The sequence below is a fragment of the Ixodes scapularis genome, unplaced genomic scaffold (genome assembly GCF_016920785.2).
Source record: "Ixodes scapularis isolate PalLabHiFi unplaced genomic scaffold, ASM1692078v2 ptg000683l_1___fragment_1__unscaffolded, whole genome shotgun sequence".
Taxonomy (NCBI): Eukaryota; Metazoa; Arthropoda; class Arachnida; order Ixodida; family Ixodidae; genus Ixodes; species Ixodes scapularis.
In genome coordinates, this window is record NW_024610019.1 from 1638423 (window position 1) to 1710511 (window position 72089).

At 46.5% G+C, this 72089-nt stretch overlaps 1 protein-coding gene across 1 annotated transcript; it reads right to left on the bottom strand.

The window, feature by feature from the left end:
• Positions 1-29809: 29809 nt before the first annotated feature.
• On the bottom strand, positions 29810-31796 carry LOC115316289 (putative nuclease HARBI1). The gene is made up of 3 exons (XM_040213460.3): positions 31608-31796; positions 31411-31524; positions 29810-30731 (listed from the first exon to the last, which is right to left on the bottom strand). The coding sequence occupies exons 1-3, from the start codon at positions 31793-31795 to the stop codon at positions 29810-29812; spliced, it is 1224 nt and encodes a 407-aa protein (XP_040069394.1). The 5' UTR covers position 31796.
• Between the last annotated feature and the right edge of the window lie 40293 nt (positions 31797-72089).

Genomic DNA, 72089 nt, shown 5'->3' on the forward strand with positions numbered 1-72089 from the left:
GCGCGATGTATATATTCAGCTGATGCTAGTGGTATGCGTAATGTATCTACATGTGTGTATAATAACCCAAGTAACATTGATATGTTGTAGATATGTTGCGAGAATGTTCCGAATGTTGTGGGAGTGCTGGACGATTTTGCGCAACAGTCCCCATTATGTTTCTCACGCAAAAGTGATTGGCACGACAAAGGCACAGCGTTAGGCTACTGTTTCGAATTCCATGCTGCCTAGGAAACCGTGTGCTAAAGGTAAAAAAAAGTTGAAGGTACAACGTTTGCTAGGCGGCATAATTTAAATGTTGCGCAACTGCAGCGCGCGACATGTTGCTTAAGCAACGTAATATCAGTGCAGTACAGACGTGAAAATTGCAACGATGTGTAGTGAATTGTATCCAATCTGTTTCTGACGCAATATTGATTGGAACGATAAAATGCAGCGCTAGGCTACTGTTTCGAATTCCACGCTGCCTAGGAAACCGTGTGCTAAAAGTCGGAAAAAGGTTGAAGGTACAACGTTTTCTAGGCGGCATAATTTAAATGTTGCGTGACTGCAGCGCGCGACATGTTGCTTAAGCAACATACTATCAGTGTAGTACAGACGTGAAAATCGCAACGATGTGTAGTGAACTGTTTCCAATATGTTTCTGAAGCAACATTGATCGGCACAACAAGGCACAGCGTTAGGCTACTGTTTCAAATTTCATGCTGCCTAGGAAACCGTGTACTAAAGGTAAAAAAAAGTTGAAGGTACAACGTTGCTAGGCGGCATAATTTAAATGTTGCGCAACTGCAGCGCGCGTCATGTTGCTTAAGCAACGTAATATCAGTGCAGTACAGACGTGAAAATTGCAACGATGTGTAGTGAACTGTATCCAATCTGTTTCTGACGCAATATTGATTGGAACGATAAAATGCAGCGCTAGGCTACTGTTTCGAATTCCACGCTGCCTAGGAAACCGTGTGCTAAAAGTCGGAAAAAGGTTGAAGGTACAACGTTTTCTAGGCGGCATAATTTAAATGTTGCGTGACTGCAGCGCGCGACATGTTGCTTAAGCAACATAGTATCAGTGTAGTACAGACGTGAAAATCGCAACGTTGTGTAGCTAACTGTTTACAATCTGTTTCTGATGCAACATTGATCGGCACGACAAAGGCACAGCGTTAGGCTACTGTTTCGAATTCCATGCTGCCTAGGAAACCGTGTGCTAAAAGTCGGAAAAAGGTTGAAGGTACAACGTTTTCTAGGCGGCATAATTTAAATGTTGCGTGACAGCAGCGCGCGACATGTTGCTTAAGCAACATAGTATCAGTGTAGTACAGACGTGAAAATCGCAACGTTGTGTAGCTAACTGTTTACAATCTGTTTCTGATGCAACATTGATCGGCACGACAAAGGCACAGCGTTAGGCTACTGTTTCGAATTCCATGCTGCCTAGGAAACCGTGTGCTAAAAGTCGGAAAAAGGTTGAAGGTACAACGTTTTCTAGGCGGCATAATTTAAATGTTGCGTGACTGCAGCGCGCGACATGTTGCTTAAGCAACATAGTATCAGTGTAGTACAGACGTGAAAATCGCAACGTTGTGTAGCTAACTGTTTACAATCTGTTTCTGATGCAACATTGATCGGCACGACAAAGGCACAGCGTTAGGCTACTGTTTCGAATTCCATGCTGCCTAGGAAACCGTGTGCTAAAAGTCGGAAAAAGGTTGAAGGTACAACGTTTTCTAGGCGGCATAATTTAAATGTTGCGTGACAGCAGCGCGCGACATGTTGCTTAAGCAACATAGTATCAGTGTAGTACAGACGTGAAAATCGCAACGTTGTGTAGCTAACTGTTTACAATCTGTTTCTGATGCAACATTGATCGGCACGACAAAGGCACAGCGTTAGGCTACTGTTTCGAATTCCATGCTGCCTAGGAAACCGTGTGCTAAAAGTCGGAAAAAGGTTGAAGGTACAACGTTTTCTAGGCGGCATAATTTAAATGTTGCGTGACTGCAGCGCGCGACATGTTGCTTAAGCAACATAGTATCAGTGTAGTACAGACGTGAAAATCGCAACGTTGTGTAGCTAACTGTTTACAATCTGTTTCTGATGCAACATTGATCGGCACGACAAAGGCACAGCGTTAGGCTACTGTTTCGAATTCCATGCTGCCTAGGAAACCGTGTGCTAAAAGTCGGAAAAAGGTTGAAGGTACAACGTTTTCTAGGCGGCATAATTTAAATGTTGCGTGACTGCAGCGCGCGACATGTTGCTTAAGCAACATAGTATCAGTGTAGTACAGACGTGAAAATCGCAACGTTGTGTAGCTAACTGTTTACAATCTGTTTCTGATGCAACATTGATCGGCACGACAAAGGCACAGCGTTAGGCTACTGTTTCGAATTCCATGCTGCCTAGGAAACCGTGTGCTAAAAGTCGGAAAAAGGTTGAAGGTACAACGTTTTCTAGGCGGCATAATTTAAATGTTGCGTGACAGCAGCGCGCGACATGTTGCTTAAGCAACATAGTATCAGTGTAGTACAGACGTGAAAATCGCAACGTTGTGTAGCTAACTGTTTACAATCTGTTTATGATGCAACATTGATCGGCACGACAAAGGCACAGCGTTAGGCTACTGTTTCGAATTCCATGCTGCCTAGGAAACCGTGTGCTAAAAGTCGGAAAAAGGTTGAAGGTACAACGTTTTCTAGGCGGCATAATTTAAATGTTGCGTGACTGCAGCGCGCGACATGTTGCTTAAGCAACATAGTATCAGTGTAGTACAGACGTGAAAATCGCAACGTTGTGTAGCTAACTGTTTACAATCTGTTTCTGATGCAACATTGATCGGCACGACAAAGGCACAGCGTTAGGCTACTGTTTCGAATTCCATGCTGCCTAGGAAACCGTGTGCTAAAAGTCGGAAAAAGGTTGAAGGTACAACGTTTTCTAGGCGGCATAATTTAAATGTTGCGTGACTGCAGCGCGCGACATGTTGCTTAAGCAACATAGTATCAGTGTAGTACAGACGTGAAAATCGCAACGTTGTGTAGCTAACTGTTTACAATCTGTTTCTGATGCAACATTGATCGGCACGACAAAGGCACAGCGTTAGGCTACTGTTTCGAATTCCATGCTGCCTAGGAAACCGTGTGCTAAAAGTCGGAAAAAGGTTGAAGGTACAACGTTTTCTAGGCGGCATAATTTAAATGTTGCGTGACAGCAGCGCGCGACATGTTGCTTAAGCAACATAGTATCAGTGTAGTACAGACGTGAAAATCGCAACGTTGTGTAGCTAACTGTTTACAATCTGTTTCTGATGCAACATTGATCGGCACGACAAAGGCACAGCGTTAGGCTACTGTTTCGAATTCCATGCTGCCTAGGAAACCGTGTGCTAAAAGTCGGAAAAAGGTTGAAGGTACAACGTTTTCTAGGCGGCATAATTTAAATGTTGCGTGACTGCAGCGCGCGACATGTTGCTTAAGCAACATAGTATCAGTGTAGTACAGGCGTGAAAATCGCAACGTTGTGTAGCTAACTGTTTACAATCTGTTTCTGATGCAACATTGATCGGCACGACAAAGGCACAGCGTTAGGCTACTGTTTCGAATTCCACGCTGCCTAGGAAACCGTGTGCTAAAAGTCGGAAAAAGGTTGAAGGTACAACGTTTTCTAGGCGGCATAATTTAAATGTTGCGTGACTGCAGCGCGCGACATGTTGCTTAAGCAACATAGTATCAGTGTAGTACAGACGTGAAAATCGCAACGTTGTGTAGCTAACTGTTTACAATCTGTTTCTGATGCAACATTGATCGGCACGACAAAGGCACAGCGTTAGGCTACTGTTTCGAATTCCATGCTGCCTAGGAAACCGTGTGCTAAAAGTCGGAAAAAGGTTGAAGGTACAACGTTTTCTAGGCGGCATAATTTAAATGTTGCGTGACTGCAGCGCGCGACATGTTGCTTAAGCAACATAGTATCAGTGTAGTACAGACGTGAAAATCGCAACGTTGTGTAGCTAACTGTTTACAATCTGTTTCTGATGCAACATTGATCGGCACGACAAAGGCACAGCGTTAGGCTACTGTTTCGAATTCCACGCTGCCTAGGAAACCGTGTGCTAAAAGTCGGAAAAAGGTTGAAGGTACAACGTTTTCTAGGCGGCATAATTTAAATGTTGCGTGACTGCAGCGCGCGACATGTTGCTTAAGCAACATAGTATCAGTGTAGTACAGACGTGAAAATCGCAACGTTGTGTAGCTAACTGTTTACAATCTGTTTCTGATGCAACATTGATCGGCACGACAAAGGCACAGCGTTAGGCTACTGTTTCGAATTCCATGCTGCCTAGGAAACCGTGTGCTAAAAGTCGGAAAAAGGTTGAAGGTACAACGTTTTCTAGGCGGCATAATTTAAATGTTGCGTGACTGCAGCGCGCGACATGTTGCTTAAGCAACATAGTATCAGTGTAGTACAGACGTGAAAATCGCAACGTTGTGTAGCTAACTGTTTACAATCTGTTTCTGATGCAACATTGATCGGCACGACAAAGGCACAGCGTTAGGCTACTGTTTCGAATTCCACGCTGCCTAGGAAACCGTGTGCTAAAAGTCGGAAAAAGGTTGAAGGTACAACGTTTTCTAGGCGGCATAATTTAAATGTTGCGTGACTGCAGCGCGCGACATGTTGCTTAAGCAACATAGTATCAGTGTAGTACAGACGTGAAAATCGCAACGTTGTGTAGCTAACTGTTTACAATCTGTTTCTGATGCAACATTGATCGGCACGACAAAGGCACAGCGTTAGGCTACTGTTTCGAATTCCATGCTGCCTAGGAAACCGTGTGCTAAAAGTCGGAAAAAGGTTGAAGGTACAACGTTTTCTAGGCGGCATAATTTAAATGTTGCGTGACTGCAGCGCGCGACATGTTGCTTAAGCAACATAGTATCAGTGTAGTACAGACGTGAAAATCGCAACGTTGTGTAGCTAACTGTTTACAATCTGTTTCTGATGCAACATTGATCGGCACGACAAAGGCACAGCGTTAGGCTACTGTTTCGAATTCCATGCTGCCTAGGAAACCGTGTGCTAAAAGTCGGAAAAAGGTTGAAGGTACAACGTTTTCTAGGCGGCATAATTTAAATGTTGCGTGACTGCAGCGCGCGACATGTTGCTTAAGCAACATAGTATCAGTGTAGTACAGACGTGAAAATCGCAACGTTGTGTAGCTAACTGTTTACAATCTGTTTCTGATGCAACATTGATCGGCACGACAAAGGCACAGCGTTAGGCTACTGTTTCGAATTCCATGCTGCCTAGGAAACCGTGTGCTAAAAGTCGGAAAAAGGTTGAAGGTACAACGTTTTCTAGGCGGCATAATTTAAATGTTGCGTGACAGCAGCGCGCGACATGTTGCTTAAGCAACATAGTATCAGTGTAGTACAGACGTGAAAATCGCAACGTTGTGTAGCTAACTGTTTACAATCTGTTTCTGATGCAACATTGATCGGCACGACAAAGGCACAGCGTTAGGCTACTGTTTCGAATTCCATGCTGCCTAGGAAACCGTGTGCTAAAAGTCGGAAAAAGGTTGAAGGTACAACGTTTTCTAGGCGGCATAATTTAAATGTTGCGTGACTGCAGCGCGCGACATGTTGCTTAAGCAACATAGTATCAGTGTAGTACAGACGTGAAAATCGCAACGTTGTGTAGCTAACTGTTTACAATCTGTTTCTGATGCAACATTGATCGGCACGACAAAGGCACAGCGTTAGGCTACTGTTTCGAATTCCACGCTGCCTAGGAAACCGTGTGCTAAAAGTCGGAAAAAGGTTGAAGGTACAACGTTTTCTAGGCGGCATAATTTAAATGTTGCGTGACTGCAGCGCGCGACATGTTGCTTAAGCAACATAGTATCAGTGTAGTACAGACGTGAAAATCGCAACGTTGTGTAGCTAACTGTTTACAATCTGTTTCTGATGCAACATTGATCGGCACGACAAAGGCACAGCGTTAGGCTACTGTTTCGAATTCCATGCTGCCTAGGAAACCGTGTGCTAAAAGTCGGAAAAAGGTTGAAGGTACAACGTTTTCTAGGCGGCATAATTTAAATGTTGCGTGACTGCAGCGCGCGACATGTTGCTTAAGCAACATAGTATCAGTGTAGTACAGACGTGAAAATCGCAACGTTGTGTAGCTAACTGTTTACAATCTGTTTCTGATGCAACATTGATCGGCACGACAAAGGCACAGCGTTAGGCTACTGTTTCGAATTCCACGCTGCCTAGGAAACCGTGTGCTAAAAGTCGGAAAAAGGTTGAAGGTACAACGTTTTCTAGGCGGCATAATTTAAATGTTGCGTGACTGCAGCGCGCGACATGTTGCTTAAGCAACATAGTATCAGTGTAGTACAGACGTGAAAATCGCAACGTTGTGTAGCTAACTGTTTACAATCTGTTTCTGATGCAACATTGATCGGCACGACAAAGGCACAGCGTTAGGCTACTGTTTCGAATTCCATGCTGCCTAGGAAACCGTGTGCTAAAAGTCGGAAAAAGGTTGAAGGTACAACGTTTTCTAGGCGGCATAATTTAAATGTTGCGTGACTGCAGCGCGCGACATGTTGCTTAAGCAACATAGTATCAGTGTAGTACAGACGTGAAAATCGCAACGTTGTGTAGCTAACTGTTTACAATCTGTTTCTGATGCAACATTGATCGGCACGACAAAGGCACAGCGTTAGGCTACTGTTTCGAATTCCATGCTGCCTAGGAAACCGTGTGCTAAAAGTCGGAAAAAGGTTGAAGGTACAACGTTTTCTAGGCGGCATAATTTAAATGTTGCGTGACTGCAGCGCGCGACATGTTGCTTAAGCAACATAGTATCAGTGTAGTACAGACGTGAAAATCGCAACGTTGTGTAGCTAACTGTTTACAATCTGTTTCTGATGCAACATTGATCGGCACGACAAAGGCACAGCGTTAGGCTACTGTTTCGAATTCCATGCTGCCTAGGAAACCGTGTGCTAAAAGTCGGAAAAAGGTTGAAGGTACAACGTTTTCTAGGCGGCATAATTTAAATGTTGCGTGACAGCAGCGCGCGACATGTTGCTTAAGCAACATAGTATCAGTGTAGTACAGACGTGAAAATCGCAACGTTGTGTAGCTAACTGTTTACAATCTGTTTCTGATGCAACATTGATCGGCACGACAAAGGCACAGCGTTAGGCTACTGTTTCGAATTCCATGCTGCCTAGGAAACCGTGTGCTAAAAGTCGGAAAAAGGTTGAAGGTACAACGTTTTCTAGGCGGCATAATTTAAATGTTGCGTGACTGCAGCGCGCGACATGTTGCTTAAGCAACATAGTATCAGTGTAGTACAGACGTGAAAATCGCAACGTTGTGTAGCTAACTGTTTACAATCTGTTTCTGATGCAACATTGATCGGCACGACAAAGGCACAGCGTTAGGCTACTGTTTCGAATTCCACGCTGCCTAGGAAACCGTGTGCTAAAAGTCGGAAAAAGGTTGAAGGTACAACGTTTTCTAGGCGGCATAATTTAAATGTTGCGTGACTGCAGCGCGCGACATGTTGCTTAAGCAACATAGTATCAGTGTAGTACAGACGTGAAAATCGCAACGTTGTGTAGCTAACTGTTTACAATCTGTTTCTGATGCAACATTGATCGGCACGACAAAGGCACAGCGTTAGGCTACTGTTTCGAATTCCATGCTGCCTAGGAAACCGTGTGCTAAAAGTCGGAAAAAGGTTGAAGGTACAACGTTTTCTAGGCGGCATAATTTAAATGTTGCGTGACTGCAGCGCGCGACATGTTGCTTAAGCAACATAGTATCAGTGTAGTACAGACGTGAAAATCGCAACGTTGTGTAGCTAACTGTTTACAATCTGTTTCTGATGCAACATTGATCGGCACGACAAAGGCACAGCGTTAGGCTACTGTTTCGAATTCCATGCTGCCTAGGAAACCGTGTGCTAAAAGTCGGAAAAAGGTTGAAGGTACAACGTTTTCTAGGCGGCATAATTTAAATGTTGCGTGACTGCAGCGCGCGACATGTTGCTTAAGCAACATAGTATCAGTGTAGTACAGACGTGAAAATCGCAACGTTGTGTAGCTAACTGTTTACAATCTGTTTCTGATGCAACATTGATCGGCACGACAAAGGCACAGCGTTAGGCTACTGTTTCGAATTCCACGCTGCCTAGGAAACCGTGTGCTAAAAGTCGGAAAAAGGTTGAAGGTACAACGTTTTCCAGGCGGCATAATTTAAATGTTGCGCGACTGCAGCGCGCGACATGTTGCTTAAGCAACATAGTATCAGTGTAGTACAGACGTGAAAATCGCAACGTTGTGTAGCTAACTGTTTACAATCTGTTTCTGATGCAACATTGATCGGCACGACAAAGGCACAGCGTTAGGCTACTGTTTCGAATTCCATGCTGCCTAGGAAACCGTGTGCTAAAAGTCGGAAAAAGGTTGAAGGTACAACGTTTTCTAGGCGGCATAATTTAAATGTTGCGTGACTGCAGCGCGCGACATGTTGCTTAAGCAACATAGTATCAGTGTAGTACAGACGTGAAAATCGCAACGTTGTGTAGCTAACTGTTTACAATCTGTTTCTGATGCAACATTGATCGGCACGACAAAGGCACAGCGTTAGGCTACTGTTTCGAATTCCATGCTGCCTAGGAAACCGTGTGCTAAAAGTCGGAAAAAGGTTGAAGGTACAACGTTTTCTAGGCGGCATAATTTAAATGTTGCGTGACTGCAGCGCGCGACATGTTGCTTAAGCAACATAGTATCAGTGTAGTACAGACGTGAAAATCGCAACGTTGTGTAGCTAACTGTTTACAATCTGTTTCTGATGCAACATTGATCGGCACGACAAAGGCACAGCGTTAGGCTACTGTTTCGAATTCCATGCTGCCTAGGAAACCGTGTGCTAAAAGTCGGAAAAAGGTTGAAGGTACAACGTTTTCTAGGCGGCATAATTTAAATGTTGCGTGACAGCAGCGCGCGACATGTTGCTTAAGCAACATAGTATCAGTGTAGTACAGACGTGAAAATCGCAACGTTGTGTAGCTAACTGTTTACAATCTGTTTCTGATGCAACATTGATCGGCACGACAAAGGCACAGCGTTAGGCTACTGTTTCGAATTCCATGCTGCCTAGGAAACCGTGTGCTAAAAGTCGGAAAAAGGTTGAAGGTACAACGTTTTCTAGGCGGCATAATTTAAATGTTGCGTGACTGCAGCGCGCGACATGTTGCTTAAGCAACATAGTATCAGTGTAGTACAGACGTGAAAATCGCAACGTTGTGTAGCTAACTGTTTACAATCTGTTTCTGATGCAACATTGATCGGCACGACAAAGGCACAGCGTTAGGCTACTGTTTCGAATTCCATGCTGCCTAGGAAACCGTGTGCTAAAAGTCGGAAAAAGGTTGAAGGTACAACGTTTTCTAGGCGGCATAATTTAAATGTTGCGTGACTGCAGCGCGCGACATGTTGCTTAAGCAACATAGTATCAGTGTAGTACAGACGTGAAAATCGCAACGTTGTGTAGCTAACTGTTTACAATCTGTTTCTGATGCAACATTGATCGGCACGACAAAGGCACAGCGTTAGGCTACTGTTTCGAATTCCATGCTGCCTAGGAAACCGTGTGCTAAAAGTCGGAAAAAGGTTGAAGGTACAACGTTTTCTAGGCGGCATAATTTAAATGTTGCGTGACAGCAGCGCGCGACATGTTGCTTAAGCAACATAGTATCAGTGTAGTACAGACGTGAAAATCGCAACGTTGTGTAGCTAACTGTTTACAATCTGTTTCTGATGCAACATTGATCGGCACGACAAAGGCACAGCGTTAGGCTACTGTTTCGAATTCCATGCTGCCTAGGAAACCGTGTGCTAAAAGTCGGAAAAAGGTTGAAGGTACAACGTTTTCTAGGCGGCATAATTTAAATGTTGCGTGACTGCAGCGCGCGACATGTTGCTTAAGCAACATAGTATCAGTGTAGTACAGACGTGAAAATCGCAACGTTGTGTAGCTAACTGTTTACAATCTGTTTCTGATGCAACATTGATCGGCACGACAAAGGCACAGCGTTAGGCTACTGTTTCGAATTCCACGCTGCCTAGGAAACCGTGTGCTAAAAGTCGGAAAAAGGTTGAAGGTACAACGTTTTCTAGGCGGCATAATTTAAATGTTGCGTGACTGCAGCGCGCGACATGTTGCTTAAGCAACATAGTATCAGTGTAGTACAGACGTGAAAATCGCAACGTTGTGTAGCTAACTGTTTACAATCTGTTTCTGATGCAACATTGATCGGCACGACAAAGGCACAGCGTTAGGCTACTGTTTCGAATTCCATGCTGCCTAGGAAACCGTGTGCTAAAAGTCGGAAAAAGGTTGAAGGTACAACGTTTTCTAGGCGGCATAATTTAAATGTTGCGTGACTGCAGCGCGCGACATGTTGCTTAAGCAACATAGTATCAGTGTAGTACAGACGTGAAAATCGCAACGTTGTGTAGCTAACTGTTTACAATCTGTTTCTGATGCAACATTGATCGGCACGACAAAGGCACAGCGTTAGGCTACTGTTTCGAATTCCATGCTGCCTAGGAAACCGTGTGCTAAAAGTCGGAAAAAGGTTGAAGGTACAACGTTTTCTAGGCGGCATAATTTAAATGTTGCGTGACTGCAGCGCGCGACATGTTGCTTAAGCAACATAGTATCAGTGTAGTACAGACGTGAAAATCGCAACGTTGTGTAGCTAACTGTTTACAATCTGTTTCTGATGCAACATTGATCGGCACGACAAAGGCACAGCGTTAGGCTACTGTTTCGAATTCCACGCTGCCTAGGAAACCGTGTGCTAAAAGTCGGAAAAAGGTTGAAGGTACAACGTTTTCTAGGCGGCATAATTTAAATGTTGCGCGACTGCAGCGCGCGACATGTTGCTTAAGCAACATAGTCTCAGTGTAGTACAGACGTGAAAATCGCAACGTTGTGTAGCTAACTGTTTACAATCTGTTTCTGATGCAACATTGATCGGCACGACAAAGGCACAGCGTTAGGCTACTGTTTCGAATTCCATGCTGCCTAGGAAACCGTGTGCTAAAAGTCGGAAAAAGGTTGAAGGTACAACGTTTTCTAGGCGGCATAATTTAAATGTTGCGTGACAGCAGCGCGCGACATGTTGCTTAAGCAACATAGTATCAGTGTAGTACAGACGTGAAAATCGCAACGTTGTGTAGCTAACTGTTTACAATCTGTTTCTGATGCAACATTGATCGGCACGACAAAGGCACAGCGTTAGGCTACTGTTTCGAATTCCATGCTGCCTAGGAAACCGTGTGCTAAAAGTCGGAAAAAGGTTGAAGGTACAACGTTTTCTAGGCGGCATAATTTAAATGTTGCGTGACTGCAGCGCGCGACATGTTGCTTAAGCAACATAGTATCAGTGTAGTACAGACGTGAAAATCGCAACGTTGTGTAGCTAACTGTTTACAATCTGTTTCTGATGCAACATTGATCGGCACGACAAAGGCACAGCGTTAGGCTACTGTTTCGAATTCCACGCTGCCTAGGAAACCGTGTGCTAAAAGTCGGAAAAAGGTTGAAGGTACAACGTTTTCCAGGCGGCATAATTTAAATGTTGCGCGACTGCAGCGCGCGACATGTTGCTTAAGCAACATAGTATCAGTGTAGTACAGACGTGAAAATCGCAACGTTGTGTAGCTAACTGTTTACAATCTGTTTCTGATGCAACATTGATCGGCACGACAAAGGCACAGCGTTAGGCTACTGTTTCGAATTCCATGCTGCCTAGGAAACCGTGTGCTAAAAGTCGGAAAAAGGTTGAAGGTACAACGTTTTCTAGGCGGCATAATTTAAATGTTGCGTGACTGCAGCGCGCGACATGTTGCTTAAGCAACATAGTATCAGTGTAGTACAGACGTGAAAATCGCAACGTTGTGTAGCTAACTGTTTACAATCTGTTTCTGATGCAACATTGATCGGCACGACAAAGGCACAGCGTTAGGCTACTGTTTCGAATTCCATGCTGCCTAGGAAACCGTGTGCTAAAAGTCGGAAAAAGGTTGAAGGTACAACGTTTTCTAGGCGGCATAATTTAAATGTTGCGTGACTGCAGCGCGCGACATGTTGCTTAAGCAACATAGTATCAGTGTAGTACAGACGTGAAAATCGCAACGTTGTGTAGCTAACTGTTTACAATCTGTTTCTGATGCAACATTGATCGGCACGACAAAGGCACAGCGTTAGGCTACTGTTTCGAATTCCATGCTGCCTAGGAAACCGTGTGCTAAAAGTCGGAAAAAGGTTGAAGGTACAACGTTTTCTAGGCGGCATAATTTAAATGTTGCGTGACTGCAGCGCGCGACATGTTGCTTAAGCAACATAGTATCAGTGTAGTACAGACGTGAAAATCGCAACGTTGTGTAGCTAACTGTTTACAATCTGTTTCTGATGCAACATTGATCGGCACGACAAAGGCACAGCGTTAGGCTACTGTTTCGAATTCCACGCTGCCTAGGAAACCGTGTGCTAAAAGTCGGAAAAAGGTTGAAGGTACAACGTTTTCTAGGCGGCATAATTTAAATGTTGCGTGACTGCAGCGCGCGACATGTTGCTTAAGCAACATAGTATCAGTGTAGTACAGACGTGAAAATCGCAACGTTGTGTAGCTAACTGTTTACAATCTGTTTCTGATGCAACATTGATCGGCACGACAAAGGCACAGCGTTAGGCTACTGTTTCGAATTCCACGCTGCCTAGGAAACCGTGTGCTAAAAGTCGGAAAAAGGTTGAAGGTACAACGTTTTCTAGGCGGCATAATTTAAATGTTGCGTGACTGCAGCGCGCGACATGTTGCTTAAGCAACATAGTATCAGTGTAGTACAGACGTGAAAATCGCAACGTTGTGTAGCTAACTGTTTACAATCTGTTTCTGATGCAACATTGATCGGCACGACAAAGGCACAGCGTTAGGCTACTGTTTCGAATTCCACGCTGCCTAGGAAACCGTGTGCTAAAAGTCGGAAAAAGGTTGAAGGTACAACGTTTTCTAGGCGGCATAATTTAAATGTTGCGTGACTGCAGCGCGCGACATGTTGCTTAAGCAACATAGTATCAGTGTAGTACAGACGTGAAAATCGCAACGTTGTGTAGCTAACTGTTTACAATCTGTTTCTGATGCAACATTGATCGGCACGACAAAGGCACAGCGTTAGGCTACTGTTTCGAATTCCATGCTGCCTAGGAAACCGTGTGCTAAAAGTCGGAAAAAGGTTGAAGGTACAACGTTTTCCAGGCGGCATAATTTAAATGTTGCGCGACTGCAGCGCGCGACATGTTGCTTAAGCAACGTAGTATCAGTGTAGTACAGACGTGAAAATAGCAACGATGTGTAGTTAACTGTTTCCAATCTGTTTCTGATGCAACATTGATCGGCACGACAAAGGCACAGCGTTAGACTATTGTTTCGAATTCTATGCTGCCTAGGAAACCGTGTGCTAAAAGTCGGAAAAAGGTTGAAGGTACAACGTTTTCTAGGCGGCATAATTTAAATGTTGCGCGACTGCAGCGCGCGACATGTTGCTTAAGCAACGTAGTATCAGTGTAGTACAGACGTGAAAGTCGCAACGATGTGTAGTGAACTGTCTCCGATTTGTTTCTGATGCAACTTTGATCGACACGACAAAGACACAGCTTAAATCCGCTCATTCACACCGGCGTTCGAAACGCGAATGCTTAGCAGATCCTCCCGTTTTCTCCATCGAATCGCGAGTAATTGCACTGAATCTTTAAAGCGATACTGCACACCGGCGGCTGCTGGCTGGTGGAAAGAACGTGCGCCACGCTTGGCGTGGCGCACGTTCTTTCCACCAGCCAGCAGCCGCCGGTGTGCGCGAACACACGCAACAAAAATGACGTCACAGACCTCCATTTGCGGTTGAGAGGACAATGAAATGCATGATCTTCGGACTAAAGGAGAATGAAGACAGGCATTGCGAAAGAAGACCGTTTTTGCCGTCCCGACGGGAAAAGAAAATCTTCAGCGACGAAGATGTGGCGTTTTAGTAAATAGTTTTGGCTCTCCCGCTACGCTACGCGCTAGAGCGACGACGCTACTGCGAATGTGCGCTGCTAGCGGAAACACTGCGGAGCTGCGGAGGCTAGGAGAGGCGCGCTATCGGACCAAAATAGCGAGGTGCGTAGCGCGGCGTGCTAGCGTGGGTCTCGTGAGACGAGTCTTGGCGGGATAAGGGCTGGGAAAGCCAGCGAGGGACGCAATTGAAGATGACCGCCACGCCACGCCAGTCCGGTCTGTGTGCTTCGCTATCGTGGTTCTGAGGGGCGGGTTACATCTTGCTGCTGCGAGAACTAGCCGCGACAAATCCGTTCCACGACTGCAACAGGTAGCGATTTATGGCTAACGTCAAGGAGTCTAAATAGTAGGAGGGGGTGCCTTGCAATAGTTGTAAAGCCTAGTCATCAAAAGTTTAAACGATATTGTGGCCAACGTGACCGTCGATCTCAGTGGCGTAAGGGGGGGGGGGGGGGAGTTTGGGGGGTCAGAACCCCACCTCCCCCCATATTCCGAGGAGGGGGGGGGGGGGGGGGCACTCGAGAGCCGGAGACCGCTTCCAGCCCGTATCAGTCGGTTCTCCTGCCTCCTTTTTCACCATTTTGACATACTGAAAAAAGCGAGGATCTTTCGCATTGTTTTCTTATTTCACATGTGGGATTTCGCGTATTGTATCGTCGACGTGTGGCGATTGAATCTTCTTTTTCCGGCGTGTTTTTCTGTCACAAAAACCGGCCAGGTCCCCCGCCGGGCCACGCGTATTGTAAAGGGAGCCGCGTCGGCTGCCTGCGGGGCCATATGGTCGCGACTCGCCGCGGCTGGTGTGACACTCCCTGGTTGGCACTAGTTAGCACCTTTCCCTCTCCGTGGTCCCGGGTTCGATACCCGGACCAGGCGGATTTTTGAACACAACATATAACTTGTCGTGACAAGTTATATGTTGTGTTTCAAAAAGCACGGTGAAAGCTTCGAGTCATCGCACCGGTGCAAAAGCATGTCACGACCACGTGATTTCTCAATCCGCTTTTGAGTTGAGGATTAAAGCTAAGGAGGAATGAAAACTAATTTCACGACTCCTTTAAGCGTATTACAATATGAATATAAATGAAAAGGGGGGGGGGGGGGGTATTACGTGAGTGGGATGCTCTGCTAATCTTTGAGGATGTCACTTTCAGCTGAGTCATTGGGTGGTTATTTTTTGTCTCAGCGGCATGGTAGCCTGATAGTGCTCATAACGGCGCGGACGGTGATATCCCACCACTTACCCAATTAGAGAACTACAAGCAGCCGTGAAGCACGTGAATAATAGGCAGTTTCATGATACTCCTAAAACATATGGTTTCGGGAACAATTCGTTTTAAAATAAATGCCACCAAAACGGCGATCGTCGCACAGAGCTTCGCCTAAATGCTAGCCCACATGGCGCGTTTTTCTCCGCGTCTGCGTCGCGTCTGCGCCTGCGTTTTGACGTCACTTCCGGCGCCGGGTAGAAACGCAGCGCTTTTAGGCGCATTCCGGCGTATCTGGAGGAGCCAGATATTTTGCGTCTAGGCGTCGCGTCTCCCGCTGCGTCCAGAAGGCAACAACCAATGAACGACCGTGTTCACTAGTTGCAAGGAGCGTTTGAGTTTCCGCCACTGTAGGACTGTAGTTTTCGGCACAGACCTTGCGACAATGGGGATAATAATAATAATAATAATAATAATAATAATAATAATAATTTTATTCGCACAGATTGCGATACCCACTTGGCAGAGTGCAAGGCTAGGCAGAAAGGTTGATGAGACCCTTGATGAGACGCTCCTAGCACACCGCCAATTAGGGAAAGGGATACGGGAGAGAAAAATAAATACAAACTCAAAACAGAAAAATACACTTGTAAAAGCGGGTAACAAACCTGCACCATTCCAAAACAAAGCAGAGCAAAGCGCGCGCGGGCGCCCGCATACACACTCACACACACATACGCGCGCGCACGCGCGGAGTTTACAAAATTTGCACGCCCGCGGCCTTAAAGGCCGCTGTACAAACGGGACGTTTTGCAGGGAAAAACCTTTTCTCCCGAAGCTGGGGCACGGGGAGGGAAAGGGCCAGCGTCGGATGGAAAGAGCGTCTAGAGAATGGGATTAGTCTCGGGGCGAGCCATCCTCTCGAGAAAGAGTGGGGACCGAACAAAGCTGGCCGTGGGGGTTCCGGCTACCAGGTGGAAGAAAGATAAGCTTGTCAAACGGTGACCTCGGATGCGAGGACGGGCACGTCAGAGAGTTTGAAAATAGCTGCTTGATTAGCTGGACGACCCAGTGCGGACTACTGGCTCTAGAAGGTGACTCGGATGACGAAAACTCGTTTTGCTCCAAAACTCTAAAAGCATTCTGGAACGTGAACTCTTGCCACAAATAAAAATAACACAGGCATGAAAAACTTCGAAGGCACCTAATCTTTCGCCTATGATGTGAGAATGCGTGAGCATTACAGGCAGAATTATGTTGGCGCAACTTACAATAAAGAAAGAAAAAAAAAAGTTATGTTGGCGCAACGGATAGCGCGCTAGTTTCACGATCAAGAGGGCCTAGCTTCAAAACCGGGCAGGGGATGGTTTTTTGATCCTGTTCTTTTTTTATTTCGTTTATTTTTGTTTTGTTCGGTCACGTGACTAGAAAAATCATATAAAGAGACATTGTTTTGGCACGTCACCCAGAGATTTTTTATTACTTCTTTTCTTCTGCCTTTTTTTTTCCCCTTTTTTTTCGGTTTACGCTCCCTTTCGCAAAACTCTTTGCACCTATTTCGCGCTACTTTGGCGTTAGCCAAATTATTTTATTTATGGCAGGGAATTCTGCCGTACGTATCTTATGTTACTATTCGCAACTCCAGCGCGCCGCTCGCCCTCCCGCGGACGAACGGAGAACCAGAGGACCGGGGACGGCAGCGGAGGCGGCGGCGCGGAAACGGTGGCAGGGACTGTCGGCCTTGATGCGCGAAGCCGTTTTAACGAACAAAAGTGAGCGCGTTAAAAAAGGAAATCTTGTGCTCCGCCTTGCAACAGTCTTGCACGAAGGACCGGGATATCTAATTTCATTAGAGACTTTTCGTGTATCGCATACGCTGCGGAATTTCGGTCTTCTGCATGGCCGCCATCTCAATCTGTGCTCAACGTGACGGAAGATGCTCCCGCTAATGATGAAGAACTCTATAGTATGGTCTACGAAAAGTCTATTCTTTGCCGTAAGTAGGAGAAAACTCGTCGCGCAACGGTATGTCGAGCAACACAGATCGGGAATGGGTTCGTGTTTTAAGGCCGTTACAAGGAACATGACCATTTATTCCAAGCACTTTAAAAAGACAGAATACCCGTACTTGCTTTCAGGTAATTACAATGCAAATAAAGAAATGCTCGAAGCACTTTAAGTGCGTCTGTGTTAGCCAGCCGTTCGTGACGAGAGCTTAGAACGCGCAGTTTTGGCCAGAGGGACCGCAATGTTGCAAATAACACGGTACAAAAGATGTACGGTAAATTAAAATATTTATTTGTGATAGAGCAATAAATAAAACCCCTAAACACGCCGATTATGTTAATAGGCAGTTTTCGCATAGCGTACGACACCCCTAAACTTCAGTTGGACGTACAGCGCACTGACGTTCAACTGGCGCTACCAAGTTTCACGAGCGGCTTGAAAGCCGAGTTGTGCAACTTATTAAAATAGCTTAAGCAAGTGTAAATGACCGCAAAAAAAAAAAAAATCTAATCCGTTTTTTTTTTTTTTTTGCCCTACTGCAGAACCTCGGTGTTTCTTTTTTTCTTTCTTTTTTTTCGGTGCTTTTTGATGCGTACTTCAGCTGTTTAATATCTTATATTGCGCCGTCGTCAAGCCTCTCGTAAAAGTTGGGGCCGTCAGTTTGACGTCAGTGGGCTGCACGGCGAACTGAAGTTTTGAGGTGTCGAATACGTGACAAAGGGTGTAAAAAGTACAACATTTTTTTTTTTTTTTTTAGACAGATGAGCACGGCAACGCTCCTGGAGCGCACTGAAAATAGTGTTTCAAAGGCGCAGCGCGAGCTTGCGGTTGTAATGTTACACCGCATGGTATACCGTGCGGTGTACCATTTTGTTACCGCAGGCTATAGCCTGCAATAACAAACTTTCTATCAATAACCATAGAGCAGTTTGATTACGTGTTGCAATACACTAAAACCGAGACGGTGAGCAGCGAGTTGTGAGGCCGTGACGCGAAGACACCAATACAGTGAACGCTGCTCTTTCGAAGCTTGAGGGTCACCGTTCGCGGCTCTCCTTTTAGAGCACTAATGGCCAAGCAAAGCGCAAACATATCTTCATTACCCTCAAAAATATTCTGCCACAAACAGTAACGTGGCCGGTGCCTAAAACACGCTCGCTCACCACAAAGCTTCGCAATTTGAGGTTTCTGCAACTTTTAAATAATAATATGCTCGTCTTCCTAACGTGCATCAGCATCTCCGTCACCTGTAATATGATCCCTCGCTAACCGCTTCGCATTTGTGGACAAATAAAGCATTTTAAGCGCGCTGAACAGCGTCAGCGCGAGCAGGCGCTCGGGATATCCTGGAGAATCTATCCCCGTCTCTTCCGCCATCTTGGAACTACCGCCCCGCCACCTATAGGGCGTTGGAGTTGCGAATAACCAACCCTGGCTTGCAATTCGCATAGAGAATTTCGTCCGGCAACCAGTTTGAGAATGACGAGGACAAATTTGAGTTATATATATATATATATTATTTTTTTTGAGGTATAAGCATAATTTCGGCCTCGTTATCCGTCGGTCTCTATGATTGGCTCTTCAAGTAACTTTTGGGAAGGTAGACGACGGGCATTTTTAGAAAGCACGTGTGTCGACGAGAGTGAACATTGCTGAAGCGCCTCCAGTGTGATTTTGGCCGTAAATAACTGGAGGCCCCGGGCAAGCCACCCTATGTAGCAAAGAATCTACCTTTCTGGTTTCATAGAGAGCTATGAAATCCAGAAGGGACGAATTCCAGCCGAGTCGAACTACCGGCTTGCAAACGTAATCGTGTTGATAATAGCGCAAAGGAGTTTGTATGACTCTCTCTGGCGGGTATGCAGAGGGTAAAGGCACGGAAGTTATATACGCTTTTGCCTATTCACCTCCCGAACGGTTGGGTATTAGCTGCAGAGATCTATTTCGCTTTGTTTTATTACCGGGATTATATCTTGATTTCTGTGTTCCTAATTTCACAGAGAGAACGAGATCGCTTTTCTCGTGTGGTGTCACGGCGGGGAGACAGAAATCAGTGTACCGAAATTCAACGCTTGTGCTCGTTCTATAGCGCTTCTAAAAACCGTGCGATCACGGCTGTGCAACGTTAAGATTGTATAAGCTGCCATTACTTGTACTCCTATTGCATCGTGAGGGAACGACTATGACTGGGTAAACAGGAATAGGGAGAATGGATGCGTGTGATTTGTTGAAGTTCGAATCAACAAATCGAGCTTTAACTAATGCGATAGCATTGCATTCATCCAACCAGGTATATGAGTTTTCAGATGGAGTATTCGCGTCTCCAGCTCGGCGCTCGCCCTTCCGCGGCGGAAACGATAAGCGCTCTAGCGAGGGTCCCCCGATTCTCCTGCTCAGCGGGCATGGTGGAACTGCTCGCGATCATGGCTTTCGAATTGTCATTTCTGAATGCAAACAATACTCTTGACTGTCCCAACGTAGTGCTGAAGCCGGTGTGGGATTGTACCTTACTGGAGAGTTTTAGTATTGGGCGTAGAAGCAAACGCAAGCGGTGTGTGGTTGCGTTAGAGTTGCGTGCCCCACGTTGTTTGTGCGCCTCATCACCATGCGCCATCCAAGACCGCAGTTTTGGACTCCGCGCACGCGCAGTGAGGAACACGCAAGGCTAACGTAAACACACAGCGCTTGCGTTCGCTCGTATACGCAGCACGAAAACTTACTACTGTTTGACCGGCTTCCAACGCCAACGAAAGACGTGGTGGTGCAGTGAACAGAGGTGCAAGCAGGTAGGCGTTCGTTCGAACTGGAAAAGCTGAGATTGTCAAGACGACGGAGCGTAAAAATGAAAGTACCTAAACGTTATGAAAAAATTTGTAATTAAAAAAACTTCATTTATTTTTTGGGGGGCATTTTGTCTAGATGAATATTGGCGCCGATTTTACACTTTTGCCCATTGTCAAAAGTCGCGACTTTGATACCAAAATATACTTTACCCACAATTAATGTAATTTTACATGGATTTTCTACATTAGCTAGAATGTTTTCATTCATTTCAGACTATCTTTATTTTATTACTTAATAATTAAAAATGCTACGATTCGCACCAGTGACAATTATTAGCACACTTTTGATTGTCACATGTGTTCACGCGTTTGAAATTAGCTCATAAGCAACAATTACATTAAAGCTTGAAAAATTACGTATTAAAATATCTTAAGTTTAATAATATTATTAATACAAATCACGGCAATATATGCCAAGATCGCAAAAAAACGCCATTTAACCACAATAGTCTTTGCAGAAAGGTATATTTCTTTTAGCATATGAAAAAAACTCTGACGTCGTTATCAAGATAGACAAACAGTCAAACACTGGATGGAATATAAAGTCATATGCGTAATGCGTTGCTATAAAAACGCACACACACATTTCAGCTACCTGACATTGATTCGATCTTTGGGTGGTTGCAGTGAGGTCAGCGTTTGTTACTTTATACGTTTTGTGTACATATAGTAAAAATTGGAATTATTCTCTTATTCTTGTGCTGAGAATAATGTTAAACTAATTAATCATCTAGATACCCAAAAAACCAATTAAATGGCCCGCAGTTCATAATTTCCCATGACAATTATCTGAGCGAGAAAAGGCAGCGAGAACGCGCAAATTTATGCACTGATGCTTCCAACAACTACAAATATCAGCCTGTATCGAACATGTATGTCACAAAATAAAGTTTTCGCGAAAAACGTCTCTAACCGAGTAATTACGATGTAAGACACATCTCGAGTTATGAAAGAATCCGAAATTAAGACCTATATCGAGAAATTAAATCCAAAATAGAGGTTTGTTTCCGTTTAGCTCCAGAATTAAAATGCGCATCCTTGCGTAAATATTGCACTAAACATCGTTCTTGTTTTTCAGGGTAAAAAGGTGACCTGCGCTCATAACAGCCTAGCTTCCTCGTATTGCCACAAATAATTTGTGTCGGTCAGTGAAGCCAACACACTGGATGGGCTCAACAACGGCACGCATCTCCGACCCTCACTATAACCGCCATCTTAGAAAATGAGTGGCGCCAGAACGGTATATACCTTCCAAGTGTGTGATTCGTATTCTGCCAGTGAAACCTCAGCTAGATTAAATATCAGAATCCACGTTGAAAAAAAAAAAAGTTTAAGGTGACTCGATTCGCACCCGCGCCGAATCACGTTTGACGTAAGCGTAATCTTGGGTTCGATGCCCGACGACGGGTCTTCAATCATAAAAATATTTTGATTACGATTATTTGCCCTACTAAAAATTTGAAAGTCAAGCAGTGAAGACAATGGTGTTCTTATAAATATTATAAACATTTTATTTTACACTGTTTGAATACGCTGCCGTCGTTATGTCCTTCAATTATTGGCTAGCTTGTGGTGGACAGGGAGGTCTTGCAGGACCATATGATAGGACCTACACTAAACCTGCCGCGCTTCGAAAAATGCTAGTCCAATGCATAAAAGCTTGTTCAAGGCGGACGGAGCGTTGCGCATCCGGCAAAGCGCATTCAGTCGCTGCCCGCGGCGTTTTTTTAATTTTTTTTTTCTCATTTTTCGAGCAGGGAAATAATTTTTAGTCAAGCAGCAGGCTCCCTTTTCGGCGGGTTAAGCCGGATTAACGGAGGCGTCTCCTAATCCATTCTCCGTGTTGGCTCCTCGGGGGAGGGCGGTAAACAGGTGACTTTAGCGGAGGGCGGCGAAGGAAGGAAAGAAGGGCAGCAGAGGAGGAAACGTGAAAAAGTGGAAAGCGCGAACTGTACGGCGGCCTCGGCTTAAAGGGCCCATGAAACGATTTTTGGGTTGGGATAAATCATTTTAGATTGGGATTTTACTAATAGCACATTGTTCAGTGGACCAAAAGAAAAAAGGTAGAAAGTCAAATGCCTGACTTTCAGTGCGAAAATTTGAAAAAAGAGCGGACTATTTCGTATCTCCTCCCCTTCGCGACCTCTCTGCCTTTTCACTGTGATACATCCGCGGTCCCAAAAGCGCATCATCGGGTCCAAACTGACGTCACACGCAACCGGACCTCACTTATTCCCTTCACCCCTAAGTTGACATTGTGGTGGAAGCTACACGCTTGCCGGACCAATCAGCCGCCTCCCTTTCATCACCTGACTTCATTCTCTGCAGCCACATTTGCCACGCTCACGTGGCAAGTGTGGCTGGCCCAACGATTACGTAGCTTCAACAGCACTGTCAGCTTCGGAATGAACGGGGTGGGGAAAGCAACTTTTGTCTGAATTTTGAGCGACGGGCTAATCTTCTAGGGGGAGAATGGATGTTTCCGGATTACACAAACGACAGTGCGAGAAAGAGGGGTCTCCCCTTTTTCGTCTTGTTTAACTCTTTTGGTGGAATGCGCGATTTATGAGTTGAGGAGGAAAGCTAAACAGGAAAAAGTTGGAAAAGCGTTTCATGACCCCTTTAAGCCCCGCCAACGCTCGCAGCAGGGCGAACATGGGTGGTTACGCCCTTCCCCCCGCGGTGCTCGGGGCCGGAGAACTCCAAAAAAAACGCGGCGGTGGCGCCCTCTACTAGCATCCACAGAAAGAGTAACATCTTTGGCGGGCATGTTTTAAGAAAGCTAGTTCTTTGCATAAAAACAAACGGAAATAAACTCTTTTTGTAGGAACCTTTATTGGAGATTGATACAAAAAGGCAGCCACGGGATGGCTTTTAAAAAATTTGTTTACAAGCTTTTGCGGCATAATTACTATTGTTTTTATACAACCTCGACTCACCGGAGATTTGAGGTAGCGCGTCCAGAGTAGAGTGCGTGCTGACTTCTGTGTGCATTCGCGGTACGTGTGGAGGGGAGACGAGGGTTGGCAACCTTCAGATCCCTGTTACCTAGTCTGTGTCGGCTACGATATTGCCGATGAAAGCCAAAATGGAAGAGTAGCAGCAAACGCTATCGAATGCGATACTCTGAGTCAGTTCAAACAGTTGTGGTTTTTTCAAAGTGGTTACGGTGTTAGAAATGGCAGCGTTGGGATCGCCGACTTTTAGGTTTCAACGTACAGATCGGTGCAACTTAAGGGCTGTTTATACTCCGTCGTAACGCCAACGAGCGCAAGCGTTCGTTCACGCTCGTTGTCGCTGTCTGCAAACGGGGTGTCTATACTCCAACGTCAAGTTGAACGCGGCGCTGCGCTGAGCAGCTCGACGCGCGACGTCGTAGCTACGACGGACTTGGACATGCTCTACGTTCAACGTTGGACGTCGGCGCCGCCGACGCAGGCTATCCCAGCAGCCCTCGCGCGGGTGCGTGCCCGCCCGGCGTGCTGGCAGCGCCGTGCCGGCCGGGTGGCCGGATTGGCCGGATCGTCGGAAGCCAAAACGCAAAATGGCGCGAGGCGGGAGCGACCTTACGACTGACGAAGCGGAACAGCTAATCGAGGCGATAAAAGAACGCCCGTCGATCTACGACATGGGGTCCATCGAGTACAGGGACTCAATTAGAAAGGAAAACGCCCTGGAAGCCGTGAGAATAATCTGCGGTTTCAAAACAGGTAAGTGATGCTTCCCTCGCGGTAGGGATGCTTCCCTCGGGGCAGAGATTCTTCCCTCGCGGCATTGATATGATTTTCGAGCGGCGGAGTGCGCAGATATCTATAAGAAGGAAGAGAACAACACAAAAAAAAGGATGCCAGAGACGGGACACTTTCTCGCCGTCTTTTCTGCTGTGTGCAAATATCGCATGAAAAAGTAAAAACAAAAAATATAAATACAACTACCATGTCCCGCGGAAAGCAGAAATCTAAATCACCAAACAGTAATGTAACCTCTACTATCATGTCCCGCGGGAAGCAGAAATCTAAATCACTTACAGTCAGGGGCAGATTTTGAGGGGGGGTTTCGGGTCCGGATGTCCTGACCCCCCTCTTGATTTCTGCATGTGTGAAATTTAGGGCGTAAAACGAAGGGGAGGGGGTTCCTAAACATGGTACGCTGGCCAACACCTGCCCCCCCCCCCCCCCTCAGAAAATTCCTGCATCCGCCCCTGTTTACAGTAATGTAACCTCTTTCAGTCGACGACGTGAAAAAACATTGGAAGAGTCTGAGGGACCGGTACGTCCGGGAGCTGCGCGCCCTCGAGGAGGCAACCAGGAGCGGGAGCGGCTTCATAAGACGCAAGCAATGGCAGTTTATGGAGCTGATGCGGTTCTACAAAGACCATGCGCGTCCAAGGAGGTATGTGACAAGTTTGTGCTGCTCTATTGTTGTCAGGGGCTCCGGAACCGAGAAGGGGGGGGGGGGGGGGCAGTGGGGGCATGCCCCCACACTCAAAGCTGGTTCGACCCCCCCCCTTCCCCCTTTTTTCCCCTCCCACCACCGGTGAGGGTGTTGCATGTTGAATATATTGGGTGGTTCAAGTCACCAGGCTCAATCTAAAATGGACCGGAAAAATCGACGCCTGCACGTAGCCATGTAAACTTTTCGTCAAAGGTGTATTTCACAGGTCGGTTCTTCCTTGCAAAATTACACAGCTTAGTTCTCTTTTAGTAAAAAATATGGCCAAGAAACGTGCCAGGGTGTGCGGTGGGCGGCAACCCAGACGACCAAGTCCCAAGGAGGATAGAAAGGTAGGAGAGGCATGACGTCGGGCCGCGTAGCCTCCACAAGCCATGCTCCCTTGACACCTCGCCTCTTTCTCATTTTCCTCCTTACTCTCCTCACTTACCATGCCAACGTGACCACATCACGTGACCGTAGCTAGCCTTCATCTTGCTATGGGGTACTAAAATACACCACAGTCTAGCCTTCGTTCTGATAAAACCTACCGGATGGAGCGCGCGCAAGCCTGCAAGGAGTCCTTCTAGAACCAACCATCCATCTCGCACGTGACATGTCACACGCACCAATCGCCAGAGAGATCTGTGGTCACGCTGGGCACAAAATCGTTTAAACTTTTTATGACTAGGCTTCACCGATATTGCAACGTGCCCACTCCTAGTACTTCTAACCTCCTTGCCAAGTCCAGTCGCGGAGTGTGTTTGGCTTTCGTATTGGTAGATGGCGTCCACAGCACAGCTTCGACAGCAAGAACAATTGTTTTTCATTTGCACCTTAGATTTTCATTGGTAATATAAGTGCCTCCACTGCAACTGGTTCATAGAAATTAATGCCGAAGCATCGGTTAAACATTATGTAAACAAAGCAAAAAACGAGCAGCCACTCTTCGGCATGGCTTGTGAGGCGGTGCCGCTCAGCCCCAGAAAGTTGAAGATGGACCTCAGCACTTTTGTCCGCCTCTCGAGTCTCAAGCCGGCTTGACCCAAGTGTCGAGGTTCCTTGGCCGCTTTTCAAAGTCTTTGTCCTCCCAGGCTTTACGGCGATGAGTGTTGTGTGCCTTACGCTCTCAGCTTAGATAGCGGAGCTTGGGAGGGACGTGTTTGTTGCAGCAGGGGCATCTTGGGACGAATGGAACGATTGTGAGGTGGCGCTTCTTCCGCACGACGGCAAGCAGAGGGGTGACAGCGCCTCCAGAGTGGTCCTATCTCAGCATACCTGTTTCCGTTCCCCAATTCTCCTCGGTGCATGGATTTTGTCCTCGGGGTTGCACTCTTCCTTGTTCTTGGTGTCGTGGAGTGAGTGATTTTCTCATGAACCAGTGATACCAAGTCTACTCATTTATCAGTAGACATCATTTTGCTCCCCGTTTACTGATTCATAGCATCTTCAATCTCCGTGTGCTGGATTGTCTCAAAACCAGCAATGTTTTGGGGAAATCCGGTGCATAGAGCACCAAATATGCAATTATTTATTCAGTATACTGCAAGTTCAAAACCGGCACGATTTTGAGCCGCCCCTGAGGAGCAGTGATTCGGTACTCTTCGGTGATGGAGCGCCGAGTCGGTGCAACATCGAGGAGGAACTACGCTGCACATTGGTACTATGTTCTGGCAACGCTGCCCTGGACCTAGTAAAGATTCTTACATTGTGTTTGACACAGCAATTTGATAGACGCATTTGAGATTCCCATGATCGAGGGGCTCACAGTGTGCGGTTTCTTGCACTTGCGGTTGGTATGTTGGGAATCCATGGAAAGATGTGCTCTACGTATGGTGAAGTCCGCCCTTGCTAGAATGTGTTTGAGCGCTTCTCGTTTGGCGTGTGCTTTTGTCCTCTCCTGAGACCTGGTCTCAAGGGCGGAAGCCGCCATCAACATATGTTTATGCCTTCTGTGTCAACAACATAGAAGGCAGCGCTGAGTCCACCAATCTTGGTGGATGCATCCATGTAGATTAACTGATTTTGGGGGGGTCTTTGGGAATTTTTGGTGCCTTTTTTGTGTGTTTTTTGACACAGTTCTGTCCCCTGGCTATGGGCATCGGGCCCATGTTTGTTGGTGTGGTAGTCAGCTGTGTCAGGTTGATTTGATTCCATGGTGGTGTCGGCAGTGCTATGACCAGGAGGTGAATAACGCTCATGGTTGCAAGTTTAACAACGGCTCGGCCCTGTTTTGTCTGTACACGTGCCTGGTGCATCCCGAATTGTTTGTCGAGACTGTCCCTCGACTTGGGGACGTGGGGTGCATTGGCACAGCTCATTCAGCTTGGTGTGCTTAAAGGGATGCTGAACCAAAATCTGAATTCCACAAAACACTGCAGCAAAAGCGTGCAACGGGATGCTACAAACACCAAAACATCACTCATACAGCAATATCACGAACGGATGACCATATTTAAAAAAAAGGAGGCGTATTTGACAGATATGTTTACATCTTGTTTCTCCAAAAAGCAGAGGAAACTGCCTCGTGTTTTCTCCGCCTCGCCGCCTTGAGGGGGCAAAACAAAGAGAGGACGAAACGAGATATCTTGACGTTCAATCTCGCCCCTTTTTTTTTTCCAAAAATACGGCCGTTCATTTGAGATACCGCCTTACGAGTAGTGTTGTAGGAATTGTAGCGTCCCGCCTACAGCTCCTGCATTGTTTTCTGAAATTCAAATTTTTGTTCACCATCCCTTTAAGCAGACCTGTGATTGCTCTCCTGGCATCGTTGAGTAGCGGGTCGGGTTTCTTTCAATGTTTCTTGATTAGGCGGTAGGATCAGAGTTTGAATTCTGCCTGTTTTCACACCCTGCAGGACTGTGTGCAATGTGGCAGCCCCACTGGAGCCTTCCACCCCGGAATCTCTTTTAATGGGCATGGTGGACTCGCTGGACAGGGAGGAGCCCGCTGAGATGACCCAACAGGCAAACACCGACTTCCTTCCCGCAGAGTCTCCTGGATCATCCTCAAGTACCCCCTCGGAGAGGGGCCACAGCCGGGTTCCTGAGCCCAGGATTGCTAAACGCAAAAGAGACCAGGACACAGTCGATCAGGAGCTGCTGAGACACCTCAACACCAAAATGACGGGATCAGAGGCCCTGGGGTACTCAATTGGAGCTGCCATACAGCACTGGGACACCGAAACGTATGCCCTCTTTAGTTCTGATGTCCACAGGCTTATTGCAGAATATGAAGTGCGTTTTCAGAGTAAGCAATAAACAGCAGCCATTTCTTTTTCTGCAGACAGCAGGCTTCCTCTGTACACTTGGTTATTGTTGGGATAAGGGAACACTACCAGATGGGCAAACAAAACTCTAAATGTCAAAAAGGGAAATGTTTCGGGGAGACCTTTTATCAAGCAGTCGCCGGCCGCCAGCACGTTCGGTTCACTGGTGCTATACTGGGTTCTTATTGGTATCAGCGAACATAGCTTTGAGTAGAAGAGTTTTAGAGGAGAAAAACATAAAAAAGGTATGCCTAATTTGAAAAAAAAAAGAAATTAAACTGAAAATGCAGAACCCTAGTTACATTACATAAACCAGTGGTGGAACTGCGGCGTCATTTGCTCCAAACTGTGCCGGAACGAACAACCTGCTACATGCTGCTCCCATACAGCCTATATTTATAGACTGGCCTCGGAGAGTCCAATAGCTACATTGGGATGGCGAGTAACCGAAGTATTACATCAAATTAAATCTATAAAGAAGCCCCACCATACGGCGGACGGTGCACATGAATAGGAGATGCAACTAGAAATGGGCCCCATTTGTTTTTTTTTATTAAAAATTCTCAATATTTGACCGTAACTTTTGATTTTAATAATGCTTCATTCTGAAACTTTCGCATCTGGTTCCAACTGCTAGGGCTACATTCTAGTGGAGTTTGAGCTCGCCGCTATGTCCACTTCATTTTTGCAGTGCAAAAGACAGGTAGTACACTTAAAAGAAGTGGGACACAAAGGGAAACACCCTAAAAGAAATGGGACGCAAAGAGAAACACCCAGTAGACTTAAAAGAAATGGGACAGAAAGAGAGCTAAACATCAAAGTTACTGAACATAGCAATCTTGAAAAAAAAAGAAGGTTTATACAACGAAGAAGATAACATATCACAAAACATAACATGTCAGGTTGGGGTCTCGGAGAACCCGTCACACGTAAACTCATCACAGCCAACTCATCATAGGAGAACTCGTGAAATATTGTAGGCCAGCTCGTACAGGGAAAAGTTGCAACAAAGCGCAACTGGCATTTGTCCACTTCGTCACAATTTACATTTTAAACGATTATGCATTTGCAACTAGACTTAGCTGATTATGGAAAATTTACGGCATTTTTCTTTTTTAAATATGACGTGGTCTTATTGTTGGCGAAAAGTAAAGGATGTGGTAGAAGCTCTGCTTCTATTAAGGGCTTGTTACCTCCCACCATGCTTTGGTTGTGCGTGCGCACTTATGCTGTCAATGGTAGAAAAATTGCGATGGGGGGGTTTCAGCGTTACGCTTTTACAATGCATGCAGCAGTGATGTCCAAGAATGAAACGACCAGAAATAATCATTTGACTGAAATTAAAGGAACGTTTAAATCTGTGTTTATTTGCACGATAAGGTAAATATGGAAGTTGACAATTGATGCAAAGCGCAAGTTAAAGCGAAACATTTCGTGTGATGCTTTCGGCCCCTCCAGTCCCCTCAAGACATGCTGATTGACAGCCTGGTACTTGTTTTGCCAGTAAGTTCCGACCCAGAAAAACTTCCAAAAAGGGTCTAATAACAAAGTAGTGCTTTAAACACTGACGAGAGGGAAGAACAAGGCAACAAAATGTGCGTTGTGTTTCTCGGCATTAATAACAAAGGGAAGTTGAAACTAAAGGTAAGATCAAAAAGCCGACCACAAACGTTGCCTGCAAACAATTAAAAAGAGAGGTTAATTTTCAAATGACAAGGTCGATGCAACCACTTCTTAGGTCAAAGCCAGTCCCCCAGCCAAAACTGAAAGGTATGTGATCAACTTTTAAAGAACGAGACGGTCAGTGCGACAACTTTCCCTACTACGGGTTCACCTAGAACGAGATTCCGCCTTAGACCAGTGACCAGTTTTTGTATGACAAGTTGGCTGTGGCGAGCCGGCCTGTTCTCTTAAGACCTGTCCACAACTGTGTCCTGCCAAGAAATGGATCCTCTTGGCGAGACAAAGTAGTCTGCCAGTAGGTCCCTTATGCCAAGTGCAGTTGGACTGCTGGAGTTGGGCCCCAGGACCCTGTTGGCACCAACAGCTGTGATGTCTGCTCGCCAAGCGCCATCCACTCTCTGGCCTTTCCTTTCTCTGTCCATGTAGCCAGGCGGGCAGTACGCCTCATCTTCCATTAAAAAGTTATGGAGGCAGACTGCTGCCTTAATCATACCCTCACAGCGTTCCATGCTGCCATGCATCGGGCCCAGGAACGTGCGCCACCGGGAGACTAAGATACCGAAGGCATTCTCCACGGTACGCCTTCCGCGAGAGAGTCGGTAGTTGAAAACTTTCCGTCGCCTGTCCAGTCCTGTTCCCGGAAAAGGACGCATTAGGTAGTGTTTCAATGGAAATGCCTCGTCCCCGAGGATGCACAGAGGTGGTGCTGGGCGTGCGACACTGGGGACTTGAAGGGAATTCGCAGCTAACGCCTTCCCAATGTTTGAATTTTTAAAAACTCCGCCGTCCGACTGATGCCCAGTGGCACCAATGTCCACCAAAGTGAACCGGCAGCGAGCATCAACAACGGCTAGAAGTTGCATCGAGTAAAACTTCTTGTAATTAAAACATGTTGTCCCCGAGTTGGAGGGACATCTCATTGCAAAATGTTTCCCGTCAATAGCTCCAATGGCGTTCGGGAAATTCCATTTAACTTCAAACTCTCTGCGGATCTCTTCCCACTTGGCAGCTGTTGGCGGCTTCAAAAACAAGGGTGCCAGCGTCTCCCAGATTGCAGGCAACGTCTCCCGGAGGATGGAAGACAATGTTGCCTTGTGCATCCTGTAGCTGACACCAATGTGTCCCAAGGATCCAGGCGATGCGAGGAACCTGGAAATATTGCATGGATTGTCTGCGTTAGAGAAGTGACTAATCAAAAGGTCTTATGATTGGCTACAACTTGGCCCCAATATAATCCCTACTGCAACTACATCCTGCTAAGGTATGTTATTACAAAGACCAATCTGAGTGATGCTAATACACAAGTGAGATTTTGTGAAAAAGTTTAAATATGGTTATCAAACATAGATTATCTCAAACCTGCGTTTGCGAGTATTTTGTGAACCCTTGCAGTAATACTGTACTCCATACAACCTTCAGCTCACAGGGCAGCAAAGGCTACAGGCATGAGCTGGCCCACGCTATTTGCTTTGAGAGTCTTTCTTTAGACCTTTCCCATAAAGACTTCCTGCCGGAGCCACTTCCAGAGTCCGTGCGTATGGGCCGTGACTCGGTATTTTCTCAAGTGATGAACATTCACATGCTAGTCTGTGGAGGTCGCAAGCTGGGCTGCAGATATGTAAACATTGGAAACGCGTATACATGGCTTGCATGATGTCATTCTACAGTGTTTGTGCTAGTAATGTTGGCTGGTGCTGTTCCCATGACCGTCTGTACTTCTGACCTGCCAACAGAAGGGTTCTGTATGGAACCCTTCCAACAGTGCCATGTCATGGCTGGCGGTGGCTACAATTATGGGATGTTTGATAGAGAGACTCAGTATAATTACCTGAGTGTAATCGCAAGCCGCTCAGCGGGAGAGATCGGCGAACGATGCGTGGGCGCATGGACGAGACGATCGTAGACGAGAGCGAGCAGCCTGTCGAAGGAGGACTTTGTCATCCTCCAAAAGAAAGACAAAGATTTGAATTCTAGTTCTGTCGCTGATTCTGCAAAACGAATCTGACTTGATCTTTCCGGCCTTACCTGAAGTACATGAAATGGTACTCGGGGTCGCTCTCTCGCAGTTCCTGGACCAGGTGATAGAACTCGCCGAAAACTTTCCGCTTATCAAAAATGTCTCTTACGTACATCGTACGTATTCTCTTTCGTTGTATACGACGCCACAGAATCACTGCAGCTATCTTTCGTTTCGTTTGCACGTCCGCGTTCATGTTGATTCTGCAAAGCATACGACTGGACACGACCGCCAACCCCGACCTCCCGGTGGAGATGAATGGATGAATGAATCCGGCTGAGCCCTTTGGATCGGGCGGTAGCTTACGCCACCTACAGAAGTTGGAACAGAACGCCGAAGCGGAAGTGCGCCACCGGAAAAGCCCAGCGCGCATGCGCAAAATAGGGAAGCGCGTTTGCCAACGTTGGAGTATAGACACCGCCAAGCGAGCGGGTCCTTATCGCAGTCCGGCGCAACGTCATGGTCGGCGGACGTCGCGTTGCGCCGGCGAACGTTCGTCGCGCCGACGTTGGAGTATAAACAGCCCTTTATACTGAGTTCTATTAACGTTGGCTGTACTGCTGTTCCGCTGTAAGGTGCCCGCAATAGTTACCAAAAGGCTGCCCGACTGTTTCCTAATGTTGCGAGACAAGTGAGGAACACCCGCAAAACTGCCACGCAGCTGTGGCATGACAGACTCTAGCAACAAAAGCAAGACATTGTTGCCCCGATAATGGGGAAGCACTGTCGCGAGGAGCGCTGCCTGGTCATGCAGTGCAAATGTTGAGAAGATGCATGGCGGCAACAGTTGGCAAAAAATGATGTTCAGCTACAGTCCAGTTGTGGCACGCAACGTCTGCCGAATAGGTTTGAGCAACAGGCAACCAACAATGGTGTCCAGTGTTTTCGCAACAATTCCTCGACAATCTATTCCAACCTAGCGCGAAACTGTTGTGTCGTACGGTTGGAACACTTTTGGAAAGCAATGTTTGGCGACTGCATTCTGGCAGTGTAAACGCAAACTGTTTTTGAACCCGCCACGGGAACAGTTTAGCAACATCAGGACAGCACACATTTTGCTGGGGAAAAGCAATGCTTCGGTTACTGTTGCGGGCATGAAACAATCAACGGTTCACCGACACAGTTGCCGCAGTGCTTTAGCAGCGGACACTTCTGCAGTGTTATGACTGTTGCGACAACATTGTTGCGCGATTGCAGTAAAACTGTTTTTTGTTGCGAAACTTTGTTGCGCCGACTGTCTCCACAACATAAATTGTTACCTGGATCCTGCATTCTCACAGTCGCAACGCAGTGAAACGCTCTCAAACGCAACTGTGCGTAGGGATCTTTGGTCGTCTTAAACGGCCTGCTCCTGCTCGTGCTTGTGGTACCGGTGTAACTCCCAATTACGGGTGCATGCCCAGTACGCGCTCTTGTCAAGTGTTGCGTACGTGCTCGCGTACCATACTTTGTTTCGCACACATGGCTTGCAACGCTGTCGCGGCTGCGGACCCGAGCATGTGGATGTATCTATACTTCGTCTCAATATAAGTGCGAACGCAACCAGTGCGACAAGCGCGAGTATATGTTTTCTCTGATGACGCTCTTACTGGACGAGCGTGTGTGCTTAGCCCGCTCAAAGTGCGTTCGCTCTCGTAGTGTCAATAGGGTCTCCTTCGCTAGCAGTCTTATTGAAACAAAAACACAAGCAAATAAAACATCTGAGATCAACCCCACACTCGCGCGAGCAGCTTTGACAGCGCAAACCTTACGTGCAGGTCTTTTTTGGAAGGTTAACCTAGGGTCTGCAGAAACGGGCGTTTGAGGTGGGCGTTACATGATGTGTTCTCGACTAAAATCCGATCTCTTCATTCTATTACAGGACTTTTTCAGTATACACCAATTCAAAACACTAATTATGCAAAAGAAAGGGTAGCAAAAAATTGAGAAAAAATGCTCTCCCAAATATTTCTGTTTTCGTTACCTTCAACCTAGAGAGTAAACCACCACTGCAAGGGAAGTGGAAATGTAGGTGGTATGTACAACATCTCACAAACCTTTTTTTTTCAGTAGGACAGATTCCCTACTGAAAAAAACCATTTGAAATTCAAACGGGTGGCAAACTGGTCGCCCGTTTGATTCAAACCTGTCGATCCGTTTGGATCAAACGTGATTATGGGATACGGGTACCCGTTTGGAAACGGTACCCGTTCGAAACGGTACCCGTTTGATACAGGTGCCCGTTTGATACGGGTGCCGTATGGTACGAGCACCCGTTCGACATGGCACGTGACCACACGTTTGAACGTGCCCTTCGAAATGGCAAATTATGCGCTAGCCCTAAATGGGTATCGTCTGGGAGGTTGGTTATCTTAAACATATTTAAGACGTCCCGAAACTCAAACGTATTTATAACATGGAGAAAACACGTAGAACAAATGCACTCGCGTAGGTGCTTGTAAGTGGACAGGAAAACCGACACAAAAGATTGTTTTCAATTCTCCTCGAAGTTTATTACCTCTTCTGTAGACAAGTACAAACGTGCAAGCGATCTGTGAACACTATACAGGTAGACTTTCGGGGAAATTATTCTCCTGGCTGCCGCGCGAATAGGCGCTGCATAATTCTTTAGATAATTTAGAAGAGTACGCGTAGAAGAACGGTCAATCGTTGCCAACACGTAGGTTGCAGTGCACTTACCATAACAATAGCGGACTTGAAAGAGGTAATCCGTGATATTTGTCGACACAGTCAAAGCAGGACAACCACACAAACACAAACGAGAGGGAACGGCTCCTTGGAAGTTTCAACACGATGCGGCGCACAAGCTGTCATTTGCCGAACCCAACCAAACCGCGAGAATTCGCGACTTCTTTGAAGAATCGCTCGTTGCCGACATACACGTGGGTCTTTTCGAACACTGATAGCTTTGGTGCACATCCAATGCGTTGTCGAGAGACATCCCAATAAGACCGCAGGGTTAGGCGACAGATTGAAGCAGGTAGGACGAGCGAACTTCGAGCAGCAACTGACAACAAGCAGACAAAGAAAAAAGCGGCTGCAAGGCGCGCCCTTCCGGATCTCGATGCTTATCAGCGTGTAGCTCGCGCGCTGCTGTGGGTCACGTGACAGGGGTGACAAGAGAGGAGGGAGGGGGCGAGGTCAAGGCGCTGGGACCACCGGGACAGCCCCTCTCCCTCTCCCCAGGCATTCCAGGGAGATGCGTTTTTGTAGTCCCGAAGAACAGACGCGCGCGCGCGCGCGCGCGCTCGAATTTTGGAAATGGCGGCGGGGCTGCCAGAAGCTCGGCTTGCGCCCGAGCGAAGAAAGAACTCAGCGCAAGCTCGTAGTTTGAGTGCTGCAACGGCGGGCGTGCTCTCGCAATGCTCGATGTTCTTGCAGCCGCGTGTACGCGTGCTACCTTCGCTGCGTCTTGAATTAAAGTGAAACGGAGTCTAGACGTACATTCTTTCACGCGGTCGCGTCTTCTGCGAGAGAGATTCGAGCTGAATAAGTAAATTGAGGCAACAAAGATGGACAAAGTATTAAAGGTCTGTCAAAAATATCGGCTCACCAACGTCGCGCGTTTACATAAAACAAAAAAAAAGGTGTTAGTTTTAGTTGCAGTATAATCGAAAATCAGCGCAATTGAAATATAAATATAATTACTTGCATTACGCGGACGATCTGAAATCGATGAACCGGCGCTCCCAGCCTTCCGGAAAACATTGGCTGCCACGGCTGAAACGCTAGGCGTGCCCACGCCGCCGATCTGTACGTTCAATATCAAACGGGCTCCGGAGAGCCGTTTGATTAAACCGGTGCAGTTTGCAACATGGTCGCCGGTTTGAGCAAACGTGCGACAACTTTGCCCAAACGAGTCGCCCATTTGCCCAGACGAGCGACCCGTTTGCCAAATAGGTGACCGTTATGGCTCATACGGGGGACCCCTTTGAGCCATACGGGCGACCCCTTTGACAAACTGGTGACCAGTATGGTTAAACGGTTACCGGTATGGACCCGTTTATTTTCATATGGGCGCCAAATGGTTTTTTTCAGTAGGGTTATCTGTTTTACAATACAAATTCGATGCACAGACTGATAATTTTGGATGCCTCCTTTACAAAATGCAGTTCCATTTATTTGTTTTGTTTGGCTCCCTAAAGTCCCCGAGGTACCCCACCACAAGGAAATACCCACAGTACTGAAACATCCCCAGAACAGACTGCGGCAGCAACCGCAGCTGCTCTTTAGTTTGGCTGTCCGATACTGTTTCTTGGTCGACCGAGGCACACTTACCACTAGTGCCATCTCTGTCCATTCTAGGACTGTGTGTCCGCCGGAGGGCCCTTAGCAAGGTTCAAGCGGAGCTTTTCCCTCGGAGCAATTTGCCGCAGTGACCGCAGCTGTTGGTGAGTTTGGCAGTCCGATACTCTTTCCAGGTCAACTGAGGCTCACCTATCACTAGTGCCGTATTTGTCGATTCTATAGGCGAGTGTATCCTCCTGAGGCCCCCCAGGATGTTCCAAGTGGTGCTGTACAGAACCTGACTTTCCCAGCTTCCCTAGAGCAGCCTGGTTCGGCAGTCCCCTTCAGCTGCTGGTGAGTTTAGCACAATGATAGTGTTTTCAAGTCGACCGAGGCACACCTACGACTGTCGTCTCTGTTCATTTATTCATTCTAGAAGTGCGTACCATCCCATGGCTGCCTGAACAAGGTCTTAGCAGCGCCCTACGGGCCCTTGCTTCTCCAGCTTGTCCTGGACAGATTGCTGCAGCAACAGCTGATGAGTTTTCATTTTCGACTGTTGTTTATTTCCTGCCAGAGTGCAGACAGTTACACACTGTTACTTACATTTGATCTTATTGTCACACTGCTAGCCACTTGACAAGACTAAATAATAATCTTTTTTTCTTTTTCAGGCACACTTTTTACACTTCGCATCAGGCCGTATCATCAGACTGACAGTTTTTCTGATGTACTGATGAATAACAAAGAGCTACAGAGCAATTGAATGCAGATAAAACTGATATTGGCGCAATGACAGGAGTACCAGTTGCAACGTGAAGAAAACAATTTACAATTTGGACTTAAGTGCTTTCTCTTTCCATATCGAAAAGTCCACTATGAAGGGGACTGCATGGAGTAAAGGGGTCCTCTAGAAAGTTTTTAATATTCATCTTTCTTGTGTTTCCCATGGTTTCAATAAGATACTGGGGAATTTGGGTAGCTTTTGCCTGTAGAATGCACACTTCATTGGCATCTTCAGGACCTCAACTTTGTGTCAGACAAACTGCAGAATCTGATGGATTCTTTAGCACACAAGGTGAGCCAAACTTGCAGCATATAACACACTCGTGCATCCTTATCTTAAGTATGCATCTCAAGTCGATGCTTGCAGACCCATCGCATCAAGTAGCTCGATGTTTAATTCCATGTGGTTTGCACAATTTATTGTCTACAGGTGTACCATACCAGTTACAGCATTAGAAGGTGTAAGGGCTTTAGAAGTATTTTATGATATGTAAAAGTGACTGCACCTGTCAGTAAAGCTACCCGCACATTTTTGAAGTGTTAGGAAAGCATTTTTATTTTGTATGGTGTGTCTCCGTGTCATATATCTTATTTTTTTCATTCTGTGATCTCTCTTGTTATGTACTCAGCATCTGTTCTACTTGTAGTGAATGCTCCTGCCGTAGCCTTTTACTGGGCTGGCAGTTTTGTAAAATAAATGAAATTGTGACTTTGATTTTGTTCTTTTTAACATCATCTGTGCTTGTGTATTTTCAAGGAGATTTTGCGATCTCGCATTCGCTTAGTTTGCATTGTTCTCTGGGTGTGATTTGAATTATTTTTGCCTCATTCCTTTTTACTGAAATAATCAGCAATTGCTTGACTCGAGAACTAGGTGCTAAAACCGAGCGCTAGTTTCGAAGTCTGCGCCAGGACGCTGGCCCAGGAGTCTAAAAGCAGCGTAAATAGTAATTAAACCTGGATTTTTTTAGTATGAACGAATAACAGAAAAGATACAGACGCTCTGATAAAATTACGGAGTAACGAAACTAAACGAAAACGGAGTTTTCATTTCTAAAAACGGTTTCATCAAATAACGAAAACTATACGCTCGGAAAACTAGCGGCACCGCGTAGCCCCGTAGCGGAAGGCCCGTGGTGTCGCTAATTTTTACAGCATGCACAGAAATAAGTAGCGATTTTTATCATTGCTAGTACTGCAGGCAGCTTAAAAGTGCTTAGCGTCGACCACATCAACACTTCCACAACGATTCGAAGGAAAATAGTATCTTGCTTTCTAGGCCCCCAAATTGTTTATAGCGCCCGTAGGCCAAACCCTCCCAAAAGCTCGCCAAGGACACGTATTAAAAAGTAGTCAATCATTTGAAATCGTGGAGAATGAAATTGCAATATCGCGGTTCTATATGCTGATTAAAAACGACTTGCGATTCCTGTGAAGCCGAACACTCACGAGACACTGACCTTATGCAACTCGGTAAGGACGATTATCTAAAGTACTTTCGGGATGCACGGTTGGACGAACATATCTAGAGTGGCTTCATTAACGGTCGGATGCGAATGCGGGCTCTAAATGAGGTCATTGCCACACTTTTATTACAAGAAAAGTCCACACGATCGGCAACTCGCCCGCTCCAGCTGTGAAGCCGAACACTCACACGAGATACTGACCTATGCAACTCGGTAGAGACGATTATCCAAAGCACTCTTGGGGTCCGCGGTCGGACGAACAGATCTAGAGCAATTTCAGGACGGTCCGATACGAATGCCAGCTCTAAATGAGGTCATTGCCACACTGGTCTGACGAAAAAAGTCCACACGTGGTCCACACGATCGGCATCTCGACCAATCCAGCTGACCGAGACGTCGAGACGCTCGGGAAATTCCAGAGGGCGCCTCCGTCGCAAAGCAGAAGTTAAGGTGGGGTAAGGAGGGTTTTTAGAGGAGAAGGAAAGAGAATGCGCCACTTCTCCCAGATACAGGGACTTTAATCTCGCTAGCGGTGAGCGGCGGTGGCGGTGAGCGGACGTGTTTCCTGGTTCTCCTCGAGCATCCGAAGCTAATTGCCAATTTTTGTTCTTTTCTCTCTTTTTTGAGAGTTGATTGGACGTGACTGTGCCGTAGCAGTATTATGTTTAAACCGGTTTGAACAGCAGCAGTTGAAATTAGTTTCGCAAAGTAGGCTCTGTTTGAATTTTTGGAGGAAGGGACTGTTTGTTCCCGGTCTGGACATGGGTCTAGATTTGGGTCGGCATGACAAGGGTGGGGACGAGTTGGTGCAGTGCGAGGGGTGTGGGAGGTGGTGTTACCTAGAGGAGACGGGTTTCGGGAGTCTGGAGGAGGCGGCGGGTATGAGTTTCGAGTGTCGGCTTTGTGTGAAGCTTCAGCAGGTAACTGGGGAATGGGAGGGTAGAGTTCGGGAGATTGAGGCCCAGCTTAAGGCAGAAGGAGAGAAGCGGGTGGGGCTCGAAGCCCAGGTTGAGGAGCTGATTAGGCAGCTTAATCATGAGAGGGAGCAGCGGGTCGGCCTTGAGAAGCAGGCGGAAGAGATGGCGGAAGTATTGAAGGCGGGTTTAGAAGAGCGTAAGAGGGAGTGTGACAGTAGGGTAGAGCGCCTGGAAGGGGTAATTCGAGCGAGTGAGAGTAGCGAGGGAAGAAAGGAGGAAGTGTCAGTTCTAGTGGGACGAACCGTCAGTCTGCAGAGTGGGGTCACTGGTAATCGGGAGTCCAGCCTGTTGCCTCGCGGGCTCGAAGACGCTGGAGAGCTGAGTGACACTCAGCTCAATGGCGCCTTCGAGCAGCAGGCGTCGGGCAGTCAGGTGACAGGAGATAAGTCGCAGGACAAAGGCGTGCAGGTACCCGGGGGATCTAGGGTACTGGTAGTGGGGAGCTCTATCGTAGCACTGGTTAAGAGGGGTTTACATAACAGGGTGAAGGGGGACCAGAGGGTAACCGTAGAGGTCCAGCCATGGAAGTGAATGGTGGATGCTATGGCCACAGCACGTGAAAGGGTGTGGGATAACCGGGAGGAAAGGAACCTAGTAATAGTTCATGCGGGGCTTAATGATGTGCTTAAGGGTAGGAGCCAGAACCTTCGAAGGCAGCTGAATCTGGGAATGCGTAAGCTGAGGGACGTGTCTGAGAATGTGCACGCGGTTGTGTGCACCATTCCAGAAGTTTGGGGGCAGTCCGGGGCGACGGAGAGGAGGGTTGTCGAAGCTAACAGAGTAATTAAGGGTATGCGTCGACAGCTTCGGTACGACGTAATGGAAGTAAGCAGGGAAGTGTACGAGGCTGGCTCCCGCCCTTTTGCAGATGGAATTCACTAGAGTGAGGCCACGGGTTACAGGGTGGGGGATAGGATGGGCCGCACGGTGACTGCTTTTTTGGGGGACTGGGGGCACTGAAGTTACTGGAAACCCAACAAAGTCAGGAGAGGCACTCAGGGTTAAAAAGAGAAGAAAATGTAAGAACAGGTATAAACAAACACCACAATCAGACATTGGATATATTAACATGCAGGGTGGTAGAAATAGGTTAAAATGGGAAGAGGTAGAAGAGCAACTAAGAAAGGAGGATTTAATGGTGTATGGGTTTGAGGAAACACATCTCAGAGACATGGAGCAGCCACCTTGTAACCCTCACTATCTGTGTGAAGAATGCAACAGAATGGGGGGGGGGGGGGGGGGACGAGGAAGGGAGGTGGAATTGGAGCATTTATTAAGAAGAATATGAACTTTCAAAGGATGAGAAAGGAGTGCGCTGAACATTTGTTGCTGAAAGGAAAATTCGCTGGGAAATCAACAGTCCTTGGAGTTGTTTACTTATGGACTGGGACAGGTGCTAAAGAGGACAACAGAAAAATGATTGATTGCATATGAAGAGACATTAGTGATCTAGGGGAAGGTTCTGAAATAATTATAATGGGAGACATGAATGCCCATATCGAGGGTCTGGATGGGTATACGGACTCAACTGGAAGCATATTACTGGAACTGGTGAAAGAACATGACTTAGTTTAATGTAATACCAGTCAGAAGTGTGATGGGCACATTACGTGGGAAACTGGCAACCTACATTCAACTATAGATTACGTACTCATGTCACACAAAATATATGGTAAGTTACAAGTAATGAAAATAGATGAAGAAGGTTCCAAAAGTCTTGGTACTGATCACAAACGTATTAAGCTGAATTGTGCCAGAGAAATAAATGCTGAAACTAGACAACATAATCCAAAGCAAACTTTCTGCAGCGACGACGAGTTGGAAATAGTTGCTGAAAGAATAGAGGAAGCAGTTTCAGGGCAACGGTATACAGATTGGACCTATGAGAGCCTAACCAGGCTTTTTGCTCTGGAACTAGACAAAGTTCAGAGTAAACGAAGGGGGAAGCAAATACATAGACCAAAAAGCTGGTGGGACAAAGAAGTGAAGCAAGCAATACAAAAACGTCACGAAGCCTCTAGAGAACACAGGTATTCCAAGCGCAGTGGGGATTCAGAAACGGAAGTAAAGAGAAAATGGGACACTTTTATAACATGTCGCCAAGAGGCATCCAGTTTGATCAATGCGAAAATTCAGAGAAAGGGTGAGGAATGGATGAGTTATGTAAGCAAGAAAGATAGAAACGCAGCTAAGAAGTTTTGGGAGCACTTGAACTCACTCGGTGAAACGACGCAAGCTAGACAGAGGCTCATACTCTCGCATCAGGGAGATCAATTAGGGGGAGATGATGCGATACGATATATAGGAGCAGTGATGGGGAGAAATTTCGGGAACGGGTACATGTGGAAGATAGGAGAACCGAAGGAAGTAGCAGTCCAGCTTGTGAAATCGCGGATTTTGGACAAAGAGAATGGGAAAAGGCGGACCGAAGAGTCCTTAGTGGCACGTCGACAGGCAGAGATGGGATCCCAATCAAGCTGGTGAAGAATTTGGGTCCTAAATCTCAGGCAGAACTAAGGGGGAGGTAGTGAGCACTATGATAACAAAAGGAAATATTCCAGATGAATGGAGGCTTAGTAGGATGAGGATGATATATAAGCGAAAGGGAGATAAGTCTGATATTAGGAATTATCGTTCCAAAACCGTGACACCAGTTATTTACAGGTTGGTAATGTAGATTATAAAGAACAGACTGGAGGAATGAGTAGATTGCGAGGACATACTGCGCGAGTTACAGAACGGGTTTCGGAAACAAAGAAGGTTGGAGGATATATTTTCTCTAACACACTGTATAGAAATAGCGCAAAAACAAAAAAGACAGCTCTGGCTGGCATTTCTGGATATCAAGGGTGCCTAAGACAATGTGAACCAAAGGAACCTGTGGGACATAGTGGAGAGCTTAAACCTATATGAAGGACTAACAGCCCTATTAAGGAACATTTACAAAGATAATAAGGTGATTATAACATGGGAAGGAAAGGCGACGGGGAAAATAGAGATAAGACGAGGCCTTAGGTAGGGGTGCCCGTTGTCGCCTTTGCTGTTTATGTTGTCTCTGAGAGGATTGGAGGATAAACTAGAGAAGAGTGGGCTTGGATTCGACCTTTCTTACAGTAAGCTAGGCCAAAAAATTGAGCGATCCTTACCGGGATTGATGTATGCGGATGATATTGTGCAAATGGCTAACAACAGGACAGAGTTGCAGGAATTAATGAGCATCTGTGGTAAGCAAGGAGAGGAATTAGGTTTAGAATTCAGTAGTGAAAAATCAGCAGTCATAATTTCTAACAATTATGAAGTTTAGAGGCTGAAAATAGATTATGTTACAATTGAGAGAGCTAGTAAATACAATTATCTAGGAGTAGGGATATGTGATGGTGCAGAATATCTCAGTGAGCATGAAAAGTATATAATAGGTAAGGGCAACAGAAATGCAGCTGTAATGAAAAATAGAGCACTTTGGAATTACAACAGGTATGAGGTGGTGAGAGAGATTTGGAAAGGGGTCATGATGCCTCGCTTGACTTTTAGAAACGCAGTGCTGTGCGTGAAATCCGAAGTGCATGCAAGTCTAGAAATAAAACAGCGCAGAGTAGGTAGGCTGGCTTTGGGGGCACATTGCAGAACGCCAAACCAGGTAGTACAAGGAGACATGGGATGGGCGTCTTTTGAGAGCAGGGAAGCGGTATGCAAGATAGAATTTGAGGATCGGTTGAGGCAAATGGATGGGGACCAATGGGCACGAAAGGTTTTCAGCTATTTATACATGAGGAGCATAGACACAAAGTGGAGACAGCGCACTAGGAAATTAAGAGGAAAGTTTTTAGGCTATAGTGGAGATACGGAAGAGCAAGTCTCAGTTAAGAAGAAACTTAAGGCCACAGAAAGAGATCGGTGGCTAAACGGAATGCAGACAAAGACGGCTCTGGAAAGCTATAGATTAAACAAAACAGTTATTGCCAAAGAAAGCATTTATGACAATTCTAGGGAAGCTCATTGTTGTTTGAGGCGGGGACGGGTGCTCTGCGAACCAGAACATACAGAGCGAGGTACCAGGAAATGGATACAGTGTGGACTGGTTGTGGAGAGGAGGACGAGACGGCTGAGCACTTGATACTCTACTGTAAAGGACTTCACCCTATGCCTACCGAAGACAACATAGATTTTATGAAGTTATTGGGTTTTAGAGACAGCGAAGGGAGAGTGGATTTCAAGACTGTAGAGATTACCAAGCAAAGATTAAGTGAATGGTGGCAGAAAGCGGAAGAAAACTAGGTATTTTCTTAACTGATGGCAAGGGGGTTTCATAGCCCCACTTTCTTTGCAGTGCGGAATGAATATAGATTTCACATTTAAATATTCTAAGCTTAAATGATGAAACAAAATGGCTAAATGGTATAAGCTACCGCCCGATCCAAAGGGCTCAGCCAGATCATCCATCCATCCATCCGTTGTAAAAGGTTTTAAGGAACCCAGTTTTAAGAGGCCGCAAGAGTGTGAACGGGCCTTTAGAGAACCATGGAGTGAACGGAAAACTTAACAGTTCAAGCGTTCTTGGCATTTTATCAGGTTCTCAGAAGGCCTCTTCACGATGTATATTATGTGCATTACTTTGGTATTTGTTGATTTTTCTGGAAACAGGTGTCAGCAGGTACGGGCATAGACAATGGTAATTATATTCGTGTATCTGTCAACTCTGTACAACTCGTTTTGTTATTTTATTTTAAAGCTTGCTTTTTAGTTTTGAAAGAACTTCGTGGTTCCCATGGCGAAGTTGCAAGCATTATATTGGTGCGCTCAAAACCATTCCAAGGTCAAAATTAATAACCAAGGCAACTAAAAATTAATAATGTGACAAGAAACAATGTCATTTATTATGTTGTCAAGCTAGGCCTCGCAAATGTTCGCCAAATCGGGTCCACTAATACCCACCCATGTAGAAGGGTGTCTTTAGTGCCCATGCTTGTTGTTTAATTAGACCTTGAACATGATTCCGAACTACTTAGGACTTGCATTACGAATGAGTTTTCTAGTTAACGGTGGTGTTCCTGTTAACAAACCATTGTATTAGGTGGGTAGAAAATAAGAGTGAAGAAGTGAACTTCGGTCTTTAATGGCAAGTAGGTTCATATGGAATCATTTTGGCTTCAGTGGAGGCGCAAGTATGCACGACACTGAGGAGACTTTCCTTTCAGTCGACGGAGACAAGGGTACCACAAGAGCCAGCGAGGGAAAGAGGAGGGGACCTCTTGGTGTCAACGCCTTGCCGCCTGCGTGGCTGTGCCCCGAACCGTGCAGGTTTTGCCGAGGTAAACAATTGAGCCATTTGAAATTTTTGCGAATAAAAAAACATGACTCACTTGCATACCTTGCTGTAAACAATCCAATGCACCACTGAAATTTGTGAGTTGCAGATAAGGTCACAGCTAGGATAGATAACCTCTACATTCTCAGAGTTCAGTGGATTAAGGGGCTGCCCAAAGATTACACAGCAGGATGGCGCCCCGCTACAGAGCACCAGTATATGTCGTACCATAGCCTCCTTTATACTGACACAACCTTCCAGATTGCCACGAGAAGCGGTCGCCGAAATGGAAAAGGTGAAGTGGCATACAACCGAGAAGAGCCTCGCCGCAGCGGACACGAAACACGAAAAAAGTATGTTGTGGGTCATCGCCGCTGCAAAAGCTGTGTGCTGACGTCCAGGTTCCCCGAGGAATGACTCTTTAATGCTCTGTGCTATCAAATCCTCACGCTCCATATCTGTGACCAGGCACTCTATGACTCCGTCGTCGAACTGGCAGGCTTTGGGAGTATAGAGATGCTCTGGTCATACTCTAATCCACTTTACTCCTTTTTTTCAGGGGGAGAGCATCTTTTTGTTTGCATTCTTAAAAAAGAGGGTTAGAGTGTTGTGAATAAATTGGTGCGGACAACCACTAACAAGCTCTGTTTGCTGTCGTCAGGGTCTACGCTATTCTTATCAATGCTTCGCGAAAGAAAACAAGATAGGAAAGGGACAAGAGCGGAGGAAAGCCGTGTAACTACTCATCCTAAAGATAAATCACACGTAACTATGGTTGTTTAAGATAAATTTGTTTGAAATGGTGTCTTCGCTATGCCAACCTGTAAACATATTTTTTTTAAAGCTGGAGACCAAGTGAGATAAGTATCATCTGCTGTATTCTCAACTGGTTATTTCAATATTTTATTAGGAGTACTCGGCCATGACTTAAAACTAACTAAAGACCAGATTCGGGCTCATGTTGGAAGGCGGTTCTTGCCTGCAAAACTTCAGAAACGTTTATCTAAGCAAAGATGATAAACAAATTACTATTAGATTTAGTGTCCCGCCATCTCTGCATGCAAAAGGTGCCTATATCGGTACAGCACACGAAAAGTTATAGGACACTTTGTAATGCAGAGATGCATTATTTTGTTACTCAGATGGAAAATTCTGATGATTACTACCTTGTAGTAGGCCTTGTACATGAAGCGTTCCCTCACATGCACACAGATGTTAAAGCAAGCTTTAAGCCCTCTCTAAATTCTATCGTGGCTTGCTTTCGCTACAACTAAAAAGGGAGCACAATAAGACGGGGACGAGAAAGGAAGGAACAAGCGCTCACTACCAACTAGTTTATTCAGAAAAAAAGTCTTCCCTTCCTTCCTTGTCCCTGTCTTAATGTACTCTTTTTTTCATTGCAGCCACGAAGCAGCTTGCCCAGCAAAGAATTTTATAATGCTTTCTTTGACTGTACTAGACACTCTCAGTAGATAAGCCCCAGTCTTGCCTAGCACCTAGCTTATGCAGGGTGCTGCAGAACAGGTTCAGCTAGACTTGGTACCCTCCCCTCTTTCCTCAGAATGGACGGTGCCCCTTGTGCTTCAAGTGCTCTCAGTGTACTTACTGATTTATTACTTACGTTCCCTTTGGGCCTTAAATTGATATTCTTTTAAAAGAAAAAGTAGACAATAGCAGCAGCAGCAGCCTCCCCTGCCCCTCCACTTTCTATCTCTCTCCATGGGAATATGTTAGGTTCCTCCTGATGGCTAAAATAATTTTGAATGCAATAGTCTGCATTTTTATGGTGTCCATCTGTAACCTGATACATTATCAGGATGCCTACCAACTTGAAATCCTCAGGGAAGTCGTCAAAAAGTTGGCTTCATCAGGGAAAATGACCACTGAAAGTGGAATGGCGATACGGGACAAAGCTTGACGATTGCGCATGGGCACGACTATGCTGAATAACGTTTCCGAATTATGATCCTTCGACCCAGAAGTGGTCAGGAAGTTTTTATCAAAATAGTCAAGGGAAATTCTAGAAAAGTGAAGGAATTTGAAATCAGTAATTTGGTAGACTCCCTGATGCACCGGTTCCACCGTACGAAACACTTCACAATCAAGTGAGAATTGGGGAAAGCCTTCACTCCGCTGCATGGACTTTCCATCTATGGCACTGTGGGCACTTAACATGTTCTCGGCAATTTTACTTTGCTCACCTTCAACTTTGTCTGACTTCCAGAACTTATTTCTTATCATTGACTTTTTAGAGCGCAGCTCTTAGGGGCCCGTTCCCGGCTTGAGCGGCGTCGCCGTCGCCGTCGGCGTAACCAAGGTCATCCCAAGGTCACGTGACCCCTCCAGGTCACGTGACCCCTCTCAAGGTCATCTCAAGGTCACGTGACCCCACGTGACTCCCAAGGTCACGTGACCCCTCGAGGTCACGTGACCCCTCCCAAGGTCATCTCAAGGTCACGTGACCCCAAGGCCCCACGTGACCCTTTGAAGGTCACGTGACCCCTCTGAGGTCACGTGACCCCCGAGGTCACGTGGTCTCCTCCCCAAGGTCACGTGACCCCCAAGGTCACGTGACCCCTCCCAAGGTCATCTCAAGGTCACGTGACCCCAAGGTGACCCCCACGTGACCCCCAGGTCACGTGACCCCTCTGAGGTCACGTGACCCCTCTGAGGTCACGTGACCCCTCTGAGGTCACGTGACCCCCCGAGGTCACGTGACCCCCCTCCCCGAAGTCACGTGACACCCCCCCCCCCCCCGAGGTCACGTGACCGCCCCCCGGAGCATATTAAAGAATGAGGGGAGGAGGAGGGGTCTACCCTCCCCTCAGTACCCTTCACTCCTCCTCCTCAAGAGCTGCGCTCCAATTCGGCGTTACAGGGATTTGTAAACGGCTTTCACTTTTTTTTCCCCCAGGACCCAGTAAAGACTTTTGAGAACCCGGCGTTACTTTTTACTGGAAAGTACCCATGGACATCTGGCAGCATGTGCGTTGTCTGCGAGGACCTATGAATCGATGTCCTGGACTCTTCAGCAAGAATCTCTCGGTTATTAGCCATGTACTGAGCATAGAAAGGTCAGTATGTGGGGAGGGGGGGGAATCGACGAAGCACACTTTTTCTGCTTGAGCATCCTCATGGGTAAAAAAATACAAAGATTTCGGTAAGAGCTGTGAAAGTTGTGACAGCACTCGGAGCACATTCCTAGAACAGGGGAAAATAATTACCAATAACGGTTACTGTTTTAATGTTTTCCATACGTATTTGGTGAATATTCCAGCTATAATACAAAGGTTTGTGTGTTTCATTGTGTATCCAAACTTCTGTTAGATATCTTTTTTTTTGTGCATCTGTTGATCTGAGGATCAGAAACTGCAAAAAGAAAAACAAAGCTTTCAAAAAACAGCAAGCAGGCAGACAAAGCTTTTAGGAAACTTGTCATTTTTTTATTATATTTAATCCTCAACACCAAGCAGGCAAAGCAAGTCTTCACAAAACTTGTCATTGTGATTTATTTTTGTTATTGTCTAATAGTTATACCAGTTTTGTGTATTAGTATTATTTCTTATGATGTTATTTGTTCAGTTATTGTGATAAAACCCCTGTGATAAGCCGAAGCAGGCTTTTGAGCCACTATGTATCACATTAGTTTCTAATAAAGTAATTGTTTTAAATACTTGTGGTTTGTTTTGCAGTACCTGCATGGTAGGACTCCTAAAGTTGCATTTGCACAAATGGCAGTGATATGAACTGAGACAAAACAGCTATCTTTATTGTTAAATTTGAAGATTCCTGCAATTTATTGCCACCCACCTGTCGACTCAAAGCAGGCATGAAGCAACAGAACATGTTCATTCACACCAGCTCTTGCCGATAGTCTAGACATGTGATAAAAAAGATATACAACCTATTGTATATGATAAGTATAATCAAACTAATAGAAAGTTAAGCTGCCGAATAAAAAAAAACTTTTACTTTTTTCTGTTGTGTACAAATTCCAATGTAACAATACCATGCTGTCCTGAAAGCTTCTGTTCTGTTTCATGATAAATTTTAGAGCAGCATTCAGTTCAGCATTGTTAAGACCATCATCGTTCATTTTTCTATGTTTCATTACAGGAAATTGTAAGATATCACTTCTGCATTTCGACGTTTACACTTGCAGACAATTGATGTTACCGCTTCTTTTAGGTGGAATCGAATTTTCCATTGCAACATTTATACTTTCACACAGTTGATGTTACTACCATTGTTTTAGGGAAATTCAAGTTGAAGCTCGCAGGCGGCAAGAAGTCCCCTAACAATCACAATGCCTCCCTTTGTTCAACAAACTGATAATTGACTAGGGCTGCTATACTCCAGACAAAGTGAGATTCAGAACTGACTATCTTTCGGAGAGTCGCTCATACACTCCCATGACCCTTTTGCGATAGGAGTCGGGGGACTCTTCATAAAGGGAAGGTCCTCACAACTCTTGTTACATAGTCACGGGGATTACCAGAAAAGAGTCGTGTAACTATTTTTCTCCGTTGGATAAGAGTCGTTAAAGAGTCGCAGTTGACTACGTCACCTGGAGTCGCCCATACACTACCATTGCTCCAGTGTGATGAGAGTCGCAGGACTCTTTTTTAAATAAGAGTCAAGTGACTGTACAAACTGGAGTCGTGGAGGAGTCAAATCTGTAGCGCGCAAAGACCCCCCACAGGGAGTCGTGGAGACTCTCTTTAAAAAAATAGTCGAGGGATTTTACAAACTGGAGTCGTGGAGGAGTCAATTCAATGGCGCGCTAATACCCCCCAAAGAGGTGAATTCTGGCGTATTTTTATTCCGTGAATCTGAATATCACGTTCGTTTTCCCCGGGGATGTAACTGAACGCGAGAAAACACGAACAAGCTTGGACCAGTCGTGACGTCCTACTATGGTATTTGGGCTGCCAAGCGCGTGTCGCTCGTGTGGGGAGCCCGTGGAATTGCCTCGTGGACGAGGCAATGCCTTGCACTGTCAGAGTAGTTGTTTCGTCGCGGAGGCGTCTGCTCTTGACGTCCACCAGGAGTGCAAAATGCTTCAGAAAGGCAGCCCCAATAATCGCGTGGGGAACAGACGCACATACGAAGACCCAGCGAAATGTGCGCCGCAATCCTAAGTCCAGTGTCAGTGAGCGCTCACCATGCGTTGCAATGGCCGTGTTGTTGACGGCCCGGAGGTGTGACGTGCTGGGGAGCCGGCGCTCTTCCGCGGTTGCTGGGATTACGCTGATTTCTGCTCCGGTGTCTATCAGGAAACGAAGACCAGTGATGCGGGCAGACACAAAGAACAAAGTTCGGCGGCTGTCTTCGTTGGCGGGAGCACTGGCCACCGTCAATGCTCTGCCCTGTCGTTTTCCGCTCGTGAGCAGGGCGGCTCACACTTGCCAGCAGCGGGACCGAACCGCTGGTGGTACCAACATTCCCCCGAGTTGGTGCGAGACGATGAGCGAGGCCTGCGCCGTGGTCGTTCCCGTGACGTGCTGCGTCTGCCGGGAACCTGGAGCTTCGCCATCATGTCGGCGAAACGACGGACTTCCGCTCGCAGCTCGCCCAGCTCGTCCGGAGTGCTTCTGCCCTGGACCGCTGAGATGGTTGTTGGTGCTGCCAAGACCTCTATGATTTTATCAGCCAGATCGGCGATCATGGCGAGGCCAATGTCCCCTGCAAACGCGAGGACCATTCGCACATTGCTTGGCAACCGCGGCAGGAACAACTCGCGGAGCAGCGACTGGTCAATCGTCGTCGCCTTTTCTCCTAGTAGCTGCTCCATTCGGCGAAGCAGCTGAGTGGGGGTGCGGTCGCCCAGTTTCTCGGCTGTTAATAGTTGCCGGAGCCGCTTTTTCTTGGAAGCGCTTGTACGACGAATAATCTGAGCCTTGAGGGTGTTATATGCGTCCTCCGCTGGCGGTAAAATTAGGAGGTCCCGCACCTCTGTGGCGATGGCAGGCGATAGGCTTGACACGACATGGTGGAATTTCGACATGTCCGCTGTGATGCGCCGAGTCGCAAACTGGGAGTCAACCTGCACAAACCACAGCACCGGATCCGCCGGCCAGAAAGGAGGCAGCTTCAAGGTGACTGTAGAGATGCCAGAGGAAGTTGTCGGGTCGTTGTCCGTCATGACAAGGCTGGTTCCGTTGGTTGCGTTGCAGTTCAAAAACCGGGACACCACTATGGCTTTCCCGACCGCTCTCGTGAGCGCGTCGGGTATGGACCAACAGAGTCGGGAAACCTAACTAAAATACTTTACTCTGCAAGGAAGCAGAGTTTGGGCATGGGCAGTCATGCGGAACTCGCAGTGCGGTCTCTGCACCGTCAGGCCGGTCGTTCTTCTATGTCTCGCGCAGGGCTGCCTCGAGCTCGGGTCCCTCGTCGTCCTTCTCTTCCTTTTTGAAGAATGCAGACACTTCAGAGCATGGTGTCTTGGAAGGCTCTGGTGGTCCTACAAGGACGCACCGCCACAGACCTCTAGCTAAATTACGCAAGCATGAAACTTTACTAACCCAAGGCATGACAGTGACAAAGGCGTGGTCCTGCTCGAGAAGGCTGCGGCATAGAAGCTACGAAGTTTTGAACTCGCGGAGGGGCGTTGGGCCCGGCAGGAACGTAACGAGAAGAGCCGGTGCTCTTATCGTTACGTTCCTGCCGGGCCCATCGGTGACTCCACTGGACCAAGTCTCGAACCACGTTCCCCGGAGCGACGACCTTTTTTCGGTGATTCTTCCGCAACTCGCCAAAAAATACTGGCCTCGACCGGTGTTAGCGTCAACTTCATCGGCATGTTCATTAGTCGACTGGCAACGTTGTTCTTCGTGCGGCGACGAGAGGGGCGTATTTAAGCGCAGCCTGGACGCACAGCCATTTCGGCGCGACACCGACTGCGGAACGCGGTACTCATGTCACATCGTTCCCCAGGTTTGTTCTTCTTGGCCTTGCTCTTATTGCGACAATAACGTTTTTGTCATTGCGGTGTCGTGCCCACCTAGCGTGTTTGACCATGTGATGTCTTTGAAGTGTCGAATATCTGCATTTTTAAGGAAACTATTGTTGTTATCAGGGGACGTAGAAACGAATCCGGGACCTGACGATATCGTTCCTGACGTTGCTGTATCTTTGAATGATGTGATGCCGGTATTAAATAGGTTAACGGAGGGTCAAAAGCTGATTTTAAATGAAATCAAGCAGTTGCAACAAAGGCGAAACCAGACCGACGGTGTTCTTGAATCTTTAAAATGGGAGATTGCTGGCATAAAGCTAGAATTTGCTGGCCTTACACAGTTGAAAAGCGATGTTGATAAGATTTCGGACGCAATCCTTGGTAACACAACCTCACTGCAACGCCTCGCGGAAAAATGCGACAATTTAGAAAACCAGTCTCGACGGAACAACATTCTGTTCTATAACATCCCGGACACCCCTAATCAGACGGCGGGAATCGGAAGAAAAAGTAATAGGTTTCTGCCACTCCAGGCTTGGTGTTACCCTCGCACCATCCGCCATTGAACGAGCACACAGACTCGGAATGTATCGTGCCGAGGGTACTCTTTCCAGGCCCATAATTGCCAAATTTAACTCTTTCAAAGATAAAGAACTCGTCCTATCTAAGGGACCCACGCTAAAGGGATCTATATTTCGGTTGAGCGAGGATTTTTCTCTGAATGTACGCATGGCAAGGCGAGCATTGTTAGCCTTTGCAAAAAACCAAGGACAGGAGTTTCGGTTACGGTACGGTAAACTTTTCATCGGAAGAAATCGGTATGCGTTTGACAGGGAAACGAATTCTGTGAAAGTTGTTTCAGCATAGCAACCACGGCATAAAAAAGACATTATCTCGACGAGACCTATCTTCCCGCCTTTCTTTTTTTTTTATCGCAAACGCAAGAAGCGTGTTCTCTAAACAAGAAGAGTTGCAATCAGCTGTCGATTCATGTTCGGCTGATATCGAGGTTATAACGGAATCTTGGTTGACTCGAAGCATTGATAATTCTGAACTACTTTTGAGTGATTCGTATTCAATCTTTCGCAGAGACAAAATGGGACGTAGGGGAGGAGGCGTCTTTATAACGGTTAAAAATACATTACATGTTCAAAAAAGCGAAGTATTACATGATTGTGAAGCATTGTGGGTTCGAATAAAAATGTCCTCGTTCTTTGTACTGGTCATTGCCTGTTACAGGCCGCCCGATCTTCTTGGATTCCCATCCTTTCTTGAGAAAAGTTTGGAATCACTCGCGCAGATGTATCCCACAGACAAATTTATACTCACTGGAGACTTTAACTACCCTGAAATCCCATGGCCTGTTGTACCTGCTCGCATGCCGTTTGACTCGTGGCGCTGCCTTCCCGCTCAGGCCCGAGGTTTTGTTGACTTATGCAGCGCGTACTCACTGTCCCAAATGATTAATGAACCAACTCGCGCTTCTGCAATTCTCGACCTCTTTCTTACTACCAACCCTGAGTGTGTCAGAGCTGTGGATCTCCTAGAGCCTCTTAGTGATTGCTCTTCTATTCGCGTCCAACTGTCAATACCCACCAGTAAGTCATGCCCTTTAACTAAGACTGTGTTCAGCTATCCACGAGCCGACCAGAATGCTCTCCTCCAGCATCTATCCCGTTTCATGCATACCTTCCTGGATGGCTTTCAGTATGTTGACGAAAATTAGACCCTGGTCAGGAGCGCGTTAATGGAAGCCTTGCATACATTTGTTCCGAGAGTTGATATCAGGTCATGTACTGAACGTCCTTGGTTCTCCGTCAGTCTCAAACGGCTCCTGAGCAAAAAGCAAAGGCTCTACAGCCGCGCAAAACAAATTAGAACCCCATCAGCGTGGTCTAAATACCGAGAATGCGCTTCGAGATGTAAGTACGAAATTAAGAAGGCTAAGCATCAGTTCTTTAATATCGACCTCTTTAATTTGCTGAAAACAAACCCCAAAAAATTCTGGTCAACTATAAAACCTAACCAAATTAGACCATCCCCCCGCATTGTTGACTCAGACGGAAATGAACTCTCGGAAAGATAAATCTGCGAGAGCCTCAACTCTTATTTTAGCGACGTCTTCACTGAAGAGTCTTTTCCATTACCCGACCACATCCCTCAATATACGACCGTAGCCAGTATGGGCTCTATTCCTATTACCCCACCTGGCATCGAGAAACTGATCGACAACCTTCCCAATAATTCTGCCCCAGGCCCGGACGATATATCACTAAACTGCTCAAATTAACCAAATCAGTTTCTAGTATTCTTTTATGTAGAATATTCCAACAGTCTATTGACTCCGGTGACATACCCCTTGACTGGAAGCATGCTAGGGTTTGCCCAATATATAAAAGCGGTGACAAAGACTGCCCCAACAATTATAGGCCTATTTCTCTGACTTGTGTTGCAAGTAAGTTGATGGAGCATATCATTTACTCAAATATTATGAACTACATGGCTGATAATGGTCTACTTTTTGTAAACCAGCACGGTTTCCGGCGGTCTCCGTCCTGTGATACCCAACTTTTCGAATTCGTAACAGACATTCATAAAAACCTACATCTTCGTGCAGAAACGCATGCTATTTTTATAGATTTCTCCAAAGCGTTCGACAAGGTTCCTCACCAACGTTTATTATTAAAACAACAATCGCTTCAAATTGATGAAACTCTGATTAATTGGATAGCTAACTTCCTCTCAAACCGAACACAATGTGTCACCCTTAACAATAGTTGCTCGTCATCTATAGTGGTCAAATCTGGAGTACCTCAGGGAACCGTGCTGGGTCCTTTGTTATTCCTCATTTATGTGAATGATTTACCTTCGCTAATTAAGTCTTCAATTAGGTTATATGCTGACGACTGTGTTGTGTATTCTAAAGTAACCAATCGCTCTGACTGTGCGCAGTTTCAAGCTGATTTATGTGCCATTGAATCTTGGTGTGAAACGTGGCAGATGCAAATCAATGTAAATAAAACCAAACAAATGACCTTTACTACGAAACATAACACAATGAACTTTCAATACTCCCTTTCCGGTAATACGATAGAAAATGTACCAACTTACAAGTACCTCGGTGTTAACTTAACAAGCAATCTCTCTTGGGAAAATCATATAACCCATATTATTAACAAAGCTAACCAGACTCTCGGCTTTCTGCGACGCAATCTCTCCCTTGCTTCCAAGGAAACTAAATTATTAGCATACACCTCACTTGCCCGTCCCCAGTTAGAGTACGCCTCATCTGTCTGGAATCCCCATCAGTTATTTTTAGAAGATAAGTTAGAAGCAGTCCAAAACCGCGCAGCAGGGTTTATTCATCGAAATTATACCTTCCCTACTAGTATCACCACTCTTAAAGCTCAACTTGGTCTCCCCTCTCTCAAAACGCGTAGGACTGTATCCGCCTTAACTATTATTCATAAAGTTTACTACCATCTTCCTTTCCAGAAAACTTTGTACTGTATACCCGCTCCTCATATCTCCCGTCGCTTAGATAATTCCTGCAGACTATTTTTATCCACTCCCAGGACTAAAACCTTTAAATTTTCTCCCCTGCAGCTTTCCGTTACCAATTGGAACAAACTACCAGATTCAATAGTAACCATATCGGACACTTCAAAATTTAGAGAAGCACTTGCCACTTTTTACGGCTCGTAACTGACGTTTTTGCTATATTTTGTTTGTTTTCCTTGTTTGTACCGTGTACTTAAATCTTAGAAACACTGCCCGCCCCCCTTATGTAAAGCCCCACGTGGGCATTTAAGGGATAAATAAATGGAATGGAATAGAATTATATTATTCCCATTTCTTCATTCCAGAATGTGAACTCTGGGTCAAGGAAGGCTATTAACAATACGCTGATGTTATTGCAAACGCCGTTGCTAACAGAGACCAATCAATTTTCGACGTTAACATCACTAAATGCAAACAAGAGTACACATACCGATGCCAAGAGTAATACCAAGTCTACGATAAAGATATGTGCAGTGCACATGAAAAATGACAAAATCAAGAGACACAACATTGCACTCTATGGCAATCAGTTGAGAGGACGCTAGAATACTTCCAATTAATGTTGATGAGTTTCTAGTGTTTCAAGGGTGGTGGTATGCACAAATAAAAATATTTCAGCAGCTCAAAAACTGTTGAGTAAAAAGAAAAAAGAAGTAAACTGTTCTGCAAAAAAAAATTATTAGAATCGTTTATTTACAGATTGCATTCATACAGGTGTTTATTTGCACAATAACATTTTTTTATATAAAGCAGATAGTCTGTATAACTTAAAACATGCATCCGATGTTAGGAGGATTGTTTTCTGCAATACTTCCGAAAATATACGTTAAAACGGCGTCTGGGCGAAGCTCCATCTAATTATTTTTACGTAACAGATGGAGGCGGTATGTGATAAACCCTGGATATTTTATTTCAATTCTATCGATTTCACGTTCGTCCCGCCCATTTACTTGGACACACGTCTCTTATGTAATGCTTGCAACGTCCAAACCGACTGCAGCTCACGCTACCCTCTTATTGAACCAATCCAACACTGCCTAGATGTGCGTCGTCACAGCGGCCATTGTCTTCTTTCGTTTGCTATCACCAACTAAACAATCACGCACTGTGAATGCGCCGACGTTTTCCGCATTCTTTCTTTCTGCGATTGGTTAAGCCGGTGATACTCACAAAGACAACGAGCGCTGTGACGATGCATTTCTGGTGCTGCTTGATCGGCCTCGTCGGTTTGTAGCGTCGGCTGCAGTCGGACTTCAGGTGAGACTGATTATAGTACCGGTCCAATGTGGTTGTTAAAGAATAAAGGAACGTAGCTCGTTAGATTGGAAGGGCATGGCTTTCCGGTTCTTACATCGCAGATCGCACTGATGTTTCCCGGAATCGTGATGTCTTGTAACCGAAGGGAGGATGACATGCTCAACGGTTCGAGCTCGTCATCATTCTCTATAAAGGCCCGTTCGCACAATCACGTTTGCTTACGAATAAGATTTTATGATTTCTTACGACGAGAGAACACACTGGCATGCTGCCGCCATCTATATGGTGACCCTGGAACTGCACCTCACTGAAGTGAAGGTGTTATAGTATCCGCGAGATGAAATGTACGTACTATCTATGAGAAATGTTCGTTTTGAACTTTGTCATAAGCGTTTTTGGATAAAAATAAATAAATAAGCTTGCGGGAATGAAGAAGGAATCGTTCTATCGGTGGAACCTTAAGGAATGCGTGAGCAATTGACCGTTGGGAAACTCCACACACGTCCCCCTCTGGGAAGCGCTAAAGCTGATCGTTTCATTTTACTGCTTAGGTTTTCTCGTTTCACTTTCCTTTTTGCTTCTTCCATTTGTCGCCGGTTCTTTTTGGCTTTGTTACGGGTTTAGTGTTAGCGTTTCCCCAAGGGGGACGTGTATGGCGTATTCCAAGGCTCATGCTAACGTATTCCTTAAAAATCTACCAATGCATCTTCCTTTGATTCTTTTTTCCCGGGAAGCGAGTTCGCCGAGCCCGCTTCGCCCCCAGTCTCTGTCACACCCAGACCCGCGTCGGCTTGCCGCTTGTTGCGCCCCGTTTCGGCCAGCCGAGCTATGCGGCGCTTCTCAGCCTCAGTCTCGTTCTCCCGCCTTGCACGATTAGCAGCGGCATCCGCTGTCTCACGCCTGCTTTGGCATTTCACCGGTTTCCTGCGCGCGCATTGGTTTCCTCCTCATGACGTCGCCTCCCTCTCGCCTTTGTCCTCCACTAATCTGCTCCTCTCTACGCGTCGCGCTTCCATTTACATGCACTGTTTTGTCCGCAGACGAACGCCGTCAGCTTTTCCCCGTCACGTTAGAACTAATGCTAGCGCATTAAAAGGAAGCTGAAAATTGTATATTGAAAACTGATATACTTGTTGATTCCAGTGTAGTTTTATTCCGTAAATCTGAAGATCACGTTCATTTTTCAGGAACACGTAACTAAAAGTGAGAAGGACGAAAAATCTACGACCTGTCTACAGTGTTGACCTGTCGTAACGCCATAAGAGGATCTGTTGGCCGCCAAGCACGTGCCTCTCGAGGACCGCACGAGCAATTGCAACCTTGCTAGGTATATTCCCCCGCACTCGTACCAGTCGGCAAGTCTTTTTTACCATTTTTTAAAAATAGCAAGAATACGCGTGCATAGTTTTGACAGGCACTAAAAATGCGCGAGAGTGGAGATCCCGATAACTCCTCTTATGACGTCACGCTCCGGAAAAGAGGGCCTCCAGCGCTACTTTGAAAATGATTTTCTGGAGCCTCCATGCACAAAATTTAAAAACAAAAAAACAAAAACAAAAAAAAAAACACATGATTTTAATATTCGAGACTTTGCAGGTTAGATTCAGACGATTTAAGTGTGTTTCCTTTTATACAAAACCGCTTCTAGCTTCCACTTAAAAAATAAATACAGGGAAATGCCAAATGTTCCACCGCTACGCAATAGATGACGCAACTGTGTTCTCCTGTCGTAAGAGATCTCAAGACGATTTAAGAAGTTCGGTCGAAGCGGTCGGAGGTGAGTGAACCCAGGCTTAAATGAGCCATGAAACAATGTTTCTACTTTCACTAAATATTTTCATCCGCTAATGTTAATAGACAGTTTTAGTGGACCGTACGCTAAAACTGTTTATTAACGTGTTTGTGCCTGCTGAGTCCAAATATCGCAACCGTTTGACTCAAAATAATTACCAAATGATAAAAAAGCGAAGAAAACAGGAGTGATCACCGCAGGGGCACGCCATTGGCTAACCACGCGTGACGCGCCACTACGTCATAAAAGGACCATCTCGATTTTCGCTTGCTTCGTCACTTGCGGAAGTAGCCGGGTGCCGAGGATTCTGCTCTTGTCAATCGGGTTCGGCTTCTGATTTTTCGAAATCTTTCGGTGGATCCGAAAGAGGAATGTGTGCAGACGACCCTCGTCGTGACATAGTACGCGTTCCAGGCGTCGGCAAAGCAGGAAAATTACCCCCTGCAGTAATAAACGCAGACACGAGGAACCGCTTGTGCGGACGCGACATGGCCGGCTTCATACGTTCAAGAACGAACTGACTGCTACTTATTGTAACGTAAAACTTTGACAATAAGCGGAGTGCTATCGACGGTGCGCGTTAAGCCGGATTAGCGTGTCCCTCCCCAAAACGGTCGTCAGATGACGAGAATTCGGCACACATCGGCCTTCGTGCTTGCCAGCTGCTGGACACATGAGCGTGCAGGCTGCATTGTTCATCATGGCTGAAGTGGTTTGAAGGGATAGTATAATTGGCTTCGGGCGACGGTAGAGCTTCCTCTGATATGATACGGGTGATGAGACAGGGTCGCCGTTCTGCCTCCACCATGTCCTTGCGTGCTATGTGAATAACTGCGCAAAAGGTCTATCCTTGTGATGGCGGAACCCTCTGCTAGGTTTAGTTTGTTTTCCACCAATTATTACGCCATTACAGCTTTTTAAAAAAAGCGGAGATGTGTGCCCGACAGCCCTTAATTTGATGTCGAATTCGTGAAAGCTTCTTGGGCCTCTAGATTCACATCTACCAAGATTTGTTGACTGCATCAGACCCCCACCAAGCATTGTCATCGTCCGATCGCATTTCTACGGCACAAAAATATCATTGCATGACACAAAGTTGATACGAAAAACACTGCGTAACTTGTAAAAATTGAAATAAATTCGCAACAGAATGCCACATGCTTTGTATCTCCAAAAAAGTTCTTCTGAAGAGAATATGAAACTATGGAAGGCAAAATATCACAAAGTTTATGTTTACGTTTAAAAAATATGTGACCTCAAATAATATCAGCAACTGTAAAAACAAAACGACAGACAACCCTAATCATGTTGCACCGTGAAAGTCGCATGATGAATTGCATGACCTCTTATTAGAACAAGCCCCTCCCCCCCCTCCCAAGTACCGATTTCGAGTCAAGAGGTCCAACGAGTCAAAAGATCCAACGCGTCAAAAGATCCATTATTGGACCTTCTGACTCGTTGGATCTTTTGACTCGTTGGACCTCTTGACTCGCCGTGGATCTTTTGACTCGATGGATCTCTTGACTCGTTGGACCTCTTGACCCACATTGGATCTCTTGACTCGTGTTTGGCGAGTCAAAAGATCCAACGAGTCAAAAGATCCGTTATTGGACCTTTTGACTCGTTTGACCTCTTGACTCCCTGCCCGATCACCGGGAAAGGGGAGGAAGGACTTTGAAGAAAAGCAGGAAAGAAAGAAAAGCAAAACTACGCTGAATGACGACTTTCGAATAGCAAAGAGGGGCGTGACGGTCACTGCACTGCAGCGTGGTCGGATCCCGCGACTAATAATAAAGCAACAAAAAGATTGAGATAAGAGAAGAGGATACAGTGGCCTCGGGGATGAAAAGTTTCGGGATCCTGAATGGCTGGCTGTGTCACGGCGTTGTGCATTTTTCATTTCAATCGGCTGGTGGCCAACGCCTTTTATTCGTGCGGTATGCTTGACTAACTCAGGAATTTCCTGAGAGTTATGCACGCTACATGGTCGTAGGGACGCAGATTGTTTCTCGAATTTAGAAATCAACGAACTGTTAATCGGTGACTGAATGACGAGGCACATATAGACCAACACGCGGTGCTGACGTCCCGCCCCTGCGGTGGTGCTGCTATTGGTATTGCGCACACACAAACGGTCCACTTGACGCGCTTCCTGCGCACGTGCAGTACCCACATCTCGTGCAGAAACTGCGCATTTCCCCACAGCTCGTGAGGGCTTGTATGGAAACAGCGCATTGGTCTTATACGCAGCATGAGCTCAACTGGGAGGAAGAGTTATGTGAATCATTTGGACAGCATAATGTTTGGCAGCCATCCAGAGGGTCAACATGTTGCAGTATCTTGCCTATCAGTGCAGCATGACTGCTGACTGGCACCACGCTGTACTGAGAACCAGCGTCGGCGTGCGATCGTATAACCACTACGGCGTGGTGCACCTAAAGACCCCAGGCTATACTCCTTTTCACCTAAGGATTCACCGCAGTCTTGCTAGAAGCCGAGAGCGTCATGGGACATCTCGCTCCGCGCGACGCCTTGAACACCTTTGTGTTCGAGGAATTTTAGAGTAGAAGAAAAACCCTAGTACCCCTTGTCTTGTGCATGCACACGCTTCACTGGCTCGTGTCCAGGTTGAGCAGCATTGATTACAAGAAATTTCACACTTTTATTCGTCTTTCGATGTATCGCGATAGAACGTGTTATATATTATTTTATTTTTTGGTTTGCATAAACACGTAAATCATATATTACTTCTCCTTTTCATATACGGCACCTAATCAATTTTGTCCGTGCAAACTGAATTATTTTATTCGCATGTAATAAAGCCGAGGAAAAAACAACATTGTACCTTCCATATTTTCGCGACATATTTGGAACTTTGCATCCCACGATTCATTACTGCAACCGTTTATCAAATGCTAATGTAAATTTCGATATATCTTATATCGAACCTGAGAGTTCATTAGAAGGGAAAAGTTTACCATAATATCAACCCGCCTTATAAAAAAATACATAATATATATTTTTTTAAATTATTTTTTAAATTATTTTTTGTCATATTGCCTTCCCATTGGCCAAGTTCGCTATCATACTTACACGAAAAGAACCGGTAAATTATCGGGAGTTACTTTCTTCGAAGTGGCCATCTAACGACACTTTAAAAAGATGTTTCTCTTCGAAGTAGAAAAATCTAAAATTTTTTCTACTTTTGCTTAATACTACTTAGAATCGCTCCCTATAAGGTTAATAACTGAATAAACTTGCCTTAGTATTTTTTCCTAGGCAATGGCAGTCGCCAATAAAATTCGAGAAATATGAGCATCGCTTATCCCCCCAACTCGGAGCCAGAACAAGCCGCCAGGTGGCATGGTGCCTATATCCTACACCTTCAACGTTAATCATGCCCACGTGCTGGGGTTGACAAAGTAGAAAACGCGTGCGGAGCTCCGGGCATTGTTAGAGTTCAGCTCTCCTCATCACCGCAGTGGTTGGACACGATCCACTACCCGAGTGTCCGCCGAGGCATTCATTGTTACGAGCTGAAGTCGAGTGCTCACGCAGTTCTCGTGCCCAATCCATGCATGAGCAGCGCTCGAGTGTCGTCAGTCAAGTGGTTTCGATTCCACAATCACGTCATCCAGCTTTGCAAAGGCAAGACTGAAAGAAGTAGTTCCCTTTTATCTTCGGAATTTCACAATTTCCCCACAACAAAGAAGTTTCTGAATCAGTGGCGGTCTGTGCGAGCATACTTGTGCCAGGCTGGGACCAGTACGAACCGGCAAGGTCAGGAACGTTCCAACCCGATAACGTTTCGTGACCCCTTCAAAGGGGCCGTGGAATAATTTTAATGTTCAAAGAATCTGGCGCGTGTCACTTTCGCCTAACTTTCGGTTAGTAAAACAAAAAAAAAAAGGAAAGAAAGAAAGCACGTTTTGAGTTTTCTAAATGTCGCGAGTGTGCGGAGAAATCGCGAAGAGGAAAGGGGACTATTTTCCATCCTGCAGCCGCTTGTGCCGGCCGAGAAAACTACGCGCGTGACGTGAACTGCTTGAAAGTGTATTGAGTTAGCAAGCTCAATAAGTGTCTGCTCGATTTGAGGCTAATTTTTTCAAAGGTTGTCGTGCAAACGTGAAGAGACGCGTCAAAAACCTGATAGTCTTGATTTTTTTTACGCAGAGTTTTATGGCGTCATCTACCCGAAGAGAAGAAAAGCGCTCCCTCCCCAGTTCAGCCAGCGACACGAAACTGGATGTCTCCGTGGGTGCCCCCCTTGAGTCGGTTTTTCGGCCGCAAACCGGAAAACGGTGCGTATTTGAGCGGTGCATCAAACTTAAATCTGTTTCACTTTTTTTTAAACTAAAACTAAGGCGACAGGTCAAAAATCGTTTACGGATCTTTATTGTGCAACGCCTCCACGCTACCAGGGATGAGTGGTGAGAAGCTTTTTGTGACCCCTTTGCAATATTAAGCGGCAGTTCTCGAGTAATTTTAGCTCTCGACATACAATGGATCTCTTGACACGTGTCTGGCGAGTCAAAAGATCCAACGAGTCAAGAGATCCATTATTGGACCTTTTGACTCGTTCGATCTTTTGACTCGTTGGATCTCTTGACCAGAGGCGCCAAGTACCTGGCTAGCGAAGTAGATTCAAACAAAAGAAAACAATCTTGGGTTACCCAACATTGTTTTCTTTTGTTTCCCAGATTTCCTGGACCGGAGTTGGGCACTTCAACGATATAATAAACAAACACTGAACACTAATGTAAGCCAGTTAACACAAAAGAACCAGTGGAAGTCCGGTATTCGGCTACGTGATCACGGCTTTTCCAGCTCACTGCACAATTCTAATGACGTAATAGCTTTTTTCTAAAACAGTTGACCTAAAATTTCCCTTGTTTCGTTTCCTCTTTGCGTGTGCCTTTTAATGCGCTATATTGCCTTCTTACCTTCAAAGATGGTCGGCAGAGCGTCGGGTTCAGGCTAACCTTCTTCAGACCCAAACCCATAGGCACATTGTTTTCACATGCGCCGCCCGAAACACATGTCGACCAAAAAACGGTGTACTTGCTCAAACTCGTTTGTTTGCATAGCGGGAACCCACCCTTTTAAAATCTCGGTATCGGAGTGGAAGAGGCGGTAAGCGAGAAGAACAACTGTGACGAGCGCTGTTGGTGAAAGCTTACGGCTATACATGGGCACGGCATCTTGCAACAGCACGTGTCAGTTGGTTCGGTGCCACGAGAATTCCGCTAACCCGTGAACAAACAAGAAAACAACCAACACGACAGGCGATTGTGGTAATAGCACGACCGGTCAACAGATAGGAGCAAGCGGTATGCAGCGGCAGAATGATAACGGCTCCAAAAGTCAGTAGAGCAGCCCAGGAGGGAAGTGCAGCCAGCCGCGGTAAGGTCCCCCAGCCGGATCTTTTGTGGCGTCGGCTGACGGGCTTCCTCCCCTCTCCCCTTTCTCTCTGCTTCGGAGAGGCGTGGCTTCAGCGCTATTTCGAAGGCGCTTTTCCGGTTAATCCGCGCAAAGAAAATGACCAAACGAATACGATATTCGTGATGGCTGAGGTCTAATTAACTAGGCGCTGTTTTTTTTTTTTATATATTTAAAACTGCTTCAGCTTCCTTTTAAGCGTCCCGCATGTAAATGGCTGTCTTTGTGGTCGTAGTCGGAAGGGGGTCGTCGCAGAAGGTGTGGACGGCGGCGCTATATGAGCGCTGTGGCGCGCTCCTGGTCGCGGGTGTCCTTTGTGGCCATTCTCGGCATCGCCGGCGGAGGCAGTTTCCGGTGCCTCTGGAACGTCTTGCCCACTGGCCACTGTTCCGTGAGGTAGGTCTGGCCGGTTGCCGCCCTTGGTGACTGAGACCCCCCCGTGTCCTAGGACCCTGGCGTCCAGATGACCGGGATTCGTGGTGCCATTGTCCGAAAGAGCCCTCTTCGTGGATCAGAACAAGACATTGCCATTGGTTACTTTTATGTGTAACCACTGGCTCTATAATGCCTAAAAAACCAAGGATCTGGCGTTGGCACATAATCGCACAATATACCCCCCCCCCCCCCTCAGAAATGCGATCAGATCCGTGGGGTAACATACGAGGTGCAACGCTCGCAACTCAAAGGAAAGAAAAAAAAAATGAGAGGAATCTTGTCCACCGCTTTATAAATAATCTTTCAGCCGTCACCGACGTCGCAGGTTGCACCACTTGTGTGGCGCGAGGGGGGGTCCGGGACCGGGCCGTCATCGGCATCAGTTCGATCCTGCGATAAACGATCTTCCGGGATGTGGAATTGTCTAACGTCAGTGACATGAGTTGGTCCTGTGGACTCACCACTGGAATGGTGAATTAGTGTGTATGTAAGCACAGAAAGCTTTTTACCTACACCAAATGGACCATCCTACCCGTTGGCCAGTGAGGCCGTGAAGCCTTTTGCCGCGTCACTCAGGGGGTGAGTACGCCTGAGAACCAAATCTCTTACCTCGAACTGCAGGTCTCTGCGTTCCCGGTTGTACTGGTTCGACTGCTGCAGTCTGCCAACATTCAGGATCTCCCCGGCTTCCTTGAGGTTGATAGTGAAACGCTTCCGCAGGTCGTCTGCGAACTTTATGTAGTAGTGGTCCTGTGCCCTGGGCTCTGTTCAACAGAGAGTGTTAGGAAAAGCAAGGTCTGCCCAAATTGAGCTGGGCAAGGGTGAGCCCGTTTGACCAGTTAACCTGGTGCGGGTGGCGAAGTCCATTTCTGGGAGCTTCGCATCCCAGTCTTTGTGACGCTCCCTATGAGCAACAAGCATCATCTTAAGGTTTCGGTTTACTCTTTCGGTTATATTTGCCTTTGGATGAAACGGCGGAGTCCGTTTATGTTGAATTCCCAGAACCGCGCATGCATCGACGAACACTCTGCTCGTAAAATATGACGGATTATCTGAAATTAGGCTTGCGGGGAAGCCAAAACGTGTGAACACTTGATGGAGCCAGTCTCATATTTCCTGCGAGTCCAACTTTCGTAAAGAGAACAGTTCCACCCGTTTGGTGAAATGGTCTGTTGCTACAAACAAGTACTCGTTTCCACGTGGGCTACGTGGAAATAGGCCCATGACTTCACAGCAAAAAATCTGCCAAGGGCTCTTGCTCGCGATTGTTGCATGAGACCTGGGAGTTGACCACCACAGGGCTTCGCTTTCTGACATTACCGGCAACTACCGGCGTACCTCAGTACATCTTGCCGCATGCCGTGCCACGTCGATATCTGGGACCACGTATCGTAAGCTTTGCTCTCACTGCTGTGTCCGGCGAGGGCAGAGCTGTGCATATATCTGATGAAGGACATGCGTAACTTCCGAGGTGCCATTGTTCGAAACGCAGAGATGTAGCGCAACAGGAGTCTGTCACTGCTCAGTAAGCATGAGTCGAACTGTTCATCACCCTTGTTGTTGAGTGGGCCGGACGCTGCCAGCCAGTCTGTCATTTGTTGGCACAACCCATCGTCTTGCGGGGCCCTGAGAAGATCCTTTCATGAGACGAATGTTCCCACTCGTGAGTCAGGTAGTTCTTGTGCTGTACTAACGACTGCAACCAGACCTGGAACTTCCTGCACATGCTCCTCAGGAAAGGTGGCGGGAAAGTGTATCGGTATTTGGTTTGTTGCACCCGGAATGTACACAATAGCGTATTCTTATTGTTGTAGCATATGTGGCCAACGAGCGAGGCCTCCAGCAGAGTTCTGAAGTCTTTTCAGCCATGACAACGCTAAATGATCATATTGAATTTGGAATGTTGCCGCCATCCAAATACATGTCAAATCGCTTTAACGCATACACTGTGGCTAAGCAATCTCTTTCTGCATCACTGCAGTTACGCTGTGCGGAATTAAGGGTCTGACTTGCGAAAGCAACTGGCCGCAGTAAACCGTCATGTTCCTGCAGTAGAACATCTCCGATGCCGCAATCGGTTGCATATGTCTGCAAAACGAATGGTTGGTTTAGGTAGGGAAGGTGGAGACACTCGTTTTCTGTCACTGCCTTTGATAATGCTATGAATGCGCTTTGTTGCTGTACGCTTCAACACCATTTGACACCTTTTCGAAGAACGTGATTAAGCGGCTGAGAAATCTTGGAGTAGTAAGGAATGCAATCCTTATAAAACGCAATCATTCCAAGATATCACTGTAAATTTTTTCACGTCTTCGGGGCACGGATACTCAGCGGCACGCTCCGTTCCAACGAAGAAAAACTGCGCGCACTAAATAGTGCACGCAGTTTTTTTTCGTTGAGACGGAGCGTGCCGCTATTGACAACACATCAGAGAAGGTTAATTTTTGGCTCAGCCAGTTGAACCTTCCTCGGATTGACTCTTAGGCCCGCGTTCCGCACCTACTCAAGCACGATAGTCAAATGTTCGAAATGCTCCTCGAATGTACGCGAGAAAACAACAACGTCATTCATGTATGCCATCACAAACTCGTACTTTGCGTTTCCGAGCACAACGTCCATCAAGTGCTGAAAGCTCGATGGCGAGTTGGACAAGCCAATTCGCAAGCGGGTGAACTCATAGAGCCCTCTGTCGTAAATGAAGGGGATTTTCTGCATGTCTAACGGATGCACTTCGATCTGAAGGGATTCACGGCTGCAATCCAACGTGGCGAACACTCTCGCGTTATTGAGCGCGTACATTATGGAGCAAATGCGGGGAAAGGGTAACTGTCCCGTAATAACACTTCATTAAGCCGTCTGTAATCTACGCAGAGTCTGGCAGTTCCATCTTTTTTCGGAGCAAGAACGACGGGAAATGCCCAAGGGCTCATTGACTCACGTACTGTACCAGTGTCCACCATCTCCTGAAGGGTCACCCTTTTTTGTGCACGCTGATGGGGCGTGGAGTGCACGTCCAAGGCGGTGCGTTACCAATTTCAATTCGATGCAGCAGGATGTCTGTCTTTTCTGGTCGCTCCGTGAACATCGGAGAGAACGGCCGCGGGACGTCCTGCGGACAGTCTCTTTTGGAGGTCAATGCCAGGACACTTGAGCAGGGTACCGGAGATTTCGGATGGTAGGGCAGCTGCAGGTGTTGTAAAGTGGGTTTGGAGGGTTGGGCCAGTGATGCAGTTCTCTCGTCTCGTGAACGGAGTCAGGTCCGCCTGGTTTCCCAGACTATAGCCGCCACCAGGGAAGTCGACCGCCATACTTACGCCTGCAATAAAATCTCGACCCAAGATCACGGGTACGGAGCGTCCCGGGAGATACAGAAAGCGCTGACGCCGCGTTTTCTCGTTAAATGATATTTTAAGCCTCGCGGCTCCGCCCGCCGATATTGTTGGACCAGAGGCTAACCGCTGACGCGTGTCTGCCAAACGAAAGGTTTTATTTATTTTATTTTTTTGCATAGTTCATAGCAGCGTCCCCTATAAGCGACATAGCAGTTCCGGTATTCAGAAGCGCGGCAAAAGGAAAACCGAGGAAAGTAATCGTCAATCGTGGCTCGATCATTTCGTTGTTAGGCTGAATTCGACATACCGATGGAACAAGTGACGCTGCGTGCGTCATTGCGGCTGCGATAGTGGCCATCGGCGACTTGCAGTGGGGCTCATCGGCGCCGGCCGTAATAGTTTCCCGATTGGGTTGCCACGTGACCACCCGGAGCTTCACGGCCCATCACTCACTTCCACCGTTCCTCCACTCACTTCCAACCCTTCCGCTATTTGTTTAGCTCTGCCTCGGGTTTGTATTTGGGCACGTTTTTGGAAAAGGCGCCGCTATCCACAGTTGTGGCATTGGTCCGAATTCCTGTTTGAGTCGCCTGCACAAGGGCGCTCATAAGACGTCCTCCAGTGGCCCTGCATTGAACCAAAACTGGAGCGCCTCTGGCTGCTTTGATTGGGCATTCTGTGCCTGTCCCGTGGAGGTCTTGGCGCCGGGATTGCCTCGCGGCCCTGCCAAGCACATGCGGGTTCGAGACAGTTTGCGGCCAAGGGCGGTGGAAGATAGCACTTCTGAGCGAGAAAGATTTCCTCTGTGCTGCGGGAATGCCGGTCTAGCTCTTCAATGGTCTAAAAGGTGCAGCCGTGTAGGTACACGTGCTGCTTTGGCTGACATTGTCCGAGAACCCGAGCTATAATCTCCAACTCAAAAGCATTAGGTTGCGCCCTTCGTGCGAGTTCCTGTAATGCGCGAACATATGGAACCAAGCTTTCGTTCTGATGTGGCGTGCGGCACTCAAGTTCTCTCAATATTTGTAACTTGAAACCAGGTGACAGGAACTCTGCTCGAAATCGCCGCTCGAACTGCGCTAGGCTGGTGGATGTGGGTAACAGCCCTAACCACCACGCAGCGCTATACTGTAGAGAGAGTGGGAGTATTCGGTTTATCACGAGGGATTCCGAGGCAGCTGAGGCGTATTTGTAGACGTCGAGCTCACCCAGGAAGTCGGCAGTTGACTTGGCGTCGGTATAGCCACTGTAGACCGGCGCCGTCAGCTGGGGACGCAGCTCCGGCTCACAAGACTGCTGCAGGGTGAGACGATCTGTGACCGCATCACACATGGCTGCCACCTTCAGTAGCAATTCGGCTTACGCATCCGCCTGGCCTGCTCCGGGGCCCACGCTTGCCCCAGGCTTTTCGCCATCCTTCGTCTCGGACCGTAGTGTGGAAGACATGGCGGGAAAAAGCAAACGCCAAGCAGACAAGAAAAGCCTGCGCGGCAACCGACTGTAACTTGACTCGAGAAAGATAAACACGCCCCAAATGCGTCACCCGCGTGACTAAGCAATACTTTGAGGCTGCAATTCAACGAGCAATGGCGCTGTTGCGAATACAACCACTACTTCGAAAACAAACAACGCAGTTGAAAAAAAAAAAAAAAAAAACTTACCGAGAGAAGAAACAAGCCTCGTGTCAGTCCGACAGAAGGGCAACAAAAGTACATTGGGCGCCATGTGGTAGGGTTGTCTTGTTGCGTGCCCATCCGGGAGGAACAACACGAAGCCGGGGTTTCCAAAACAAGAAACTACATTTATTAGAGTAAAAAGAACGGGTTGTTAGTATTAAAGTACAACATTGCCGTAGCGTTCGACCTACCCGACTCCGTGACCTCGGTTCGTCTACCCCTGTTCTGTGGGCATGTCCTCCTTTTATAGGCTCTCGCGCCTATTCCTCATGCGCTGTTGTGCGCTTCGGACTGTGTCCTTTTTGGGCGGTCGGCGGCCCCTGAGCGGTGTGGCAGACCCTCGCTCCCATAAATTAAGTCATCAAGCTTTGCGAAGCCAAGACTGAAATAACGTAGGAAGTTGAGCTAGCTGGTACTTTGAAGCAAGACTGAAAGAAATAGTCCCGTTCATTCTTGCCATTTGATCGCGACAAAAAAAGCTTTTGTATCAGTTGCGATTTGTGCGAGTATACTTGAACGAGACTAGAACCAGGACGCCTTTGCAAAGTGTTGAACATTCCAACCCGATATCGTTTCATGACCCGTTTAAGAAATCCGGTACGTCTACATAACATTCCCAAAACGAAATCTAGTTCTTTTTTTTTGTGTTTTTTTTTTTTGTTTTTTCAGAATTGAATTGTAGACGGCCGAACGCTCATTTTTCGCCGAAAAGTAGAACTAAAGGTCTGAACCAGATGCCAAAGTTTCAGCACGAACCGATTTTTCGTTTAGAAGCTATAAGTGATAAAATTGTTGTGTTTATGTTTATACAGCCTGAAGTTAGTCTGTCCCAGTGGGCGTCTGGTGTCTCAGCTGTAGATGAGCAATTTAGCCAGTGCGGTACAACCACTAGCCTGGGGTCTTTAACGTGCACCGCGCTGTAGTGGTGCTCGACCGCACGCCGGTACGATGCTCATCTAGATCTAAACGGGCAGGGGTGGAAACTGAACCCAGGATCCCTGGGTTCTGCAGCGCAAGCTTTCGCTCCATGTGCTCCAAGCTGGTGTGCGCTAGCCCACTCGGCCACCAATCCCGCAAGTTATAAGTGAGTTTTTAAACACTTTATAGGAAAATGGGGCCCATTTTTGCATGTTTTCGGTTCCTGGCGCCATAGAGCACCATGTATTCGAGAACTACTTTGCCCACAAATTTCGCATTGGCATTTTTAGACAATACTCTATAATATTTGAATAAAATATTGGTTCGCATTTAAGCTTTAGCGTCTGGTTCGGATTTCTAGCGCTACCTTCGGGCGGAGAATGAGCCTTTGGCGATGCGTAGTTTATTTTTCCGGCGAAAAAAAGAAAAAAAAAAAAAGAAGAAGAAAACTCTGTAAATTTTTTTCGGAGACACTCTGTACTCTCCCACCAAACACTTCAGAGTGTCAATCGCTGTAATGTAAGGAGCTCGATGATTGACAAAGCTGAAAATATGTTTCCACCAAGAAGCCTGTAAGTACAGTGAACTCCGTGGAATGCCTGTAACCATGGGAGTATGATTTCTGTTTTGTATGCCTGTATACCTTTGTGTTTTCGTTGTCATTATCCTTTTTATGCATGTTCATTCTTCCCACCGTAGTGCTGCTTAGTTGGTATTAATGCAGGGACTGTGGGCTCGTCAATTCCGCTAAGCGCAGCGTTGGCGCTGCTGTCAGTACAGGCAGACGCTTCACTACTCGCCAGTCTGATTTCTGCGCACCCGTAGTGGCCACACCTGGCGTGGGCAAACTCAGGCTTGTTTGTAAATAGCGTGTTGGTTATTGAGGGAGTTGCCGAAATACAGAACCGTGTTTTGTGACCCGGATAAATAAACTATGCGTCGCAGAATAGAAAGCTCAAACTCTCTAAGGATGTGAAGTGGTTGGTAGAGAACGCGAAAGTTTTAAAAGGCGACGGGCCTGAACTGCAAGTTAATTGAGGAAAAATGAAATTTCGCTATGAGCTGGCGTCCACCTAAGCCTAATATCGTCAAAAGAAGAAATGATATTGTGAACGCCCGCGATACTTAAATCAGTGAAAAATTATTGTCTGCAAGAAAAGGGATAACGATTATTTTCTTGCTAACAAGCATGTTTTAGTATAATAGATGTTACAAGCGCCAACAATGCCATTTTTTGTTTTCACGAAATTAGGAATGGGTCAACGTTCGAAAGTTTTTTTTTCTCAATTGTGTTTTGATCCCGGCTTCGTCATGTTCTCAAACCTTGGCATTCTACACGAACCGCTAGGGTCCCATTTCACGGAGGCTGTGTTCCAAGATGTACTCGATCCGACTCCGGAGTAGAGGTTTCGTACCGTGGCGTTTCAAAACTTACTCGACCTTTCTCGATGACGTCAGAACTCACGTTCCAGAAGCGGGTTGTTTACAACGGAGTAATTATTTACGCTACCCTCCTCGATCGTGGGGTAACGTCGGATCAAATCGAGTAACTACGTCACGTGATCTGTTCGTCGTCTGCTTTCTGCGCCGAGAGCCGACAAAGCTCGTTTGCTCCGTTGGATTTGGTGGCGGACGCTCTAAATGACAAAGAATGAGGTGTAGCGATTTATGTGTGGTTATTGCGATTTGCTATTTTCAACGCACGAATTGACTGCATTTCATGCAGACCTTGCACATTCCCCGAGAAGGTATACGTGTTGTTATTATCAGAGTGCGAGCGTAAACAGGAGCTTCTCCGCATCCTCAATCTCTGCGTTGGAGGGAATGCCGTATTCTCACGTCCAAGGTCGAACATGTTTGAGCGCAGTAAGCGATAACGTAGTATTTTTGTTTCCCCCAGACTGTGTGTAATAAGACGGCGAACGTAAGTTATATATCACTCTTGAGACAACACCCTGCCCTGTACCGCTACACCGTGTGGAAGCAATTTCTGCAAAACGTATAATCGGTGCAAATTACAATGCGTGGAATACATGAGTTTAGGGCACCTGGACTACAATTACAGCAGTCGCGCTGATTAATAAAAACAAACTTTTGATGTCTAATTGCAAGGAGTATGTAATTTGGATCTCAATATACAGCTCAAAAGGAATGTGGGTAAAAGGAGCTGGTGGATCTACCTCAGAAAACACCGCGTCATCACTAATGTTATCGTCTCTTCGAGTGTTTTCTTCATGATCAAAAGGATCCTCTGCTATTTTTTGCCATCGCTGCTATGTCTTCTTTGTGCCGTAGCCCAAGACGAAGCCAATCCGCGTGGTATCAAGGTGATTATTCCGGCCGTTCCAAAATCGAGTC

Bases quoted from the DNA above. Each gene is read 5' to 3' on its own strand.
- LOC115316289 (XM_040213460.3), bottom strand. From the start codon at position 31,795: ATGAACGCGGACGTGCAAACGAAACGAAAGATAGCTGCAGTGATTCTG. The intron at 31,525-31,607 runs GTAAGGCCGGAA...TTTCTTTTGGAG, and splicing joins TACCATTTCATGTACTTCAG to GATGACAAAGTCCTCCTTCG. The intron at 30,732-31,410 runs GTAATTATACTG...CAATATTTCCAG, and splicing joins CGGCTTGCGATTACACTCAG to GTTCCTCGCATCGCCTGGAT.